The sequence below is a fragment of the Taudactylus pleione genome, unplaced genomic scaffold (genome assembly GCF_031769625.1).
Source record: "Taudactylus pleione unplaced genomic scaffold, aTauple2 ptg000051l, whole genome shotgun sequence".
NCBI lineage: Eukaryota > Metazoa > Chordata > Amphibia > Anura > Myobatrachidae > Taudactylus > Taudactylus pleione.
Window position 1 is genome coordinate 2,833,597 of NW_028284453.1, and position 60,948 is coordinate 2,894,544.

Below are 60,948 nucleotides of genomic sequence, written 5' to 3' on the forward strand. Positions count from 1 at the left end.
CGCCTAATATGGCCGGGACCTGCCACCAAGATGATCCACTACCGTGGATCATAACAATAGGAACATAAACAGATCCAAGTTATATGATTCTAGAAGTTTTTATACATTTTTTAAGAAATCCAGATCCAAAAGCAAAACTGAAACCAATACTTGAGGGTGGAAACACAATGATGATTTAGAACCAAAATCAAAATACAGGGGTCAGCACGCATCTCTACTTTTTATCATTGTCTCCTGTGGCTGGAAAGAATACAATCAAGGAAAGAAATATACCCAAGCACTTGAAAAACACTGTTAATATTGTATATGCAGCGGTAAATAAGAAATGGAAAAATTGCAACTCCACAATGATGGCCACGATTATGCTAAAAACCTCTATTGATTGCAAAATTGTATTGCATTTATATATATTATTAATAATTTGGAGTTGTGCACCTGAGATTTGTTTGTTTCTGTGCCTGCAATTAGTCTCATCAGGTAGCACCTCCCATTATATATATAGTCAGGTTGTGCAGTCCAGAAATCTTTCCCATATGCTCCATTTAATGTGCTTTATTGCACATCTGAGGGAAAAGAGACGCCGTCATTCTGGACTAGCACCCTACCTTATTGGTTTAAAAGCATGGAGTCTTGTAATGTATATGCACACTGTATTAGGCACAATTCTAGGTAAGTCCTACAAGTTATATACTGTAGTGCAACTTTGGTTCATTTTTGGGGCGTGGGTCCCCCTGGATTGCATTGGCTGATCTGTCTCAGGGCACTGCATTATAACACATTTTCCATTATAACACATTTTAACCCTTCACTGTGTGTTTAATATATATGTACTTCACTTTTTTATTTTCATTCTTTATATGCAGCAGCAGCTGCTCCTAACTATCTCTTTACACTGCACTGTTCTTACTATGGTGGTGCCCTGGGGCACTTGGCTGGGGCAGTTTTTGGGGGGTCCTGCGCTCTGGATTTGAACCCTAGTATGTTAGGGACCTACCCGAAAGAGGTTACCTGGATATGGTGGGTAGGCCCATAACCTTGCCCATGATTATGCTAAAAACCTCTATTGATTGCAAAATTTTTTTGCATTTATATATATTACTAATAATTTGGAGTTGTGCACCTGAGATTTGTCTGTTTCTGTAACTCCACAAACACCACAGATAAAGAAAAAACTGCGCTAATATACAATTATATCAAATATTTGATAATGGAATCTTGTATAACAAATGCACATAACATAAAACACATAAGTCATAAATATACTATGCAAATTAAGAATGTATAAAATGATATAGATAGTATAGATGGTAGATAAATGAAGAAGGCAAACAGTTTAAATGATGTCAGGAAAGGAGGGGGCCGCGTGGTAAGTAGGTCCCAATTGGATAGTCTTCACTGACATTGATGTAAAAAATAAATGTCCCAAATCTTGAATCTGTATTTGGTATAAAAAAAAGTAGCAATAGTAGCAAGTAAAAATCCGCGCTCTGTAATTACTTGAATGCAACAGTTGCAAAAATAATATCCATTACTTAATATAATACCTGGATTGGTAATTTGTATCCGTTTGTCTGTATCAGCTCCAAGAGGTAATGTTGTGTCCGGCTCAGGCCCTGATTCAGAGCCGGACGCTCTGACAGAGCGCTCGCTCTGAATCAGGGCCGTCCCTCTGTTTTTTTGGAGCGGCCTCCTGGCCGCTCGCATAGCTAAGGGTGACCACCCACAGCTATAGTGAGCGGCCAAAAAGATGGTCGTGATGGTCAAGACCATCGCGACCACCGGGCTTGCGACGAGACCCTTGTGGTAGGCTTGCCACAAGCCCTTGAGTGCTTTTGGCTCTATCAGAGCCAAAAGCACTCCCACTGACATCACTTATGATGTCAGTGGGGCCTGCCCCAGATGGTAGGCATTCCCATGGGAACGCCTCTGTCTGGCCAGCCACGCCCCTGGCACGCCCACCAAAGGGGGCGTGCTGTCACTCACCATCGACAGCACGCCCCCTTTGTAGCGAGACCCATAGCGCTAGCAAGCGGGTCTGAATTAGGCCCTCAGTCAGCTGTTAAAACCGCTATAGCTATCTGACAGCAGAGCACCCCATCTGCTGCTGTTGTCTAAAACCCAGCCAGAAAGTTGAAGGCAATAAAAGTACCCAGCGTGTAGTACCAAGGCTGGTGTGTGAAATCTGGTAACCGGCTCTAGTACTCACTGGTGTGTGAGAGAGCCACCCATGGATGGAATGTCTGAGAGACCGCAGGAGGTGAAGGTCCACGGTGTGGAAGGCGTGGCCGCCTCTTGCAGATAATTCACAGCACACACGTGGATGGGAGCAGCTTGAAATGGTCCAGAGATCGTGACGAAACGCGTCGCTGTTCCCTATTGCCTTGTATGGATATTGGTGCCATTGCCATCAGCTACCTTTGCTATTATTGTGCACCAGCTGCTCCCATCCACGTGTGTGGTGAATTATCTGCAAAACGCGGCCGCGCCTTCCACACCGTGGACCTTCACCTCCAGCAGTCTCTGATTAAGATTAAATATAAAATATTACTAGATAAACATTTACAGTACACAGTGCCTAGTGCCGATAGTTCATATAAAAATGGAACTCAAGGACAAAGGATTAACCCCCTCAGTGCTGTGGCCACCATCTTGGCCACGTCTCTGACCATGGCTGTATTACATGTTTAATTTATTTATTTGTGTTTTAAGATCCCTACACCCAGTGCTCCTTTTTTATTTTTGTTAGGTAATATTGTAAGAATCAATTTCTCTCTCTTAGGAGCAGCAGATTGGAAAAAAAAAATACTGTATATGATACATTTTGATTTTTTTTTCCCCGAGTGCTAATTATATTCGCACCTCCTAATGCGTACCCCCAATTATAGTTGTTCACAAACAGAGCCTTTCCCTCCCTTGTTAACATCTTACAGTATTGTGTCTGCTCTGTATGTCTCTGTTGTGCATGTTCTGTTTTTCACCAGTATGGGGCACTGTTGCACCTTACAGATGAATGAACATAGTAAAACCAAATCAAATGCAGAGCAAGAAATCAAATATTCAAATTTTATAATCAACTTTAAGGAAGTATGAATAGCAACTTTTCCTGTTTGTCAGGTTTAGTAAGCATTATATAGACTCCTTGGCTTTGCTGCACATTCAGAGTACAGCGTTCACCTCCCTCGGATAGCTCACCACAAAGGGGCTGCAAAAGGCGTTTGCATTATGCACAACAAATGGCACAGAAGGAAATGAAGCTTTAACGTTAACGGTCACGGATCAGAAGCCTGAAAACAATATGGTAAGTTGCATCAAACTGCAAGGCTTCATGTTTATTTATCAATATATGAATTATGATGCAAAATTATATAGTGTTCTATTCAATTAGAGAAAATTAAGAAATTGTGAAAACCGTAGGAATATGATACAGTATGACTGTACGTGAGATAAGGTTTACAAAGACACTGACATTGCTTGTTTCCTGTAACGTGCTTTGGTGCTCAGCTGTCCTCACTGTACAGTGAATAGAACTGATCATATAAATTATATATTACCTAAAGTTTAAATGCATTTTCCTGGATTGAAATTAACGCCAGTGGGTATTCGACCGTAGGCAGGTGGGCATAGTGGATTGCATGTTTATTCTACATTGTGTGACTGTAAAACGTAAGATGCTAAAGAACCCAAAACCTATTATTTTAAAAAAATGTATCTAAATATTTTTTTCCTAAATTGTATCATTTAAGTTTCCATCTTTGATTCGGAAACTCCGTTATAATTTATAATATATGATGACCTGGGCTTAACAGCCTTTATTTGCATAGGTGTTCTTTTACAATGTGCTTTAACAATACATCAACTCGATTATTAAATGCCAAACCTATAACTAAAATAGTTTTTTAGAACAGAAATAGCAAAAAGGTTAGATTACCAAGGATTTACATCCATGGGATCTGTTCATTAAGGGCCCCATTCAGAGCTGGACGCAGTGGCGATGTCAGACGCAAGGGAATGATATTTTAAGTGTGTGCATGCGTCCTGATGGCTATCTCTCGGAGACACAGAACGAATTTGGATGCAGGGAGATTAATTCAGTGGGCGCTCCAAGCTACTAACAGCAGGGGCTAGCCAGGCGCAGGAGTGTCGCGGGCATGTTGTGTTGTCTAAAGGCGCAGTTGCACTGACACAGGAAGCCATGTTCAAACGTCGAAATTGCACCTATCAGGGTGCAATCCTCGATTTTGTGACCGATGGTGCTGCTACGGCTTAAGGTGCCCACACACATACCGGCTTGCTCCCAATCAGCCGATGTACACGATTTCCCCTGAAATCTACCTGAACTCTCCCTAGGCAGTCGTGGTCATGATTTGGAGTTAAAAATGTTCAATCTGATTTAAGATCTATCTTGCAGCCAGTGCATTGTATCGCAGATTGGCTAATCTGACCTACAGCACGTCAGATCTGAAGATGCGAGGTACGACGAGCGGGGACAAGCATCGGCATCGTGATCAAGAGTAGAATCTCACGATTTGCCCATTTTTTACATGATCTGTCGTCACGATTTGTCAAAATCGGCCAAATTGGGTGAAAAGTCGGTATGTGTGTGGGCACCTTTAGTACTGCTACAAAGCAATAGTGGCAGTGCCAGTGGGCATCTCAGTAGGCTGACAATCGGTGGTGACACTTGCATAAAGGCGCAATCGCACCTGCATCCGCCTCTGAATCAGGCCCCAAAGAATAGATTTTAGTTTCTGCAAACACTGGATCAATACTGTGAGTAATGTTTGTATGTAGAGCTATGCACGGACCCCTGTGTTTTGTATCTGGTTTCATCTTTGTGCTTTGGATAAAAATCAGATGGAAGTACTTTTGCTATCATACATGCGGGTATTTGACAGTTGCCAGCTATCAGATACAGCTTTCTGATACCCATCCAATAGCTGACAGCTTCTATGCCACTGCAGACACCCGGAAGGAGTGATGTGCAAAGCTCTGAATGGTTATGCTGTTCATAGTACTGTATAACCATTGATGTTATACCATCGGATGGTTTTGTTGCAATGGCTAGTAATCACCACATTGCTGGACAACCATTCAATGCTGTGCTTCTGATATCCATCTCTACTCATTGATGCCCCCAGGGCACCACACATATACAAGTAAGGTCACACATAGAAACAAATGCAAATACAGGGGGATTACATAGAGAGACACATACACAGAAAGGGTTACATACAGTATATATTACTCATATATCCCTCCCAAAGGTGTTTCATCATAGAGCAGCAGAGAGAAGTTGCTGTAAGTCCGAGCTTCCTAAACTCTGCCATTACAGTCCATGTTTTAAGTACATCCATGCTTCAGACCAGATGGTTTAATCAAATTGGCTGAGGTACTAATTAAGTCCTCAAAGACAAAAGAACAACTACTGCACCAGTCATATATTAATCTATGGGCCTGATTCAGAGCCGGACGCTCTGACCAGAGCGCTCGCTCTGAATCAGGGCCCTCCTACCTAAAAATGGATCGGCCTCCTGGCCGCTCGCATAGCTGTGGGTGACCACCCACAGCTTATGCGAGCGGCCAAAAAGATGGTCGCGATGGTCAAGACCATCGCGACCATCGGGCTTGCAACGAGACCCTGCGGTAGGGTCTCGCTGCCGCAAGCCCAGGAGCGCTTTTGGCTCTATCAGAGCCGAGAGCACTCCCACTGACATCACTAGTGATGTCAGTGGGGCCGGACCCAGACGGAAGGCGTTCCCATGGGAACGCCTCCGTCTGGGCAGCAACGCCCCTAGCACTCCCACCAAAGGGGGCGTGCTGTCAGTCACCATTGACAGCACGCCCCCTTTGGTGCGAGACCCATAGTGGCAGCTTGGCTGTCGCTATGCGGGTCTCGCGCATGCGCACGACAGAGCTCCCTCCGTCGTGCGCATGCGCATTAGGGCACCATCGACCCGCTTGCGAGTGTCCTGCGCTCGCGAGCAGGCTGAATTAGGCCCTATATTCCATATATCATTATATAGTTTTATTGTTAATATATTGTTAATATTGTATTGGAGGTGATGATTTAGGACAACAATATTTAAAACTTTCCACAAACAAACATATATTCGTGAATACACATAAGGAATAATAAAGAAAAATTTGGATCCACCTAGTAAGATTCTCGCAGTGCTGCTAATTTACTCGCATAATCACTTGCGTATACTCTTGTGGTGATCCGCGGATATCGGGCAGATCGCCCCGATAATTGTAGCATGTATGGCCAGCATTAGTGTTAAAGCAAATTGATCTCGATTACCTTTGAATGCTATGTAATTAACACTATCTAAACATCTGGTTACTAACGAAGATATTATAATCAGATACCATTCTCCATCTGAAATGCATAAAGTGTAAGCTATAGATAATACATTATTCACTAGATACACCAGGAGCATACGCAAGTGATTATGCAGCACTGTGAGAATCTTACTAGTTGGATGAACCCCACAATTTGCTACAAACAATAACTATATACTCTCTGGGACAAAATTTCGTACTTTTAGTATATGAAGGGAATATTTCTACATAACAATAAACAGCATCACATCACGGATATACTCTTTTTATCCAAGTCTCACTTAAAGGGGAGATAATGAATGTATGATTGTAGATAATTATGTGGTAATAAGAATGACTGGCTGGCACCTCTGAATGCTTCCCCCTCAAAGGGATCGTTAGAAGGATATAAACTAGGATTTGTTATCTAAAGACTATGGGCCCCATTTACAAACGAAAAATAACCCCTGTAGCGCACGCTAAAGGGGTTATGCCAGGTATCTTTATTTAGTAAACAGCGGTAATCTTAGATTAGCGCTGTTTTTACAGCATCGCTCTCGCCATCTTTTAGATGGTGAGAACGATGCGGGCCCCATTGCCGGCAATGGTGACACAGCGGTGCCTTTCCGGCTTCAGCGAAGCCTTCCAGATACTGCCGGGTCTCATCACATTTTTCTTTATTATTCCTTATATGATCCCCTTGATGAAGTAATAAGATGAAACGCGTTGGGCGTGTTTGCTGTATACTTCATGAACTTTGGAATATTACCTCTTTTACATATTCAGATAAGATGCTATAATTTTAATCTGCCAACTTTTTATTGTAATCTGTTTACACTGCCTTTTGTTATATTTTTTATGTTATTTTAAAGGGATTCTACCAGCCACCCAGGTGGATTTCCTTTCTTTGCTCTTAAATAAATTGCTATATTTTTATATTAGTATTTATTGCACTGGCACTTTTTGATCTCACCAGGTATTTATTATGTGTTTAATAGGATTGTATTACCCATTTGTTTAAGATATTGGATTTATCTAAATATCCTATATAATGTTACATTGTTTTTTGCACTAGCACGTGGTATTCACCAGATACAAATTATTGTATGTTCAAGGTTTAATTTTATCACATTGCAGTTACATTTATTTTAGGTAGAAAACTTGTCGCTCAATTGTCAATTTACACTTTGCCCATGGTTTCTCAAATACTTACACTAGTATTTTACTATTGACCCCGTAGCTGACGCTTAAATCATTCTTAGGCTTATTTGCTGCATCTGTACACTGCACTAACTTTTTTAACTCACTAAATTACAAGTACTGGCACTATATCCACTATTTTCTCTATATTCCTTATATGTATTTACGAATATGTGTTTGTTTGTGGAAATATTTAAATATTTTGCTGAAAAATTCATATTTTTATTGAACCATAATAAAAGTTATATTTTAACTAAATATAGTGTGCCATCCAAGACAACCTCTATCTACTCTGTTTTTGAACAAACTAATTAAGTCACCTGTGCTCATAACTTGATTATAATAGTGGAGTTCGGGAGCCTCTGCTGTAAGTAATTTATCCCTCACTATTATCCCTTCCGGAATAAGTATGACCTAAGTCCGGCGGTTCAAATCCCGACTCCAGAAGACCGGAAGTGAAGATCCCAACGGGGTAAGTAAATTAACTAACCCTAACCCTCTCCTGCACCCTAACCCTCCTCTAGGGGTGCCTAACCCTAACCTCCCCCCCCTAGTGCCTAACCCTAACCTTCCTGGGGGGGAGGGGGGTGCCTAACCATAAGTCCCCCCCTGGAGCCCCTAAACCTAACCTCCCCCCCTCGCGGCTGTTCACTCCCGCCGTCCGGCTTACCTTCATTCGGTATGCCGGGCGTCGGGCTCCCGGCGTAGAGATAATGATAGCCATCGGGATTTCGACGCCTATCATTAGACCCCTGCTGGGATTTGACAGTCAGGAAGCCAGCAGTCGGCATTTCGGCCGTCGGCTTCCTGATTACATACCCCGCTTCCATACTGTGGTCCTCCAGAAATCAGGAGAACTGCATTCCCCCTGAGACTGGGCTAAGGTAAAGTAATTGATTTCCTTAAATCTTAATAAAAACAAATCTAAAAAAATAAAGTCAGGTATATGGCCCTGCAATTACATTTATATGGAAGTTTGTTCCAAACAATAAATCACTATGGAGACATAAGTAAACAGTGCACAAGGTTACACATTAAAATGGAAGATTGGCTTTCATTATTGTACATGTTGTGCATGGCATCTTTACAAGGCTAACTGAAATCGGATAACTAGGTGACAGTCGGCATTTTGAACCTTCTTGACATTCTAATGTTGACAGACATGGTAACTGTCAATCAAGTGACTGGTCCCGGGAACAGTGCATATTTTCCATATCTCCTTGCAGGTGCACAGGTGTATTCATTACTGGCCAACTTATTTTAAAAGATCCACAGGTGACTCTAATTATTTCACTTGTGATTCTGGATCTGAGAAGCAGTTCTCAAACTTGGGGGGATATTTAATAAACATAATTATCTAATTTTTCAGCATAAAAGCAGGAAATGTGATAATTATGTTTTCTCCATATTTAAGTGCAGTGAAAACTTGGGAGGAATCTATGTTTTCTCTAACTTTTCACAGTTTATTAAAATAACAGTTTCTGCCATTGTGACCAATGGGACTTTTCTCCAGATCATATTTATATAACGGTTTTTGGAGATAAATATCTAATTTTTTCAAACAAACTTATCTCTATCTGTAGATGGTGTTATCTTATCTCCCCTGATTAGTTTCTCATGTCAGATGGATGTTGATTCAGGGACTCCCTTCTTTGTCATGTTTTCCCCATGATTCTTTGCTTCTTTGGCTCCTCCCCTCAGCCATGTTTGTTAGCCTGTGTTAGTTTGCATAGGTGATAGAAGTTCTTGTTCTTGTCAAGTGCAGGTAATGTGTGATGAATGTGAAATTAGTTTTCTTTTGTGAAGAAGGTTTGATGTGAATGCTGTCATCAGATACTTGGTAAATATTGGTCATGGGTTTATCCCAATTTATTATTTTTTTTCTGATGTAAATTTGTGTTAAGGGGTGTATGTATTAATAGTCCTTGAACTGCTGAGACTTGTATATTTTTGCATCCAACTATATTTATCGTATATTTTCTTTTCTGTCTTCTAATTTAACCCATGCCGGAACAGTACTAGTAATTAATGATGTTTCAGTTTGATATTGATTATGTATTTTGTTTGAGTTTGTGTTCATGTGTGAGAGTGTCTGTATGTATATATATATATATATACTAGGGGTGAGCGGGTTCGGATTTCTGAAATCCGAACCCCCCCGAGCCCCCCCGATCCGAGTCAGGCTCGACTTTTCCCGCCTGACTCGGATCTGAAATCGAGGCAAAACATCATCCCGCCTTCCGAGTCTCGCGGGTTTTGGATCCTATATAAGGTACCCGCGTCGGCGCCATTTTCTCACTCGGCTGTGGACAGTGAAGAGGGAGGGTGGGAGTTAGGGCTGTGTAGTGTAGTGTAGTGTAGTGCTGCTGTTGTCCACTACTTCAAAGTCCATAGGGGCTGGCTGTGTTGTGCTGTGCTGCTGTTGTTAATAGGGGCTGTGTCCACTACTTTAAAGTCCATAGGGGCTGGCTGGACTGTGTTGTGCAGTCAGTTCTCCATAGGGGCTGTGTCCACTCCAAAGTCCTGTGCAGTGTCCCAGTCCTAAAGGAGAGCTGTAGTGTTGTCCAGGGGGTGCTCTGTCCATCAGGGGCGCTCCCCCCAAGTGCTAAAAAAATAATATATTTTCTGTGTTTGTGAATTGTGTGCGCAGTAGCCGCACGTGCATCAACAAAGTAGTGCCAAGCGTGCGCCTGTGTCATAAGTAAAGGGCCGGCTGGCTTGACCGTTAAAGGGTGCTGTAACCCCCGAAAGTACACTCCAGTCCAAACCAAAAAAAAATTATTTTCTGTGTTTGTGAATTGTGTGCGCAGTAGCCGCACGTGCATCAACAAAGTAGTGCCAAGCGTGCGCCTGTGTCATAAGTAAAGGGCCGGCTGGCTTGACCGTTAAGGGTGCTGTAACCCCCGAAAGTACACTCCAGTCCAAACCAAAAAAAATATTATTTTCTGTGTTTGTGAATTGTGTGCGCAGTAGCCGCACGTGCATCAACAAAGTAGTGCCAAGCGTGCGCCTGTGTCATAAGTAAAGGGCCGGCTGGCTTGACCGTTAAGGGTGCTGTAACCCCCGAAAGTACACTCCAGTCCAAACCAAAAAAAAAATTATTTTCTGTGTTTGTGAATTGTGTGCGCAGTAGCCGCACGTGCATCAACAAAGTAGTGCCAAGCGTGCGCCTGTGTCATAAGTAAAGGGCCGGCTGGCTTGACCGTTAAGGGTGCTGTAACCCCCGAAAGTACACTCCAGTCCAAACCAAAAAAAAAATTATTTTCTGTGTTTGTGAATTGTGTGCGCAGTAGCCGCACGTGCATCAACAAAGTAGTGCCAAGCGTGCACCTGTGTCATAAGTAAAGGGCCGGCTGGCTTGACCGTTAAGGGTGCTGTAACCCCCGAAAGTACACTCCAGTCCAAACCAAAAAAAAAATTATTTTCTGTGTTTGTGAATTGTGTGCGCAGTAGCCGCACGTGCATCAACAAAGTAGAGCCAAGCGTGCGCCTGTGTCATAAGTAAAGGGCCGGATGGCTTGACCGTTAAAGGGTGCTGTAACCCCCGAAAGTACACTCCAGTCCAAACCAAAAAAAAATTATTTTCTGTGTTTGTGAATTGTGTGCGCAGTAGCCGCACGTGCATCAACAAAGTAGTGCCAAGCGTGCGCCTGTGTCATAAGTAAAGGGCCGGCTGGCTTGACCGTTAAGGGTGCTGTAACCCCCGAAAGTACACTCCAGTCCAAACCAAAAAAAAATTATTTTCTGTGTTTGTGAATTGTGTGCGCAGTAGCCGCACGTGCATCAACAAAGTAGTGCCAAGAGTGCGCCTGTGTCATAAGTAAAGGGCCGGCTGGCTTGACCGTTAAAGGGTGCTGTAACCCCCGAAAGTACACTCCAGTCCAAACCAAAAAAAAATTATTTTCTGTGTTTGTGAATTGTGTGCGCAGTAGCCGCACGTGCATCAACAAAGTAGTGCCAAGCGTGCGCCTGTGTCATAAGTAAAGGGCCGGCTGGCTTGACCGTTAAGGGTGCTGTAACCCCCGAAAATACACTCCAGTCCAAACCAAAAAAAAAATTATTTTCTGGGTTTGTGAATTGTGTGCGCAGTAGCCGCACGTGCATCAACAAAGTAGTGCCAAGCGTGCGCCTGTGTCATAAGTAAAGGGCCGGCTGGCTTGACCGTTAAGGGTGCTGTAACCCCCGAAAGTACACTCCAGTCCAAACCAAAAAAAAAATTATTTTCTGTGTTTGTGAATTGTGTGCGCAGTAGCCGCACGTGCATCAACAAAGTAGTGCCAAGCGTGCGCCTGTGTCATAAGTAAAGGGCCGGCTGGCTTGACCGTTAAGGGTGCTGTAACCCCCGAAAGTACACTCCAGTCCAAACCAAAAAAAAAATTATTTTCTGTGTTTGTGAATTGTGTGCGCAGTAGCCGCACGTGCATCAACAAAGTAGTGCCAAGCGTGCACCTGTGTCATAAGTAAAGGGCCGGCTGGCTTGACCGTTAAGGGTGCTGTAACCCCCGAAAGTACACTCCAGTCCAAACCAAAAAAAAAATTATTTTCTGTGTTTGTGAATTGTGTGCGCAGTAGCCGCACGTGCATCAACAAAGTAGAGCCAAGCGTGCGCCTGTGTCATAAGTAAAGGGCCGGATGGCTTGACCGTTAAAGGGTGCTGTAACCCCCGAAAGTACACTCCAGTCCAAACCAAAAAAAAATTATTTTCTGTGTTTGTGAATTGTGTGCGCAGTAGCCGCACGTGCATCAACAAAGTAGTGCCAAGCGTGCGCCTGTGTCATAAGTAAAGGGCCGGCTGGCTTGACCGTTAAGGGTGCTGTAACCCCCGAAAGTACACTCCAGTCCAAACCAAAAAAAAATTATTTTCTGTGTTTGTGAATTGTGTGCGCAGTAGCCGCACGTGCATCAACAAAGTAGTGCCAAGAGTGCGCCTGTGTCATAAGTAAAGGGCCGGCTGGCTTGACCGTTAAAGGGTGCTGTAACCCACAAAGTACACTCCAGTCCAAACCAAAAAAAAAATTATTTTCTGTGTTTGTGAATTGTGTGCGCAGTAGCCGCACGTGCATCAACAAAGTAGTGCCAAGCGTGCGCCTGTGTCATAAGTAAAGGGCCGGCTGGCTTGACCATTAAAGGGTGCTGTAACCCCCAAAGTACACTCCAGTCCAAACCAAAAAAAATATTATTTTCTGTGTTTGTGAATTGTGTGCGCAGTAGCCGCACGTGCATCAACAAAGTAGTGCCAAGCGTGCGCCTGTGTCATAAGTAAAGGGCAGGCTGGCTTGACCATTAAAGGGTGCTGTAACCCCCAAAGTACACTCCAGTCCAAACCAAAAAAAATATTATTTTCTGTGTTTGTGAATTGTGTGCGCAGTAGCCGCACGTGCATCAACAAAGTAGTGCCAAGCGTGCGCCTGTGTCATAAGTAAAGGGCCGGCTGGCTTGACCGTTAAAGGGTGCTGTAACCCCCAAAGTACACTCCAGTCCAAACCAAAAAAAAAATTATTTTCTGTGTTTGTGAATTGTGTGCGCAGTAGCCGCACGTGCATCAACAAAGTAGTGCCAAGCGTGCGCCTGTGTCATAAGTAAAGGGCCGGCTGGCTTGACCGTTAAAGGGTGCTGTAACCCCCAAAGTACACTCCAGTCCAAACCAAAAAAAATATTATTTTCTGTGTTTGTGAATTGTGTGCGCAGTAGCCGCACGTGCATCAACAAAGTAGTGCCAAGCGTGCGCCTGTGTCATAAGTAAAGGGCCGGCTGGCTTGACTGTTAAAGGGTGCTGTAACCCCCGAAAGTACACTCCAGTCCAAACCAAAAAAATATTATTTTCTGTGTTTGTGAATTGTGTGCGCAGTAGCCGCACGTGCATCAACAAAGTAGTGCCAAGCGTGCGCCTGTGTCATAAGTAAAGGGCCGGCTGGCTTGACCGTTAAAGGGTGCTGTAACCCCCAAAGTACACTCCAGTCCAAACCAAAAAAAATATTATTTTCTGTGTTTGTGAATTGTGTGCGCAGTAGCCGCACGTGCATCAACAAAGTAGTGCCAAGCGTGCGCCTGTGTCATAAGTAAAGGGCCGGCTGGCTTGACCGTTAAAGGGTGCTGTAACCCCCGAAAGTACACTCCAGTCCAAACCAAAAAAAAATTATTTTCTGTGTTTGTGAATTGTGTGCGCAGTAGCCGCACGTGCATCAACAAAGTAGTGCCAAGCGTGCCCCTGTGTCATAAGTAAAGGGCCGGATGGCTTGACCGTTAAAGGGTGCTGTAACCCCCGAAAGTACACTCCAGTCCAAACCAAAAAAAAATTATTTTCTGTGTTTGTGAATTGTGTGCGCAGTAGCCGCACGTGCATCAACAAAGTAGTGCCAAGCGTGCGCCTGTGTCATAAGTAAAGGGCCGGCTGGCTTGACCGTTAAGGGTGCTGTAACCCCCGAAAGTACACTCCAGTCCAAACCAAAAAAAAATTATTTTCTGTGTTTGTGAATTGTGTGCGCAGTAGCCGCACGTGCATCAACAAAGTAGTGCCAAGAGTGCGCCTGTGTCATAAGTAAAGGGCCGGCTGGCTTGACCGTTAAAGGGTGCTGTAACCCACAAAGTACACTCCAGTCCAAACCAAAAAAAAAATTATTTTCTGTGTTTAGCCGCACGTATATATCAAATCGATATAACATAAATGGAGGACCAAACTTTCTCCGATAAAAATAAAATAGAGAAAGATCAAGAACCACTTCCTCCTAGTGCTGAAGCTGCTGCCACTAGTCATGACATAGACGATAACATGCCATCAACGTCGTCTGCCAAGGCCGATGCCCAATGTCATAGTAGAGGGCACATACAATCCCAAATGGCAAAGTTCAGGAAAATGACCTTGAAAAAGACATTTAAATCAGCTGAAGAGAAACGTAAACTTGCCAATATGCCATTTACGACACGGAGTGGCAAGGAACGGCTAAGGTCGATCCCTAGTATGTTCATGACTAGTGGTTCAGCTTCACATGACGATGGAAGCCCTCCTCCCACTAAAAAAATCAAAAGAGTTAAGCTGGCAAAAGCACAGCGAAGAACTGTGCTTTCTAAGAAGATATCACAAATCCCCAAGGAGAGTCCAAGTGTGGTGGTGGTTGCGATGCCTGACCTTCCCAGCACTGGACGTGAAGAGGTGGCTCTTTCCACCATTTGCACGCCCCCTGCAAGTGCTGAAAGGAGCACCCACAGTCCACTTGCTGATATGCAAATTGAAGATGTCACTGTTGAAGTACAACAGGATGAGGATACTGGTGTAGCTGGCGCTGAGGAGGAAGTTGGCGAGGAGGATTCTGATGGTGATGTGTTTTGTTTAAATCAGGCTCCGGGGGAGACAGTTGTTGTCCGTGGGATGAAAAAGCCCATCACGGTCATGCCTGGGCAGAAGACCAAACATTCCACCTCTTTGGTCTGGCAATATTTCTATCCAAATCCGGACAACAACTGTCTTGCCATATGTACCATATGTAAAGGTGAAATAAGTAGGGGTAGGGACGTCAACCACCTAGGAACATCCTCCCTTATACGGCACCTGCAGCGCGTTCATAAAAAGTTACTGTCAAGTTCAGAAACTTTGGCTAAGACCGTAAGCAGTCCAGGGACACCTAAATCCCGTTGTCCTGTTGTATCCAAGCGCCTGCAAACCACACCGTCAACTCCCTCCTCGTCAATTTCCTCCTTAGTCAGGATCGGAAGTAGTCCTGCAGGCCATGTCACTGGCATGACTGACTCTCCTATCCGGGATTCCTCTGGAGGATCCTGCATTGCTACGCCTACTGCTGCCGCTGCTGCTGTTGCTGCTGCTGGGAGTCGTTCATCATCCCAGAGAGGAAGTAGGAACACCACTACTTTTACTAAACAATTGACCCTCCAACAGTCCTTAGCGAGGAGGATGAAGTACGACAGCAGTCATCCTGAAGCAAAACGTATAACTGAGGCCTTGACTGCTATGTTGGTGTTAGACGTGCGTCCGGTATCCGCCATTAGTGCAGTGGGATTTAGACAATTGATGGAGGTAGTGTGTCCCCGGTTCCAAATCCCGTCTAGATTCCACTTCACTAGGCAGGCGATACCGAGACTGTACAGAAACGTCAGAAAAAGTGTCCTCAGTGTCCTGAAAAATGCCGTTGTACACAATGTCCACTTAACCACGGACATGTGGACAAGTGGAACAGGGCAGACTAAGGACTATATGACTGTGACAGCCCACTGGGTAGATGTATCACCTTACGCAGCAACAGCAGCAGCGTCACCAGTAGCAGCATCTCAGAAACGCCAGCTCGTTACAAGGCAGGCTACGCTGTGTATCACCGGTTTCAGTAAGAGGCACACCGCCGACAACCTCTTAGAGAAACTGAGGGAAATCATCGCCCAGTGGCTTACCCCACTTAGACTCTCCTGGGGATTTGTGATATCTGACAACGCCACCAATATTGTGCGGGCATTACATCTGGGCAAATTCCAGCACGTCCCATGTTTTGCTCACACAATAAACTTGGTGGTGCAGAATTTTCTGAAAAGCGACAGGGGCGTGCAGGAGACGCTTTGGGTGGCCCGAAAAATTTCTGGCCACTTTCGCCATTCAGCGACTGCGTGCCGAAGACTGGAGCGCCAGCAAACACTCTTGAACCTGCCCCGCCATCACCTGAAGCAAGAGGTTGTGACGCGGTGGAACTCAACCCTCTAAATGCTTCAGAGGATGGAGGAGCAGCAAAAGGCCATACAAGCCTATACATCCACCTATGACATAGGCAAAGGAGGGGGTATGCACCTGACTCAAGCGCAGTGGAGAATGATTTCCGTGTTGTGCAAGGTTCTCCAGCCCTTCGAACTTGCCACACGTGAAGTCAGTTCAGACACAGCCAGCTTGAGTCAGGTCATTCCCCTCATCAGGCTTTTGCAGAAGCAGCTGGAGAAAGTGAAGGAGGAGCTAAGACGGAGCGATTCCGCTCGGCATGTGGGACTTGTGGATGAAGCCCTTCATTCGCTTTGCCAGGATTCCAGGGTGGTCAATCTGTTGAAATCAGACCACTACATTTTGGCCACCGTGCTTGATCCTAGGTTTAAAGCCTATGTGGTGTCTCTCTTTCCGGCCGACACAAGCCTGCAGAGGTGCAAAGACCTGCTGGTGAACACACTGTCAGCTGAAGCGGAACGTGACACGTCAACGGCTCCTTCTTCATTTTCTCCCGCAACTGGGGCTGCCAGGAAAAAACTTAGGTATCCTAAGCAACCCGCTGGCGGTGATGCAGGGCAGGCAGGACCAAGTTTGGACATCTGGTCCGGACTGAAGGACCTGGCAACAATTTCTGACATGTCTACTGTCACTGCATATGATACTGTCACCATTGACAGAATGGTGGAGGATTACATCGGTGACAGCATCCAAGTAGGCATGTCAGACAGTCCATACCTGTACTGGCAGGAAAAAGAGGCAATTTGGAGGCCCCTGTACAAGCTGGCTCTATTTTACCTGAGTTGCCCCCCCTCCAGTGTGTACTCCGAAAGAGTGTTTAGTGCAGCCGGGAACCTTGTCAGCGAAAGGCGTAGGAGGTTGCTTCCACAGAATGTGGAGAAGATGATGTTCATCAAAATGAATTATCAGCTCTTCCAGGCAGACCAGCCTCCAGAAGGTACAGAGGGACCTGTGGTGGTGGATTCAAGTGGGGACGAGTTAATACTTTGTGAGGATGAGGATGTACACACTGAAGAGGGTGAGGAATCGGTGGATGAGGAGGATGAGGATGACATCTTGCCTCCGTAGAGCCAGTTTGTGCAGGGACACATTAATTGCCAGCTTGTTTTGTGGGGGCCCAAACGAACCAATCATTTCAGCCACAGTTGTGTGGCAGACCCTGGCGCTGAAATGATTGATTTGTTAAAGTGTGCATGTCCTGTTTATACAACATAAGGGTGGGTGGGAGGGCCCAAGGACAATTCCATCTTGCACTTCTTTTTTTTCTTTGCATTATGTTCAGTTTGGGGCCTAGTTTTTCTAACTGCCATCCTGTCTGCCACTGCAGTGTCACTCCTAGATGGGTCACGTGTTTGTGCCGCCCACTCGTGTCGCTTAGCATAGTCATCCAGCTACCTCGGTGCAACCTTTTGGACATGAAAACACTATTGTGAGGTGTGAGGTGTTCAGAATAGACTGGAAATGAGTGGAAATTAAGGTTATTGAGGTTAATAATAGCATAGGAGCAGAGAAACCAACAAATTCTGTGATTTTAGCTGTTTTTATGCTTTTTAAAAAAAAAATACAGATCCAAAACACAAAACCCAGAACCCAAAACACGGAAGGGTGGTTTTGGCAAAACCAATCCAGATCCAAAACACGAAGAAAGATCCAGATCCAAAACCAAAACACGAAAAGTGGCCGGTGCACACCCCTAATATATACATATATATATATACACACACACATACACGCACACATACACAGTGCTCGAAGTGTGCCGGTATACAACGGCATGGCATACTGGCACTTCCAGCATTGACCCACTGGCGAGAGGTATATGGCGAAGGCGCTGTCGCTGCTTTCTCCATATGCCCAGAATCCGCTGAGATTGTGTTACCAGCAGGTGCCCGGGGGCACCCTCCCTCCAGTCGAAAGACAGAGCAAACTCCTGAGCTGCACCTCCTGGCTCCTGCAATGGGTGTTGGGAGAGACGTCATGAGCTGGCAGATGACAACAGGCAAAGGAGTGAGACTTCAGATAAGTATGTTTTTGTGTGTGTCAGTCTGTGTGTGTTTATGTGTAAGGGGCTCTACTTCAAGGGACACGACTACTACTCTGGGCATTACTACAAGGGGCACTACTACTGTAGGCACTACTACTCTGGGCAGTACTACTACTGTGGCAACTACTACTATGGGCACTACAACTACTGTGGGCACTACTACAAGGGGCACTACTAATATACTGTGGGCACTAATACAATGAGCATTTTTTTTGTGGCCAATGTATTGGGGGCACTATTCCTCTTGTGGGCAATGAATAGGGGGCACTACTACAAGGGTCACTACTACTGTGGGCTATGTATAGGGGCACTGTTACAAGGGGCACTACTGTGGGCTGGTGATATTGCGGCCACCCCCCCTCGTGCCCAGTCGCTGGTACTAGGCCCCATACCAACCCCCACTTCACACCAGCTACTAGCCCCCACACTAACCCCCCCTAGCCTGCACATCTGCACATCGGCTGCTTACAACAGCCCCGGCCAGAGCCGTCCCTAACCAATTTGGTACCCTAGGCAAGATTTTGGCTGGGGCCCCCTAGCATATAATACCACCACACTACACTCTGCAGACACTCTCATCCACCTCTTCATACATGATACTCAGTTTTCACTTACCTCTTAGGTGTTCCTCCCTTTCCTTTCTTCCTCCCTCTTCTTTCTTCCTCTAGGAGTCTGGTAGAGTAAAAAAATTGTGATTAATTTGCCCACATATTAACATATCTATTACATCTCCCTCCCTCTCTCTCTAGATAGATAGATAGATACATATATAGCTACATGTACACACATAGAGCACACACACAGACGGATCCAGTTGCTGCCCACCTCACAGCACCACATACTGCCCCCTTCACTGCCCACCTCACAGAACAGCTCCCCTCTCAGCACAGCACCCCTGGCCTCATCTAGTACCACTTTTCCAGCACAGCATCCCTAGCCTCATCCAGCACCCCACTTCCAGAATAGCTCCCCTGACCTCATTATGAACCCCTTATCCAGCACAGTTAGCACCCCTCATTCATTATGCACCCCTTTCCCAGCACAGTTAGCACCCCTCATTCAGCACAGCACCCCTGGCCTCATTAATTATGCTCCCCTTTGCTAGCACAGCACAGCACCCCTAAGAGCTCAGCTGACTTACTTAGGGCCTCTTCGCTGTACCTCACCAGAGGGTTAAGTATTGATAAACACCAGTGGCATTTATGTTTGTCCATATAATGCAGAGTGTGTCTCAGTGAGGGTCATATAATGCAAAGTGCTCCACAGTGAGGGCCATATAATGCAGAGTGCGTCACAGTGAAGGTCATATAATGCAAAGTGCTCCACAGTGAGGGCCATATAATGCAAAGTGCTCCACAGTGAGGGCCATATAATGCAGAGTGCGTCACAGTGAGGGTCATATAATGCAGATGCATCACAGTGAGGGCCATATAATGCAGAGTGCGTCACAGTGAAGGCCATATAATGCAGATGCACCACAGTGAGGGCCATATAATGCAGAGTGCGTCACAGTGAAGGCCATATAATGCAGATGCATCACAGTGAGGGCTATATAATGCAGAGTGCGTCACAGTGAAGGCCATATAATGCAGATGCATCACAGTGAGGGCCATATAATGCAGAGTGCGTCACAGTGAAGGCCATATAATGCAGATGCATCACAGTGAGGGCCATATAATGCAGAGTGCGTCACAGTGAAGGCCATATAATGCAGATGCATCACAGTGAGGGCAATATAATGCAGAGTGCGTCACAGTGAAGGCCATATAATGCAGATTCATCACAGTGAAGGTCATATAATGCAGATGCATCACAGTGAGGGCTATATAATGCAGAGTTCATCACAGTGAAGGCCATGTAATGCAGAGTGTGTCACAGTGAGGGCCATATAATGCAGAGAGTGTCACAGTGACTGACATATAACGCAGAGGACAGTGATTAGTGACCCACATATAACTTATTACACAGATAATATAAACATATCCCTTACACATAAAATGAATACACCCCCCCTACACACACACGGACTACATTAATACACCACGAAAACCCCACCACAGAGAGTAAAATACACTCCAACCCCCTCTTCCCAGAAAAAAAAACAAATACACCCCTCCCCACTGAATACAGATAACACCCCCCTAGATGACACTGGCACTTACTTGTCCTGGAAGAGGATGTGTGGTCCCTGCTGGGGCTAGGCCGCATGGCACAGAAAAGGAGGAGTCAAGAGAGCCTGTGAGATGACAGAGGATAGACTGGAGTCTGAGGAAGGGGCGTGGACCCGGGGTTAGGGGGCGGAGTATCAGGCAGGGAAAGGAGTGTGCATATAGAATAGACAGTGGGCAGAGACCCAAGGTTAGGTGGCATGGTCTTGGGCTGGGAAACGAGTGTGCATGCATGTAGTATAGACAGAGAGGAGGGGACGGGGACTCTGGGGAGGGTATGGTCTCAGGCATAGGTGACAGCCTGGTCAGAGTGAGGATAAGAAGGGGAGAAGTACCCTCCTTCTCCTCTGGCCACAGTCAGACTGCCTGCCCCGGCCAGCCATAGCGCAGATGCAAAATAGTTCTGAGCCACAGGGTGCCCCTTAAGCATTCCAAATGCCCTAGGCATTTGCCTGAAATGCAATGCCTAGGGCCGGCTCTTGTCCCGGCACTAGTGACACCTGCCAATAGCCCCCACACAAACCCCTCCCTGCACAGCGGGGGCTGACGCCATCCCCCTGCACAGCGGCCGCTGTCATCAGCCCCTTGCACAGCAACCTCTTGCAGCACAAAAAAAATACCCCTCTACTCCAGAAGCTGCTACAAACCTCCCCACCTCCCCTGGCCACGCTGCCCGCTGTGCCCAGATGTCACCTAGAGGTAAAAAAAACAAAACATAAATTTACCTTCTGACATCCGCGCTTGCAGTCCTCTCCACTGGCACCCTCGCTGTTGTCCTCCACGGCGTTTGACGTCATCTGCCTCTCCCTGGCCCCACAGTGCACCTGTGCTAACACACACATGCAAGATAAAAAAATCGCATTACAGCCCTCATGTTTTTGGCGGGACAGGCCGTTTTCGCTTTGCCTGTCCCAGCAAGAAATTTCTATTAAATATGGAGAAAATAAAAATGCGAAGCTGGGCGAAAATTGTTTTTTGAAGAAAAGTAAGTTTATTAAATCTTTCCCTTGGTCCTCAGAACCCCACACAGCTCACATTTTCCAGGTAAAGATGCCCATACATCTGCGACGGATCGATGAAGATTGTGATAAATTTTTGATCGCGATCGTCATATCGCCGAAATCCAACATGTTGGATTTCTGCGATCCTGCGATGCCGGGTTGCAGCATCACGGGATCACGGCATTCCATATCTGATTTATGGGGCCCATTACCCAGCAGGTGCACAGGTGTATTCATTACTCACTGAGACATATTCAAAGAGCCACAAGTGGTGCTAATTATCTCACTTGTGGTTCTGTGAGGAGACCTGGAAAACATGCAATGTTTTCGGTCCAAAGGGTGTGCAGTAAACATGCCCGCCCTTTGCGGCATTCAATTTGCCGCATACACCAGAGTTTGCCAGGCCATGGCAGCATTCGCACTGTGCAATCCTATGGATCGTGGGAGCGAAGAAGACGCAAGCACCCTTTTTTGTGGGCATGCAACTAGAGGCATGCGTACCGTGACAAGTTGCAGTGGTGGCAATGATGAGGCAGAACCCGTCTGTATGTCCAAATGTTAAGTTAGTTTTTAGTCTTTAACTATAAATATATCAGTATTTTTATATCAGTTTCTTCTAAACGTAGCATAAACTCTGACAGTTAAGCATGACCACACTTCCCCAGATTAGGCAACAGCCCCATCAGAACCCGGGGATGTAAGAGCTTGAAGGCCCTTAGGCCCGTATTCAATTAGGGAGTGAAAATGCTGGACTTTTCGCTCCACATCGGAGCTTTTCTGGGGATAAAGTATCGGGCGTGTGCCCGCTCTATCCCTGTATTCAATTTGGCACTGGCGAAAACAGGTGCCTGCGGAAAGGTAAGTATCAGGAAAAATAGGGGAATTTTCGGGAATTTATCCTGGGACCCCCCTAATGATGTCCAGACATGGGGGATTACTTTGGGTACCCCCGTTTAGCCCTGCAGAATGTGTTCTGCATTTTTAAATAGCCTCGGCAGGTGTTCTTTTCCCGACATTGAAGAAGTGATGCAGAAGAGCACTTAGGTTTTTTTTTTCATTTTTAAAAGTGGTCCCATCAAATTTGAGGTACATGAAAATGGGTACCAGCATATTTTTAAGTCCCTAAACTCATTTTTAAAAATTATGCAAAAACGCACCTGCCGCTAATAGCCTATTCTAGAAAACACCTGCCGCATACTTACAGAATACCCCTGAACCTATTTCGCTATTTTTACACACTGTTCCCCATTTTTTTTTTTTTAACACCAAAATTAAAATAATTTTTTTGGGGTGTCCCTATTTTTTTTGACACATTTCATTTTTTGGGGCTATTCCCAGGGGTGCAGGATATTTTTTTTAAGCCTGCACCCCTGAACCCCAATTCTGCACTTTTTTTCGCCATGTAAAACATGGTGAAAACTTATCCCCGTTTTTTTTCAAAGACTTTTCGAACAGGCGAAAAGTCTTTGAAATTGAATACGGGGATAATTGAAACATGCGAAAATGACGTCATCGGCGATAATTTATCGCCGATTCCGACTTTTTGCAGCCAAATTGTATAACCCCCATAGTCTCCTTAAAGTGCCATAAAGAGTGGGCAAGTATGAGTTAACTAGACTCCTGTCCCATCCCCTCCTTCGCAGGTCTGCTTACCCTGAAACACAGTACTGCAGCTCTGTTGTTTTTCAGTACACAGACACAAGTATGATCCTTACTAATTACCCTACATGGAAGCAATGTTTTCAGGGAGTGTGTACTGTAGCAGTGCTGTAGCTCAATGGCTGAGAAAGCCCAGGAATGCAGATCAGAGCATACGGTTTACTCACCACCATCAAAAGACTTAAGGTGGCTACACACTGGACAGATATATCTGCAGATGATGGTTGTTCATACACACTGAACAACCATCACTCCCTCTGGCCTCGGGTCCTGCTGGCTGGAGGTCGCTTCGCAACCCCATGCCCACCAGCCTCTGCACCAAGTGTACGGGTGGTTATCTGACCTCTCATACACACAGCACGATGAGCAAATATATCCGCCATCAGCTGTGACGCACAGCCGAAGAGATATGTCTGTGAATGACGTCATCACAGACTTATGGTCTGTACACACTGGTCGACGTGCAGACAAGGAAGTGGGCGGGATGTGGAAGATCTGCCTACTCTTCTGGGGGTGGGGGGGGGCTACCCAAAAATTTATGAGCCTCCAGCAACTTCCAGAGGAGTAGGCAAGTATGATACACACATACTCCAACACTAAGTACATTGCTATTAGACACCGATGCCGTATCAGGACGGCAGTGCGTCCTGTGCTGCACTGCCACCCCCACCTCGTCCCCCTGAGCGCTTACCTTTTCCTCTGGGAGGCGGGTGGAGGGCAGGGATCTTCGTCGGTGTTGCTGGTGCGCCGCTCAGCACTGCAGGAGGTCTCTTCCTGTAGACCTCTCCGGAAGCCGGGCAGTTCATGGCCGATGCCGCTAGAGGATTCCACCCTGTGCGGAGGCACCGGCCGCACCGCCCTCCCTACGGCCCTGTTAGACACTACTTCATTCATGAGTTAGTGGAGAGAAAGTATGTTAGGATAACCTTTGCAGCAAGTGAGGATAATGCCGTCGAAATGTTAACAAATGGAACTGACGTCACAACTACTAAATGTGTTCCTAAAAAATATGGACTGGAATCAGGGGTATTTTTCTGGAAACATAGGTTCAGGAACTGTGAGTGGAGCTATAGAAAAACAAATTATATTATATATACATATTTATAGTATTTAGAAAAGAAGGCACTCAAAAGGGCCTTTAACATAAAACTTAATGGAAAATACATTTTGGCCCAGGACAGTTACTGAGAGGTTGAGGAACTGAGGCCCTGATTCAGAGCCGGATGCTCTGACAGAGCGCTCGCTTCTTGTTTTTCAGAGCGGCCTCCTGGCCGCTCGCATAGCTGTGGGTGACCACCCACAGCTATAGCGAACGGCCTGGAAGATGGTCGCGATGGACAAGACCATCGCAACCATCGGGCTTGCGACGAGACCCATGTGGTAGGGTCTCGTTGCCGCAAGCCCCAGAGTGCTTTCGGCTCTAACAGAGCCGAAAGCACTCCCACTGACATCACTTGTGATGTCAGTGGGGCCGGCCCCATGGGAACGCCTCTGTTTGGGCAGCCACGCCCCCGGCCTGCCCACCAAAGGGGGCATGCTGTCACTCAACATCGACAGCACGCCCCCTTTGGTACAAGACCTGGAGTGACGGCTTGCCCATCGCTATCCGGGTCTCGCGCATGCGCATTGGGCCACCAGCGACCCGCTTGCGAGCGCATAGCGCTCGCGAGCGGGTCTGAATCAGGCCCTGAGTTCCTGCTGAAACATAGCACTGACTGGAATATGTTGGAAGCATTGATTCATTGTTTTATTGCATAACCCCATGTTTCTGTGGTTAAGCATGGATATCCTTAAAACCTGGACTGTTATGATACCTTAAGGGACAAATTTGGGAACTTCAGCTATACAGTATACAGCTTACTACTGTTACCAATAAACCTGCAAGCCTGGTTAAGGACTTTATGTGTGGACTAACCTCATTTCATATTCCGCTGGTCATTATTAAAACTACCCAAGTTCCACCAATATGCATACATTTACTTCTAAAATAGACAAGTGGTGTTGTTACCCATAGCAACCAATCAGATTCTGTCTATCATTAGAGGAACAGCACCTTTAAAAATGAAAACACCACATCTGATATGAAAGATATAATAATGATATCAGGACATGCTATATGTAAAAATAAACATAACATGTAAAATGAAAGTCAATCTATAGAAAATAACCACACTGCTAAAATGCACATGGGCATCATACAAATGCATGTAAAGGTCAGGAATATATTATACCTGCACTGTACATAAAACGGGATGCAGTCTGGATACCAGCGAGCGCTATCCCACCCGCCGATTTCACAACACTACAAGCCCGATGGGGGACTAAAGATAGGCGTCAAAATCCTGGCGCCTATTATTAGCCCCTCTATGAAATCCTGACACCCGGCATACCGAACAAACATAAGCCAGGTGTCTTAGGTTCTTGCCGTGGGGGGGAAGGGTTAGGCACCCTCCAGGAGGGTTAGGGTAGGGGGGGTTTGAGTTAGGCACCACTAGGGGGGGGGTTAGGCATTACATACCGATTCCATATAAAACACCCCTGCTGCAGTCAAAAATTTATCTTAGGAATAAAGTTGGTTCTGTAACAAATTCAGCTAAAATATAAATGTTATTTTGTATGAGATGCCTCTCACAGTAAATAAGAGGAACCAAACAGTTCTAAAAGTAACTGCAGTCAGTAGTAGTATAATGCAGAGGTGAACAAGCAACCAACAAGTTGAAACTTGAGTCCTTCCTTTTAAAGACTCAGGACCTCATTCAGAGCCGCTCGCTAAGCTGTGCTCGCTAGGAGTGATTTTCGTCCATCTGCGCATGCGTCTAATTCGCAGTGCGCGTGCGCAAACTAGCGTCTGTGATGTACAATCGAGCGTTCGTAGTACACAGACAGGACGCTACTTTGAGTGACAGATTGCGCTGTTTATGGGTGGTAACAGGGGAAGGTGCTTGTGAACGGGGGAGTGGTTGTGCAAACACAGGCATGTCTGATCGTCAGAACGGCATTTAATGGGTGTGCTTAATTAGCAAAGTAGCGTCATTGCACACGTGACTTGGTTGTACTTTAGCCAGAACTGCTCGCAGTGCTTGGAATAGCTTAAGTCAACCCCAAACGTGGCGAGCAGCTCCAATGGCCCTTGATGTTCACAATTAATCAGACTCTTCTCGGAGATGACGTGTGCTGCGAGTGACAGGTGGGAGGTTTTATAGTTCAGCGTACACTAACTGCTGTCGCTCACTTAGACATAGAGGGCGTCCTTACAGCGCAAAGAGCAAGCGCTTGATTTGCATACCCGGCCCCTTTTTGCAAGCGAGCAATCGCATCTTGTGAGCAGCTCTGAATGAGGTCCTCAGTCAGTGCACCCTGGAGCTATATGTATAAGCATACCTGCTGGTGGGCCGCTGTGTCCATTCAGCTGCGGAGCTCTCTCACTCCCTAGGGAGGCTTTCTATTTTAAAACTCAGTAATATCAACCCAACATGTACTATCCTGAAAACTCTTAGGGGTAATTTTACTAAGCTGTGAGTTTGGGAGAGTTTGCAAACTCTGGAGAGGTTGGGCATTTTTTACCACTCTCAAATTTACTAATGACAAACTCGGGAGAGGGATCTCCTTTGCTACGGGAAAATACTGGAGAGGTAGCAAACTCTCTTCAATTCACCATCGGCAAAACTTGAGAACCTTTTCACTGGTGAAGATAGGATTCTGGAATTTACCATGCAGAGAGTTTCGAAACTCTCATAAGATGGGAAAACTCTCCTGTAAAAACTTGTGAAAAAAATACACCTGTCTGTGATCTGAGAGTTTGGCAGAAACATACACAGATCGCTGTGATTCATTTATGTTTCTGTCTGTAAATATAGAAAATCAATTTAAATATCCTCAAAAAAATGACATAGGGTCCCCCCCCTAGGGGGCCCTATGTCATTTATTTAACCTCTTTTAACCCATTTTTTTACAAGTAGAACACAAGCATCTTACACATATCTCACTGATATGTGCAGGCTGCTTGCTCAGGAGAGTTTTGCAGAGAGAAGACACTGCAATCTCGGGTGAGTCATCTCCTGCAAAACCTGCTACTCGGGTGAGTCATCTCCTGCAAAACCTGCTACTCGGGTGAGTCATCTCCTGCAAAACCTGCTACTCGGGGAGAAATCTCATTCTGCTTCACCAACGGCCATCTCACTCTCAGCTAAACTCCCTTCTTTGTAAATTTGCGAGTCTCAGGAGCTTCAAATCACCCGAGTTTAGGTGAAGCTAATCAAGTTGAAAAAAAAGCAATCTCTCCCAGACTCGATTCTTAGTAAATTTACCCCTTAGAGACATTATCTCTGCACTGCCGCATGTAGAGTTGAACCAATGCACCTATACTATATCCATTTCAGCGCTAATAACACAATCAGCTATAACTATAGATTTCAATTTGTAAGAAACCAGTCACATGAATAATTCTGCTAATGACGCTACTAGCAACACTTACCAATTAGGCGAAAGTGTGTAGTGGAGATAATATATACCTTGAGCCATATGATCAATGGAAATTGCTTTTACAGTATTGTGTTACAACATTGGTCTCTTAACAGCTTCTATTATGGAACCTAATATGTGTTGAATACTGTTTGGCAATAATTTTCTGTACAGCCGTGTCTTCTGGGATTCTGCCAATTCATTGCACATGTAACAAATGTTATAGGACCTGTTTGCATAGCTGATAAGAATATGTTTGCACAGCTGCTGTATCTGGAGTTAAAGGCACTTAGATATGATTTTTTGGGGCAGGACAAATACGAGTTTCCCATATTAAATAATTTCTATTAATAAAATATATTTGCTCATTTGGTTCCATTTGCATCAGTAATATGGTTTCATTAGGATTGTTATTTTACTGAAGATTATTGTCCCCCAGTCTTTTCTTCTAATAGTACCAGTGGTGCTACTATCCTCTATGTGCCTCCAGTCCAGCACCATCGCCTTGGGTGTCCCCAATGCCATCATCCTGCATCTTCCCAGTATCATTATCCTGCCTCTCCCTAGTGCCATTATCCTGTGTCTTCCTAGTGCCATCACCCTGCATCTTACCAGTACCATTATCCTGCGTCTCCCTAGTGCCATTATCCTGCGTCTCCCCATCCTCATGTCTTAGCCCATAATAGCCCCCCTCCCCAACACACAGATCATATTCCCATTTCACAGAATAGCCCCCATCTCCACAGACAGAACTCCCACTAGCACAGCAGATCCCCCTCAGACAGATCATCATCTCCCCCTAGCACAGCATAGCCCCCTCAGAGATCATCCCCCTTAGCACAGTATAACCCCCCTCCCCCCAGGCAAATCATCATCTCCCCATAGCACATAATTACCCCTCCCCAGAGATAGTAGATAATCATCACCCCTAGTAGAGCACATCCCCCTCCCCCTCAGACAGATCATCTGTCATTAGCAAAAAATAGATCCCTCCCCCACAGATAGATCATATTAATATAGAATAACTCCCCCCCCTCAGATCATCATTAATTCCCCCCCCCCACTCCCTCACACAGATCTCTATCAGCCACATAAAATAAAAATAAAAAAAGAGACCTGACTCCTGCATGCAGGGGCCAGTAGAAGTCTCCCAGCCAGCCAGCCCACCCCCTTTGTCTCCACTGTGCTGCAGCTAGTTAATTAAACCCAGGTCTCCCAGACAGCCAGCCCCGATTGTCTCCTCTGCACTCTGTTCCCTCCCCAGGCTGTGAAGTTAACACTTCACAGCCTGGGAGGGGACAGAGTGCAGAGTAGCTAATCGGGCTGGCTGCTTGAGCATCCATTAACTTACCCCACCTGCCGCCGGCTGCAGACCCGTGTGGCGCCTGAGCACTCTTCCTCCAAGGTGCTGGCGCACGGTGTCTGATGTAGTCAGTCCCTTCTGTAAAGCGACAAAGCCTCTTCTCGCGATAGAGGCGGGCCGCGGGGAACTGACAGCCGGGCTGTACAATGAAAAAAATGAGAGCCGGGTGATGCAATTCTGGGGGCGGGGCCACAGTTGAGAAGCGGCCCCAAAGACCAATCTGCCCGCCGGGATTATCCCCGCTAAAGTTAAGGGCCAATCCACCCCTGCCTACAGCCATACCATACTGGATATGCCCATGATCTTGGAAGTTATACAGCATTGGGCCTGGTTAGTACTGAGACGGGAGACCACCTGAGAATATCAGGTACTGTAGGTCAATGAATACAGGAGGTTAATTGGGACAAAGCGGTACACAGCATTGCATTAATTAATAAATATTAAGGGTTACTAGGGTAATAATCCTCACGCTTAATCAGTATAATATCTGAATTATTGTGCAAATGTAGGAGGTATGTTACCCTAACTAAATATTTTCACCATACATTACATTACACAGGTGTTCTAAAAATTATGTACACCTGATATATTCAATAATTCTACAATTATATTCAGCTAGAATAACTTTTTGTTGAATAATGTGCAGTATGTGTGCCCTTTAATTTTAAAGGTATTAATAAAAGTTATATTTTATGTCAATCTAATATGAATTCACACATAAGAGTGCCCCAGCAACAAGCCCTCTCCTCCTCCCTTATTGGCACAATTACAGTGGATGTGTAGTTACCAGAATGTCCTCTGGCAGATCGACACACTCCTTGGTCCAGTACATACTGTATGTAATGGTGGTCTTGTAACTCAGTGATGTAAATGTCGCTATGAAAGTGGCATTCACATGCATGGTGCTGCACCAGTTGCCATCTTCAGCACCTGATACAGAGTTGTACGGTATTGCGCAGAAGCATGGAAGTGCCTGTATAATACCATACAACTAATAAGCTAATAAAGCAGGTGTCATTTCTTTCTGGAGACAATACTCAGTCTGAGTAACCCTGAACAGTGTTCATTCTAGCACCCTGCACCTGTCACAACCTGTGCAGTTCCTCTTACCTGCCTGGATTTGTCGCTCTCTGCTCTGGTGCTTTTAGCACACTCAGCTGATGCAACAAACAGCTGAGATAGAGACCAGCGTGCAGGCCCGCTGAGAGCCGCGGCGGGCCTGGGTAATAGGGGGCATGGCCTAATCGCGGGAGTCGTGGCCACGCCCCATTTCCGGAAAAAATATATATGCAACGCCCCCTCAGGGGGGGCGCGATCAGTGTGATAGCTCCCCCCACAGGCATTGGAGACTGCTGTGGCTGCTGCCCAGCAGCCACGAGCAGTCTCCACTGTAGCTCAGCATTCACTGTGTGCTGGGCTGCTGTGAGGGAGGGGGGAGCGGCGCCGGACCCGGGCCCCCGCCGGGCCCCTCAGGAAGTCCGGGCCCCGGTAATCTGTACCCGCTCCCCCTTCCTCTCGGCGCCCCTGCCAGTGTGTGCTAGAACCACCAGAGCAGAGAGCAACACCTCAAGCAGGAAAGAGGAACTGCACAGGTTGTGTCAGGTGCAGGATGTTAGAATGAACACTACCTGAGGTTACTCAGATTTCCCCTTGCAGCACCGTAGCCGAGGCCAGAAAGTCTGCATTGGAAGATGCAGGCCCTGGCCTCAGCACTCCCAGAAAATTTGGGCGTCCCGCCCCCACTCAACGGCTGCAGTCTGTCAACCAGGCTATGGTTTGGGGGAACAGCGAGCAAAATTGCGAAGGGAGACCTGCACATGTGCAGCACAGATCTTCTAACATTGGAGTAAAACGCAAAGCATCGGGTTTACATACTACTCTGAATCAGGCCCTCAGACAGCAATGTAGATTACACACAGTAATAAATAAAAGGCTCCACATCGATAGTTTTTCAGGAAAACTACTCCAATTGTCCTTTAACCACTTGCCTGGCATGGTCGTAATTTTCTGACCACACCAGGCAGTTCTTTATCTGCTCTGGTCACAAAATTTCATCCAGACAGATAAACATGAGGGCGGCTGCAGGAAGAGATTCTTCCTGCAGCTGCTGCTCTCAGAGGGACCTTCCAGTCCCTGTGCTTGCCTGCACCCTCTCCCCCTTAGTGTACCTGGTGCCTGAAACTAGTCTCAAATTGAACATCGTGATAGTCGCGATGTTTTTCTGATGTTTGAAACATTTTTTATTTTTTTTTACAAATCTTAAAAAAATATATATTTATATTTAAATTTCTGAAATCATTTTGGATAAGTTAAAATGGATGTTCCTCACCTAATTCACGCATAAAAAAATAGTCAGCTAAGTGGTTAATAAATTTATGTAATACAAAAAATTATTTGTGAAAAGAGTGTGAAAACACCCATTTTTACTCTATTTTAGTAAAAATAATGTTAAAAAATATTCCCCTTTATCATAGAGAGGAGAGCACTCCTGCACTGTCTCCTTCACCTCTGCAATACACTCCGAGCAGTAAGGCCCATAGGGGGGTATTTATCAAAGCTTGGAGAGAGACAAAATTGTGAGAAAAACCAATCAACTTCCAATTTACATTTTGCAGGCGGTGTTTAAAAAAGGAAAGTTAGGAGCTGATTGGCTGGTAGTTTATTTTTTTCAATTTTATCTCTCTCCCAGCTTTGATAAATACCATACTGCATATGTGCAACCTGGTACATGCCACTGTGTGCAGGGCCGGCTCTAGGGGTGTTCAACCTGTGCGGTCGCACAGGGACACCACCCATAGAGGGCGCACCCCTCCCCAACATCCTGATTACAGTACTGTCCCGCTGTTCCACCCGTGGGCCGAAGTGGCCCGCAGGTGGTCAAATTGGGAGGTTGGGGACCCCCACCGCTGCAGCTGTGCGGCGCTGCCAGGACCCAGAGTCTGAATGGATGCTGCGCGCATTTGCATCCTCCAAATAACGGCACATAGGGGGTGTCCCCATTTTCAGTGCATGCGAAGATAGGGCGCACTGGAGAGGGCTGGCACAGGGTGCTCCGACCCCTGGAGCCGGCCCTGACTGTGTGTCACAGTAATGTACATATGTACAGTACTTCGCTCCTCAGGTCATACTTGCCAACTCTCCCTAATTGTCAGGGAGTCTCCTTGAAACAGTAGCAATCTCCCTGTCTCTCTGAAGAGTCCATCAATCTCCCTGATTGCACTTTACCCCCATATTGAAGCTGTTCTATTAAAAAAACTGAGATATATACATTCAAATAGGATCATTAGTATCATTTCCCTGCATGCATTATAATGCACAATGATCCCTGTGGCTGCATGCATTTTCTGAAAAGTATTTGTGTTTTGTTCAACAAATAGATCTTACTGACTGCATTGAGGCTCGTTTACATTTGGATGTAAGTCAACGTTATTGCATGCTCCCCAGATGTAGCAGTACACGCCCACTTTACTGCCACGCTCATAGGTGTTGCTTTCATAATCTCCATGAATTGCTTTTTCAAACGTAGGGAAGTACAGTATGCCTCAGGTGGGACCATTATAACCTGCATTACCACTGTTGGGACTACCACCAGAGACCATACTTGCCTACTCTCCCAGAATGGACGGGAGGCTCCCAAAAATAGGGTGGTGCTCCTGGCAAGTCTCCCACATCCCCCTCTAGCCGTACGCATCCCCCCTTCACCTGTTCGCAGCCCACCACCACACACGACCACCCGCTTACAGAGCACAAGTGGGTGTCGGGGGAGGTTACGATGATACAATTCGCACTGAATCATGTCATCATAGCCCTGCCCTCTTGATATCATGCCTGGTTTCTCTGCACTGTATAGTGGGGGGTGGGACCACAGAGAAGAGGGCAGCAAAGTCGGCAAGTATGCCAGAGAGCACTGCTGGGTACTGCTGTTATCACTGCTGTTACCAATAAACCTGCAAGCCTGGTTCAAGTCTCTTTGAGGGAATTTATTAAGCCTTGAAATGTGATACAGTGGAGACTGATAAAGTACCAACCAATCAGCTCCTGTCACTTTAAAGGCTGTGTTTCAGAAATGAGCAGTTAGGTTGGTACTTTATCACTCTCCATTTTATCACTTTTCAAGGCTTAGTACATCTCCCCCTTTGTGTGTGCTAATCACCATTTCACATTCCGCTGGTACCTACTGAAACTAGGGATGTGCGCCGAAACATTTTAGCCGGATTTGGATCTAATTTGTCGTCCGGCTTTGGATTTGGATTTGCCAAACTGTGGTGACCGGATTTGGATTTGGATTTTTTTTTACAAAAATTTACAAAAAAGCTAAAATCACATAAATTGGTCATTTTTTTCTTCTTAAGAGTATCATTAACCTCAATAATATTAATTTCCAGTCATTATAGTCAATTTAGACCACCTCACAGCTTATAATATTGTTTTCAACATTATTGGCCAAAGGTTGCAGTGAGCTGACTGGTTACTAAGCGACAAAGCAGCGGCACAGACACCACAATTTAAAGCACATCTATGACACATTGCCACACAGCAGTGGCAGAAATTAAAAGTAGTGCACCCACCCAGTGGGGTACGGCCAGCAGAATCACAGTACTTGTTTACATAGTGGGCTACGGCCCAAGGAGTCACAGTGCACAATCTTATTTACATTACACCGCACATAGGGCCTGATTCAGAGCCAGACGCTATTTGCAGATGCTCGTTCAGAAAAAGGGGCTGGCTACTTAAATTGAGCGCTCGCTCTTTGCGGTCTGTTGACGCTTCTATGTCTGAACGAGCGTCCGAAACATGCGCTCGCTATTTTGTAAAGACGCCCCTTGGCCGCTCGCATCACACGTCATCTCCGCTATTTATTTGATTAATCGAGTACATCGAAATGCGTATGAACTGCTCGCTATTCTTGTGGTAGCATTTTCCTACCGCAATCATGCGAGCAGTTCAGGCTAAAAGACAACCAAGTGACGTTGTCGATGACACTGCTTTGTGAATTATGCACACCCTTAAAACGCCCATTTTGACCGTTTGGCACGCCTGCGTTCGGATCTCCACTCCCCGTTTTCAAGCACCTTCCCCTGTTACCACCCACAAATGCCTCATCCTGTCAATCAAATTAGCAGGCACTCGCTATTTTGCGAGCACACGATTTCCGACCGCACTGACTTGTTGGCGCATGCGCATTACAACCCATACACATGCGCAGATGTGCCAACATCGCTCGGAGCGAACAAGCGGCTCTGAATCAGGCCCATAGTGCCCCTGATTCACATTACACCATAAAGTAGTGTCTCTTATTTATGTTACAACACACAGCAGTGCCCCTTTTACACAATGCCCACAGTAGTGCCCCTTTTACACAATGCCCACAGTAGTGACCCTTATACACAAAGCCCACAGTAGTAATGTCCCTTATACAATGCCCACAGTAGTAGTGCCACTTATACAATGCCCCCAGCAGTGATGTCCCTTACACAATGGCCCCAGTAGTGGTGCCCCCTATGCAGTCCCCTTAGTAGTAGGGCCCCCTATGCAGTGCCCCCAGTAGTAGTGAAGCCCTAATTAACCCGCCAGTTAATAAGGACATTAGAGTATTAGCTCCTTTAAATATAAATAAATTGTTACGGATGATATAGTACCCATTCTCACCTCCTATTAGGGCAGTAATTGTACATAAAGAATATATAAATATTTAGGTTTACATGATACAGTATGTATATACCTTATTGATTAACAAATATATTATATAAAGTATTTTTGTAATTGTGTATTTGCATAATTAATGTGTAAACTGTGAGGAAGTTAGTGCAGGAGACCAGGCATCCAGGGTAGGGGCTAGTGATTTTTTAGTGTAGGAAAGGTCTCGAGGGGTTAAGGAAAATGTCAGAAATGGCATGAGATGGCTCTGAAGGAGCTCGAGACCCAGATGGGAAGGGAGAGGACCGTGCAGCCGGCAGGGGGGTATATAAAGAGAGAGCCGTTGCACTAATGGCAGTCTGCCGTCCCCCTCTCCAGTGCTTGTCCCTTTGACTTACCGGAGCTGCTTATAGAGCAATAGTATTGGAAACAACTAAGAGTCTGAGAGGCAGAGACCAGTGTTGGGCAGCCCATAGTGATTGGTGTTTAGCGGCGATTGAGGACAAAGGTGGTGGTGAGAGACTGCAGCAGAGGAAGCCGGGGACTGCTAGCTGTGGTTAGCTGAGTGAGTCACCAGCAGCAGCAGAACAGATAGGCAGTAGCTGCAAGTATCACTTCCTGATACCCCTGTGGGAGGCCAGCTTTCAGCCTGACAATGCGGTGAGAGGAGGCAGAGCATCAGTTGTTATATAACGCGGTGCAGTGAGCGAGTACAACCCCTTTATCACAGCACACTCACCTAGATGCTCCCCAGCCAGTCATTCAGGGACAGGATTGCCAGATCCCTATTTAGTAGAGAGTAGGCTTATTAACTGGGCTCCTCCTAAGACCTCCTATATCGCAGCTAAAGTACTGAAAGTTTCCAGCCATATGCTGTTATTGCTGCTATGCTTCAAATGTTTAAGAGTTAGGCAGCAGCTAAGAAGTCTGGAACATTACCCTATAGGGTAGGGGGAGTTATCATTCCAAGAAAGAATAGTAATGCTGAAATAGTTAACCACAGAAGAAAGAGAGCAGGAGCAACGATAAAGCTGCAGGTTATCTCCGTTTTGCCAGTAAGATAACAAGCTGTTATGAGACACGTATATATACAGTGTGTGTGTATATATATATATATATATATATATATATATATATATATATATATTCACAAACATACATGTGGGTAAGTGCTGTTATATTACTTGCTGTGCTGACACTTACATGCTTTTACTTTAATATAGCTAAGCACCAGAGGCTTTTGTTTGTGTATGTTATATATATGTGTGGGTAAGTGCTGTTATATTACTTGCTGTGCTGACACATGCTTTTAATTTAATATAGCTAAGCACCAGAGGCTTTTGTTTTTGTATGTTATATATATATATATTATATATATATCTACACACACATACACACAAAACATCTTGCGCTTAGATATATTAAATTAAAAACTTGCAAATAAAAATGTCAGCACAGCAAGTAATATAACAGAATTTATGAATGATTAATCTGTGCCCCCAATAGGCCCAGTCTTCCCTGTCTCTCACTCCCAAAGTAGCTCCACCCACATCCACAGCTCCACTAACTTCTGCCCCATACTGTGGGGTGAGGGGGGCCCTGCGTAATTTGTCAGTACCGGGCCCCACCATCTCTGATGGCAGCCCTGATCACCACACACACTATCCAATAGAATATTCATATAGTTCATCATGTCATTAGGCTTTCCCGGGTGAGCCAATAATACCTATACAATATAACCTGGGTGGAGGCACTGTTATATATAGTGTGTAACAGAGGGTTACAGTAGTATGCCCCCCAGTAGCAGTGCCCCCATTAGCAGGCCCCCAGTAGTACTGCCCCCAGTAGCAGTGCCCCCATTAGCAGTGTCCCCATTAGCAGTGCCCCCATTAACATGCCCCCAGTAGTAGTGCCCCCATTAACATGCCCCCAGTAGTGGTATGGCCCCCATTAGCAGGCCCCCAGTAGTGGTATGGCCCCCATTAGCAGGCCCCCAGTAGTAGTATGCCCCCTTAGCAGGCTCCCAGTAGTAGTATGCCCCCCTTAGCAGGCCTCCAGTAGTAGTATGCCCCCCCTTAGCAGGCCCCCAGTAGTAGTATGCTCCCCCTTTGCAGGCCCCCAGTAGTAGTATGCCCCCCATTAGCAGACCCCCAGTAGTAGTATGCCCCCCCTTAGCAGGCCTCCAGTAGTAGTAGTGTCCCCCCTTAGCAGGCCCCCAGTAGTAGTATGCCCCCCTTAGCAGGCCCCCAGTAGTAGTATGCCCCCCATTAGCAGGCCCCCACTTAGCAGGCCCCCAGTAGTATGCCCCCCAGGCATGCCCCCTTACACACACACACAAAAAAAAACTTACCTGAATCCCCGCTCCCGCCGCCATCTGCTCTGCTCTGCTGTCACGTGCTGAGGAGGGAGCCGGAAGACGGAGCTCATGAGTAGTATGCCCCCCTTAGCAGGCCCCCAGTAGTAGTATGCCCCCCCTTAGCAGGCCCCCAGTAGTAGTATGCTCCCCCTTTGCAGGCCCCCAGTAGTAGTATGCCCCCCATTAGCAGATCCCCAGTAGTAGTATGCCCCCCCTTAGCAGGCCTCCAGTAGTAGTAGTGCCCCCCCTTAGCAGGCCCCCAGTAGTAGTATGCCCCCCTTAGCAGGCCCCCAGTAGTAGTATCCCCCCCATTAGCAGGCCCCCACTTAGCAGGCCCCCAGTAGTATGCCCCCCAGGCATGCCCCCTTACACACACACACAAAAAAAAAACTTACCTGAATCCCCGCTCCCGCCACCATCCGCTCTGCTCTGCTGTCATGTGCTGAGGAGGGAGCCGGAAGACGGAGCTCATGAGTGAGCTCCAACCAGCTCCCTCCGTGCAGCAGCCAATGAGAGTCTGTGTCACTCTCATTGGCTGCTATTACAAACACACAGCTGCCGCTGGCGGCTGTATGTTTGATCTGTGTAGGGCAGACCGCTATCACAGTGGTCTTCCCTACACTAGAGGAGCCCTCTTGCGAGATTCCGACATCAGGAGGCTGCGGCTCGGCCTCGAACGGTGATCCGAGTTAGGCAGGGAACTTGGAACTTGGATCCCCAATGTTCGGAGCGGTTCGGATTCCACAGAATCCGAACTGCTCATCTCTAATTGAAACCACCCAGGTTCCACCAATAGGTCATATCAATAGATTTACTAAATCTTCTAAAACAGACAACTGGTGATGTTACCCATAGCAACCAATCAGATTATATATGTATCATTTCTCTATGGCATTCTAGAAAATGATAGACAGAATCTGATTGGGGATTGGTATGAACGACCGCCGGACCTATAACCCCCCATCTCCGCAGCCTAAACCTAACCCTCTGGGGGGTGCCTAACCCTAACCCCCCTTCCCCTAGCCTAACCTAACCCTCCCCGGGGGTGCCTGTCCCTAAGTCCCCTGTGGGAGCCCCTAACCTAACCCCCCCCCCCCCCGTGGCTGTCTGTGCTCACCGCTCGGCTTGCCTTCGTTTGGTATGCTCGGTGGCAGGCTCCTGGCGTACAGATAATAATAGGCGTCAGTATTTTGATGCCTATCATTAGTCCAGTGTCGGAATTTCACCGCCGGGAAGCCGGCGGTCGGCATTTAGACCGTCGGCTTCCTGACTGCATACCTCTGATTGCTATGGGCAACATTACCACTTGTCTGTTTTAGAAGCTTTAGTCAATCTATCCCTTGAACCAGGCCTGGCCAATCTGTGGCTATCCAGCTGTTATGAAACTACAATTCCCAGCATGTTTTACAGGCTGATCGGTGGGAGGGGATGCTGGGACTTGTAGTTTCACAACAGCTGGAGAGCCACAGGTTGGCCAGGCCTGCCTTGGACTTTAATACCAGCAATCCCAAGCTCTTATGCAGTATATTACCTTGATCATTTGCACAAGTAAACTATTCATTGAGTATATCTGACTTTTGTTATTTCTGTCAAGTGATCTCAATCCACTGATATTTACAAACCAGAGAATCTGAAAAATCAGTGTCATTTTGTAACTAAACCCAGAAAGAGGAAAAAATATAAATAAATAAACAAATTATATATATGAACACACACATTTGTGTCAATATAATGATGCACACACCAATGTAGATAATAGACTCTGATGGAGCAGGTAAACTGATTTCTAAATACTCGCACAATATGCTGTACACAAGAATAAACACAACAGTTCTAATGAACAACTAGGGAACAATTAGTCCAGTATTCAAACAACAAAAGCAGCTGTGCCTATAATACTCAATTTTATAATAAATAGTGTAACAAGAAAGATGGACAGCACTAAAATAAAGTGTCTCTGTATTGGGCACACAATCCATGTCAGCCAAATGAAACGCTGAAAAACTGTAAATACTCAAAATATTTTAACAGATCAATATGCAACATTTATTCAAACATATAGAAAAAAATACACCTAAGTGTTATAATAATCAAAGTCTTAGGGGTATATTTACTAAAGCACAATTTTAATCGATTTTGAACGATTTCAAATCAAACCGCATCGATGTTTTGTTCTTGGGACAAAATCACACATTTAATAACAGACAATTTTTGAATTAATTTTTTAAGTATATATATATATATATAAATCAACCTATAGTAAATATACCCCTTACAGTGAAAATATACGCAAAAATAAGTAGGAAACAGTCTATATGCAGGAACGTCAGTGGCCAGAGGAGTGAATGATAGGTCCCAGCATAAATATAAAAAACAATCATTGATATCAACCACCAGTGCAGCAGCATAGATTTACTATACCTGGATGATGAACAGTCTTGGATTAGGAGGAACACTCCATGCTTGAAAGGCTATGTGGAAAGAAGCTGCAGTAATAGTGACCGGCAGTGACTGTAGAATGGACGTAGGATATAAATCCAACCTTCCAGTAGCAATTAGTGAGCAGTCAGCTATAGATGATGTTGGACTCTGCTGTGTGGCGGCTTGACCCAGTCTGGCCAGGCAGCTGATATACATAAACTTGCAGAGTGGCTGTTGGCTGATTAGTGGCTACATAAAGCCTAGTGAGTGAGTTATACCCCTTTCACACTACAAGCAATAACACGGGTTACTGTGCAGTGTGAAAGGGCCAGGTTGGAATAACAAGGGTCGCGAGTCCCTGCATTTCAACCCTGGTCATGAGAAGGGTTGAACACGTGTTTAACCCAGCTCGTGATGCAGTGTGAATGGGTAACCCGGTTCAATTCGATCTGGGTCCCTTTCACTGCATAGATAGAGCCGGCGCTTAGAAATGAGATGATCTCCAAGCGCCAGCTCACCAAGTGATAGCGGTGACATCTATGACCCGGCATTAGTACCAGGTCGGGCCCCCAGTCTGAAAGGGGTCTCAACCAGGTCGCCCCCGGGATGGATGTGTGATCAAAATCCCGGGTGCGACCCGGCACAAAGCTGTGAAAGGGGTATAAATGGTAAAATCAGCAGAACTAGGAGTCCCTCTATCCACCTTTCCAGCATAGAGACATTGTTGGCTACTATATTACAGGAATCCTCTATATATGGGCAGGCAGCAAATATGGCTTATTTCTCAGTAACTGATGTTTGATCTTCATCTGTGCTGCTTCTACCATCAGCCCGCAGTTGTACAGACAGCCCACAGAGGTGGCGTGCAGGCCTTTGGGCCTGATTCAGATTTGGGAATAGAGTAAGGGCCCCCATACATCAGCAATCGATTGTGGCAATTCTGCAATTTGCAATCGATTGAGTATAAAAATCTGCAATGTATGGGCTTCACAGATCGCAGGTTGCTAAAAAAAGTGATTGGAATTGTTAAATCAGATTGTCCAACATGTTGGATTTCACAGATGGATTGGGGCTGTAGATTGCTAGTGTATGGAGATGATCAGCAGATTTGCAGACCGTTACTAGTAAAATGATGGTCCTTTCAAGATTGGCAGATCTATGTTTGCTGCAATCAATCTGAAAATCACTGAAAAAGATCTGTAATGTATGGGGGGGGCTCCAATTACCCTAGTTACACCAATGAGTACAGTACATATCCAGAACAAGACCCTGATCAGCTACAGGTGAGAGGGAGAGCATAGAGGGTGGGGTTGGGACCTGCACTCAAAAAAACAATACATTCTGGCCAATCTAAAATAAATTGGCTCAGTATATTCAATATAAAAAGTATTGCAATTACTAATACAACAAGGTATATATGTGTGTGAATATAGCCAACTAGATTTGATTGTGAGCAATGTAACAGACTGCTTCATATTTTATTGTTTTATTATATAAAGTTAGAATATATAGGGAAAATTATCAGTGTGTTGCTTTGTACGTGACACCTGATGGATCAACGGAATGGGATTGATATACCAACGGCTCAACAGCCGCCGGATTAAATCCCGACAGTGGAAGGCCGACAGTAGGAGATCCCGATGCCCAGTGGTAAGTATCCTAACTCTCCCCTCTCCCCCCTAACCCTCCCTTAGGGGTGCCTAACCCTAACCTCCCCCCCTTTTGCATAACTCTAACCTCCCTTTGGGGTGCCTTAACCAAACCCCCCCTCCCCACACCCTAAACCTAACCATCCCGAGGGGGTGCTTAACACTAACCCCCCTTCCCCTAGCCTAACCCTAACCTTCCCGGGGGGGTGCCTAACCCTAAGTCCCCCTGGGGTCCCTAAACCTAATGCCCCCATCCTCGGGCTAAGAGTTATACTTACCCATCACACGATGATCGGGATGGTGGGGGTCGGTCTTCCGGAGTCTGGATTAAGATAGGAGTTGGAATTGTGACGCCTTTCTTAAGTCTTGTGTCGGGCATGGAGTGTCGGGATTTAGACCGGCGGCGTAAACTACATCCCGGATGAACTTTGTCTAGTATAACACTGGTCAATATTTAAAAAACTGATGTACAAAAAGAAGTAGAGGAATGCTGTGGGAATGAAAATTCACACCATGTTTGTGTCAATCAAGCAAAGGTGATTATTATTAATAAATGTGAAAAAAGGGTGAAAAAGAGATAAACTGAGTGCAAACAGTAGCAGCAAGTGTAGAAATCGACTATGGAAGGTGCTCCCAATCCTTCCAAGGAAATACTGATATAAATAAAGGTTAAGACAAAATCATCTACTTGCGCTGAAGTAAGTAATACAATCCATATGAGGTGAATAATCCAGTATCCTGAGGTGTCTCCCTCATAGGACACAATTGCAGTATCCAAAAAACAAGGAGAGAGAAGAAAATAGTGAAGTACAATTTAATCAAATAAAAACATCAACTAAATAAAAGTAGCAGACCATGGGGATATCCTATAGCAGCTGTAATGGAAACAATTACCAGGAGAAAGTAAGAACTGGCAATGGACAGTTCTAATGAGCAAGTGGTGTTAATTCACCGTGTAGTCTCCGGAAACTTGCACGGGTCTTCCTGCTCCAGTCACCTGGTGTTGAGACCTTTAGAAGCTGCCTGGTATCCCCCACACCGATGCGTTTCAACCCCCGTTCTGGGGTCTTTTTCAAGGAGAGGTCAGCAAATTAATGATTCCCCTCTCACCCAGATCCTTTAAAAAGCCCCACGTGTCCAATCACGGCCCTGGTGTGACAGGATCCCTAGACAAAGATCAACTACAAGTTCCATGATCCTCTGTCACGCCGGGCCCATATCAACATCCTCATGAGGTAACTTCCGGGTAGGTCGCAAAGACGTCCACTTTCCCCCTTGTGTTACTGTGGCTGGGACTTCTGAGTGTAGCGTCACTTCCGGATTGTAACCAAGGTGATGGATGGAAGCCTCTGCCGATCAGCTGATCGGGGGGAGTTTTACAAGATGTAAACAATGCTCAGCATGGACCTGAGCATCAGCATGGATATCCATGTATGCAGATATCCGCTCGATAAATGCACATAAAACATAAATAGATATAAAAACTCATTAGGTACATTCTGGTACATACAGAATATATCAAGAGGAAAATGCATAGATTGAATGCAAGGTGAAAGTGCAAGTGCCAAAGTGCAAATAAGATACAAGGTGCAGAAATATATTAATAACAACATATAGGAGAACCCACTCTCTTCTTTACAGGAACCATTTGACCTCAAAATCGAGGTTCAAACCACCCGGATGCAGAGTGCCTAAATCAAATATATGCTTCATTTCAGCTTTAGCTAGCTGAGTCGCCAGGTCTCTTCTGCGCCAGTGTCCTTTGATATTCTGCAAACCAATAAACCTTATAATATCAGCTGTGTTGCTATTGTGGTGTTTTCTAAAATGATTAGATAGTTCGTGAGTCTCTAGACCTTTTTTCACAGTTGTCAAGTGTTCCCCTAGTCTCACTTTTAAAGGTCTTGAGGTTCTGCCTATATAAAATAAATGACAACTACACTCAATGGCATAAATTATGCTTTTCAAATTACATGTAATACATTGTTTTATCACCAATTTTTGATTGTTTATGGTTACTTCATTTGTTTTACTCTGTCCATCCCCTTTGATACCCCTGCACCCTAAACATGTCCCGCATCTAAAGAATCCTTTTGATTTTAAACCCATTGTATTTTTTTTTTTTGGTAAGGCACTCCTTACTAAGTGGGAACCTATATTAGGGGCTTTCCTATAGATGCACTTTGGCATTCGAGGAAGGTGGGGACCAATAACTGGGTCTTTTTTCAAAATTCCCCAGTGTTTTTGTAGGGACTTTTCTATGATCTTATATTGGCTACTAAAAGAGGTTGTAAAAGCCCACTCAAATGGAGATGATGTGCTGGTCTCCTTTGTCCAATTTTCTAATAATGAGTCCCTAGGTATATTTTTAATCTCTTGTATCGTATTATCAATTTTTTGAGATGAGTAACCTGATGCCACATATTTAGCCTGCATATCCATTGCTTGTTTATCATACGTCACGGGGTTAGAACAATTCCTTTTTAATCATCTTAGTTGTCCACCAGGGATTGCATTCAGCCAATTGGCATGGTGGCAACTTCCTGCTTGAATGTAAGCATGCAAATATGTCGGCTTTGAATAATTCATGGTTTGTATGCAGTTGTCCTCTATTAATACTGATATATCCAAAAAGTTCACTGAATGTACACTAGTCGTGAATATGAATTCTATATTTAAAATATTGTTATTCAGATAGATAAAAAATCTTCTAAAATGGCATTACCGCCCTTTCAAATAAAAAAGACGTCATCAATATATCTCGACCAGGACACCCGGTTTGCTACGAAGGGGTTATTCTCCCAAATTAAGTCATTCTCCCATTGCCCCATGAAAATGTTTGCATAACTCAGAGCGAACCTGGTGCCCATAGCTGTCCCAATTTTTTGTAAAAGACGTCATTAAATGCTAAATAATTATATATATGTACACTTTCTATTAGGAAATTCTGCAAACCACAATTGATGTTACTCATTTCCAAACTTTTTGTTACCGCTCTTATACCGTCCTGATGATTAATGATAGTGTATAGCGACTTAACGTCAGCTGTGACCATAATGTAGTCTTCTTTCCATTCAATAGTTTTCAATAAATTTAGATAGTCTTTCATATCTTTTAAGTGGAATCGATTTTTAGATAAGCTAAAGATTTTTAGATAAATATAGGACTGACGGTACATTGGAAGATCAGGAAGAAATGTTCCTATATAATTCAGAACCAGTAATTCCAGTCATTTACGTGTTACCAAAAGTGTACAAGGATCCTCTTCGTCCACCAGGAAGACCAATAGTGTCTGGAATAGACTCGATAACCTCTAACTTATCAGAGTTTATTGACTACTATTTGCAACCTTTAGTGACCAAAATTTGATCCCACTTAAAAGATACGAAAGACTGATCTTCCAATGTACTGTCATTTATATATTTATCTAAAAATCTTTAGTTTATCTAAAAATCGATTCCACTTAAAAGATATGAAAGACTTTCTAAATTTATTGAAAACTATTGAATGGAAAGAAGACTACATTATGGTCACAGCTGACGTTAAGTCGCTATACACTATCATTAATCATCAGGACAGTATAAGAGCAGTAACAAAAAGTTTGGAAATGAGTAACATCAATTGTGGTTTACAGAATTTCCTAATAGAATGTGTACATTTTATTTTAAACAATAACTATTTTGCTTTTAATTACGTCTTTTATTTACAAAAAATTGGGACATCTATGGGCACCAGGTTCGCCTGAGTTATGCAAACATTTTCATGGGGCAATGGGAGGATGACTTCATTTGGGAGAATAACCCCTTCGGAGCGAACCTGGTGTCCTGGTCGAGATATATTGATGATGTCTTTTTTTATTTGGAAGGGTGGTAATGCCATTTTAGAAGATTGTTTTTATCTATCTGAATAACAATATTTTAAATATAGAATTCATATTCACGTCTAGAGTACATTCAGTGAATTTTTTGGATATATCAGTATTAATAGAGGACAACTACATACAAACCATGAATTATTCAAAGCCGACAGATTCGCATGCTTACATTCAAGCAGGAAGTTGCCACCATGCCAACTGGCTGAATGCAATCCCAGGTGGACAACTAAGACTATTAAAAAGGAATTGTTCTAACCCTGTGACGTATGATAAACGTATGATAAACAAGCAATGGATATGCAGGCTAAATTTGTGGCATCAGGTTACTCATCTCAAAAAATTGATAATATGATACAAGAGATTAAAAATATACCTAGGGACTCATTATTAGAAAAATAGACAAAGGAGACCGCACATCATCTCCATTTGAGTGGGATTTTACAACCTCTTTTTTAGCCAATATAAGATCATAGAAAAGTCCCTATGAAAACACTGGGGAATTTTGAAAAAAGACCCAGTTATTGGTCTCCACCTTCCCCAAATGCCAAAGTGCATCTATAGGAAAGCCCCTAATATAGGTTCCCACTTAGTAAGGAGTGCCTTACCAAAAAAAAAAAATACAATGGGTAAAAAATCAAAAGGATTCTTTAGATGCGGGACATGTTTATGGGATGGACAGAGTAAAACAAATGAAGTAACCATATACAATCAAAAATTGGTGATAAAACAATGTATTACATGTAATACGAAAAGCGTAATTTATGCCAGTGAGTGTAGTTGTCATTTATTTTATATAGGCAGAACCTCAAGACCTTTAAAAGTGAGATTAGGGGAACACTTGAGAAATGTGAAAAAAGGTCTAGATACTCATGCCTTATCTAATCATTTTAGAAAACACCACAATAGCAACACAGCTGATATTATAAGGTTTATTGGTTTGCAGAATATCAAAGGACACTGGCGCAGAAGAGACCTGGTGACTCAGCTAGCTAAAGCTGAAATGAAGCATATATTTGATTTAGGCACTCTGCATCTGGGTGGTTTGAACCTCGATTTTGAGGTCAAATGGTTCCTGTAAAGAAGAGAGTGGGTTCTCCTATATGTCATTATAAATATCTTTCTGCACCTTGTATCTTATTTGCACTTTGGCACTTGCACTTTCACCTTGCATTCAATCGATGCATTTTCCCCTTGATATATATGTACCAGAATGTACCTAATGAGTTTTTATATCTATTTATGTTTTATGTGCATTTATTGAGCAGACATCTGCATACATGGATATCCATGCTGATGCTCTGGTCCATGCTGAGCATTGTTTACATCTTGTAAAACTCCCCCCGATCAGCTGATCAGCAGAGGCTTCCATCCATCACCTTGGTTACTATCCGGAAGTGACGCTACACTCACAAGTCCCAGCCACAGTAACACAAGGGGGAAAGTGGACGTCTTTGCAACCTACCCGGAAGTTACCTCACGAGGATGTTGATATTGGCCCGGCATGACAGAGGATCATGGAACTTGTGTTGATCTTTGTCTAGGGATCCTGTCACGCCGGGGCCATGATTGGACACGTGGGGCTTTTTAAAGGATCTGGGCGGGAGGGGAATCATTCACTTGCTGATCTCATCTTGAAAAAGACCCCAGAACGGGGGTTGAAACGCGTCGGTGTGGGGGTACCAGGCAGCTTGTAAAGGTCTCAACACCCGGTGACTGGAGCAGGAAGACCCGTGCAAGTATCCGCAGACTACACGGTGAATTAACACCACTTGCTCATTAGAACTGTCCATTGTCAGTTTTTACTTTCTCCTGGGAATTGTTTCCATTACAGCTGCTATAGGATATCCCCATGTTCTGCTACTTTTATTTAGTTGATGTTTTTATTTGATTAAATTGTACTTCACTATATTTCCTCTCTCTCCTTGTTTTTTGGATACTGCAGTGCAAGTAGATGATTTTGTCCTAACCTTTATTTATATGATTATTGTTATATGATTATTGTTAATAGCTTATAGTACATATGTCTACTGTTGAAAGTTTACACTTCCTTAGTTATTGAGGGTAATTCAATTTACATGCAGAAAAAGCTGTATCACAAATCAGTGCTTATATCAAAAAGTTTGAGCCACATGCAGAATACTGGTAAGACATATCATCATATCGATGTCAAATTATTCAATTACAGCATGTTAAATTAGTAACAACAAAATGTATTAAGAATCAGCAGAAAGTTAATCATGATCTCCAATAGTAAATCTGGCATATTTTTGTTACAAATTTAACCAGAGTTTCCGAAACAGAATAGATATATGGGTGTTACATTTAGTTTTAACAGCAGCAGAAGCACACTCCTTTATATCCCTGCACTGACAATGCAGAATAAATCACAGCAGACACATTATAACATGTTTATATTGCTCCAGAGAGCATGATTCAACTTGACATTTATACCCCTTCCAGACATCCCGAGAATACTGGGAATTTGGCCTGCCTCAGCCAAATTACCAGGTTGCTGCGTATGTCTGAAAGGTACCTACCCGGGGCCGACCCTTCAATCGACCAAGGAATTTCCCGGGAATTTAATCCCAGGAAATTACCCTGCTGATGTCTGAATGGTGCTCTCCCAGGCTGCACCAAGCAGCTTTTATATTGGCAGCGCAGAGCGTCCTATAGGACGCTCAGCGCTGCTGCTTACCACCGTGGCTGTGGTGCTGACAACCGAGTCAGCGACCATGGCCGGGTCCTGAGGCACAGAGATCCTCAGTCGGATGACCGGGGACACCCGCCGGCACTGGAGACCACCGGTGGGTCTCTGCCACAGCAGGCCACCCGCACTCCCTTTGGACCACCAGGGCAGATTGGTAATAAAATAAATAAATTTATTATTTTTTTTATAATGGCTGCATTTTGATTGGTCAGCTGCCTGCTGCATGATGATGACATCATCAGCGGCTGCCAGAGAGGGGATTGGCTAGGAAGGGCAGAGGAGAGGCAGGTAATATTAAAAACTAAAAAACCCAGCTTATGTCTGAATGGTGCTACCCGGAAATTTCCCGGGTAGAAGCTATAGTGTGAAAGGGAGGTCTCAACCAAATACCTGGGAATTTGCACAGGAGAAATTCCTGGGTCTGAGCAGGAATTTTCCTGGGTCGGATGTCTGAGGTTAGAGAGATGACTCGTTTGTGTTTGAACATTCATTTAGCTCTCTAATAGTTTCCAATAAATATGTCATAGATGTAGGTAGTTAAACCCAGACATCATTTGAATAAACATTTTTGCCCATAATATATTGGCTGTAAAAAATGCACTGAGGATCGATTATGATCTTTGAGCTTTTCAATTGAGAAAACTTACCTTGCAGTGATTAAAGTTATCAAACCTTTGGTAGGTTGAAAGAATCCAGGTGAGCATTACCCCTTTTACTTCAACTTTCTTACCACCATACACAGGGTAGAGGGTGATAGACGAGAGAGAACATTAGCCCTACTTGGGATGAAAGAGAGATGAAGATGCACTTCTGCTATCATGACAGTGACCATCCCGCGGAGGGTTAGGTTTAGGCTGTGGAGATGGGGGGAGTTACGGTTAGACACTAGAGGGGGAGGTTAGGGTTAGGCACCCCTAAGGGAGGGTTAGGGCGAGGAGAGGGTTAGATATACTTGCCTTACTTACTTGTCAGGATTTTCACTGCTGCCAGTCTTCCGGCATCAGGATTTGAACCGTCGGACATAGGTCCGGTTGTCATTCATACCAAAACCTCAGACACATGTGCTGGTACCAGCCGATAGTGCAGCTCAAGATGGGGGAAGTCACGATGAGTGAGCGCGAAAGTGTTTTATCAAAGAGCATGTGCAATATTCTGCACGCAGGTAATACAGCACTGTCCCAATTAACTAAGGTAATTAGAAGATGCTAGTGGATTACATCACTTGATGAAGGCAATAGTATAGTATAGTAGTAGAGTATTATATGAAGCGATTGAGTCAACAGAAATGATTGTCTAGTAGCAGCCTGGAGGGCAGATGTTTTGCATGGATGTGGCCCTGGCACCAAGTTGCAGCCTTGAGGGCTGGAAATGCTTGGCAGAGATGTGGCCTTGTGGCCAAGTTGCTGCCTTGAGGGCTGGAGATGCTTGGCACAGATGTGGGCAAGTTGCAGCCTTGAGGGCTGGAGTTGCTTGGCAGGGGTGTGGCCTTGCCATCAGCGGAAATATCCGGGGTCTTACAGCTGGGGGTACTCGGATACTGCGGTGTGGCTGATGCTGCCGGGATGTATTACAGCAGCTGAGGTGACTGGACACACAGAGCAGCAGAGATAGTCAGAGACTTATGGCTGAAAGTACACGAATGCTGCAGTGCGGCTGATGCCACTGGGATGCAGTACAGCAGCTGAGATGACTGGAGACGCAGTGCAGCAGAGATAGCCATGGTGATTAGACTGAGTCCACTCAGACGCTGCAGAGTGTCATGGAACAACAACATGGCCAATACAGGAGATGCCTGAGTAACACAAGGAATGATACCAACGCTATGGAACTGGAAACACGTGGAAGACACTATCACCGGCATCTGAGCAATGCACAAGCAGGAAAGAAAAAGGAGGATGAATCAATCCGGTCGAGGCAGAGATGATGGAGCAGCCAGATGAGAGGATTTCATGGATTGGCTGCCTGGCATCCACATCTCCCAGCAACAGGCCTGAGAGAGCTGCCAGGAGCACCGTTGTCCAACAAGAAGCAGCGGCGGCTTATGACAGTTGCTCTGCGGTCAGATTCCTGAGGATACAGGGTCTGGTTTGAGGATAGAGATAATGATCGTTTCACCCAGCAGGCTTGTTCACATCTTGAAAAGTAAGAGGGAGAGCATGTAAGTATGGGGTCTATTTACAAAGCCTTGGATGAAGAAAAAGTACCAGCCAATCAGCTCCTAACTGCCATGTCACAGGCTGTATTTGAAAAATTACAGTAGGAGCTGATTGGCTGGGTCTTTATCTCCATCCAAGGCTTAGTAAGACCCCTATATTTGAGGGAAGGTAATGTTTAATAAGTTAGTTGGGATAATTTGGATTGATTACGAGGATGAAGGGGTTAATGAGGTAGATATTTAGGGATTTATGGATATAAATATAATTGATACTGTGGGGGGTAATTATTAATGGGGTTACTTATAGTGAATGGGGTTGTTACGATGAAGCTTTGCTGAAAGTCACAATTTAATGACATGAGCAACACATTTCTGTGGGAGCACGCTCAGCACCTGAAGCACATAGGGTGGTAATATATTAAGTAAGCATTGGATATGTCTTATTTATATCTGACGAAAGAACCAATAAAGGTTCTGAAAATTAGTTTTATGATTTGCCTCTTATCTTATTTTCAAGTTTCACCATCTGCCCTCCATTTGTTACTAAGGAGCCTATTCATCATCATTAATTTTTTACAAAAGCAGGTGAAAATTAAGTGTCAGGGCAATTCATCAAGTTCCAAAAAAAGCATTTATTTCAGAATGTGATAGTGCTACTGAACACCATCCTGAGATGGTGTTCAGCCCCCGATAATGTAGACAGCAGCCTGTGAAGACTGACATACCAGCCACAGCAGAGGGATCTATTAAGATCCATCCCTACTGTGTCTGCACTGCATAGCCCCAGAACTGAGAGCTCCGGGGAACCGCAGACATGTGGTCTTGACTCACCAGCAGAATACAGGTTAGCCAGGGGGAGAGGGTGTGGCAGCAGGGGGGGGGATCGGACACCTGCAGGGGAGGGGGGCAGATCGGACACCCATGTGGATGGAAGGGCGGATCGTACACCCGTGGTGGCCGCGGGGGTGGGTGAGTTGTGGTCGGTGGCCGCGGGGAGGAGGAGGTGAGAGACAGTGGTAAATGGAGGGGAGGGGGGCAGAAGCAGTGAAGAAATACTTATTTATACCTCACCTGTAGGGGGAAAAGTATCACTTTTCCAAAAAACTGCCTGCAAAAAGAGCAGTGATACTTTTGTTAGTGAGGCATGATGATGAACGCCTCCAAAATATTTTTTAAACTTTCACCGAATTTAAAACATAATTATCACTTGTGATAATTATGTCATACTGAATAGGCACCCAAGTATACTTTGGAATGCACTATACAGTGCATCCGGAAAGTATTCACAGCGCTTCACTTTTTCCACATTTTGTTATGTTACAGCCTTATTCCAAAGTGGAATAAATACATTCTACACACAATACCCCATAATGACAATGTGTAAAAAGTTTTTTTGAGATTTTTGCAAATGTAATTACAAAAAAAAACTAAGAAATCACATGTACATTAGTATTCACAGCCTTTGCTCAATACTTTGTTGATGCACCTTTGGCAGCAATTACAGCCTCAAGTCTTTTTGAATATGATGTCACAAGCTTTGTACACCTATCTTTGGGCAGTTTCGCCCATTCCTCTTTGCAGCACCTTTCAAGCTCCATCAGGTTGGATGGGAAGCGTCGGTGAACAGCCATTTTCAGATCTCTCCAGAGATGTTCAATCGGATTCAAGTCTGGGCTCTGGCTGGGCCACTCAAGGACATTCACAGAGTTGTCCTGAAGCCACTCCTTTGATATCTTGGCTGTGTGCTTAGGGTCGCTGTCCTGCTGAAAGATGAACCGTCGCCCCAGTCTGAGGTCAAGAGTGCTCTGGAGCAGGTTTTCATCCAGGATGTCTCTGTACATTGCTGAATTCATCTTTCCCTCTATCCTGGCTAGTCTCCCAGTTCCTGCCGCTGAAAAACATCTCCACAGCATGATCATGCCACCACCATGCTTCACTGTAGGGATGGTATTGGCTTGGTGATGAGCGGTGCCTGGTTTCCTCCAAACATGACACCTGGAATTGACACCAAAAAGTTCAATCTTTTGTTTCTCATGGTCAGAGAGTCCTTCAACTGCATTTTGGCAAACTCCAGGCGGGCTGCCATGTGCTTTTTACTAAGGAGTGGCTTCCGTCTGGCCACTCTACCATACAGGCCTGATTGGTGGATTGCTGCAGAGATGGTTGTCCTCTGGAAAGGTTCTCCTCTCTTCACAGAGGAATGCTGTAGCTCTGACAGAGTGACCATCAGGCTCTTGGTAACCACCCTGACTAGGGACCTTCTCCCACGATCTCTCAGTTTAGACGGCCGGCCAACTCTAAGAAGAGTCCTGGTGATTCCGAACTTCTTCCATTTATGGATGAGAGAGGCCACTGTGCTCACTGGGACCTTCAAAGCAGCAGATATTTTTCTGTACCCTTCCCCAGATTTGTGCCTCGAGACAATCCTGTCTCGGAGGTCTACAAACAATTCCTTGGACTTCATGCTTGGTTTGTGCTCTGACATTGCACTGTCAAGTGTGGGACTGTGAGGTTCTGGTTTTGTTGTGGACCCGGGGTGGTAACAGGAGCAGACACAGAAGCAGATTTAAAAATAAATGTGGAGTTTTTAATGAATGGCTTAACAGACATGAATGTGGCAAAACAGAAAGTCCGGGTTTAATATTGAAGTGCACTTGGGAACTGTAGTGATGTAATGGGAAGAAGTCCAGGTAGTGATAACAGAAAGGCAGTCCAGTATTCCAGGTTTTGTGAGGCTGAAATGAATTGCAGGCTGAGGTGAATTGCAGGCTGAAGTGATAATGTCCAGAGGAAAATGTAAGTGGAGGCAGGGTGCAGGGTAACAGCTGACACAGGTACTCAGGCAAGGGAGAGACAATAGGATGGAGCAGGGGATTCCAGCAGGGTATGGAGTAGGTCAGGTAAAGCAGGCTTAGGCAGAGATCCAACAGGCAGGCGGGACAAGCTCAGGAACTCTCTCTCAGCTTGCACTGAGAAACACACTGCACTGACAATGCAAGGGAGCTGTGAACTCCCCTAAATACCCAGTGCTAAGCCGTGACTGGTCAGAGAGTGAGCATGTGACACACCAGGATTGGTAGACTAGGTCACATGGCTGAAAGCAAGATGGCGGCGCCCATGCCGGAGTGGAACAGAAGCACTGCCAGGCCTACCCAGCACAGAGTGACATTATGCCCAAACAGGTCCACACACAGCCAATGCTCCCCGCCAGGCACCAGCACCACCGCCAGATGCCCCACGCCACATCATCCTCACAGGTAACACCCGCTGACAACCTTGCAAAGAAACCCTGGTCGTGACAGGGACCTTATATAGACAGGTGTATGCCTTTCAAACTCGTGTCCAAACAACTGAATTTACCACAGGTAGACTCCAATTAAGCTATAGGAACATCTCAAGGATGATCACTGGAAACAGGATGCACCTGAGCTTAATTTTGAGCTTCATGGCAAAGGCTGTGAATACTTATGTACATGTGATTTCTTCGTTTTTTTTTTTAATTAAATTAGCAAAAATCTAAAAAAAAAAAACACTTTTTACACGTTGTCATTATGGGGAATTGTGTAGAATTTTGACAAAAATGAATATATTAAATTCTGGAATAAGGCTGTAACATAACAAAATTTGGAAAAAGTGAAGCGTTGTGAATACTTTCCGGATCCACTGTATATAGAGGCTTCATTGAATTAAAACAGCACACTAAGGGCCCTATTTACTACAATCCGCATTTGGAATGCAGATTGTAGTGTAATATTTTCTCCTAAATTTGCATTGCAAATTCAAGACAACATCACAGGGGTTTATCAAAAATCCCCTGCAGGGACAGAGCTTGCGATAAAGCTCTGTCCCTGTGAATCCCCTCCGTACACTTATCACTGTATTCTTCGTGAAAAATAAAGTGATAAGTTGTCCACGCATACGCACCCCCATCGCCACCGCTGCTCCCTCCTCTCCCCTGGCTAAAGTATTTACACTGTTTCTAGTCCACCAGCCCTACCCCTGCACCGCCACCCAAGTGTGCCACCACTGAAGTGTCAACCCACCGCAGCTGCGCCCCCTCCGCCTCCCTTACCCCTGTGGCCACTGCCCCTGGTTCAAACTTGCCTGTACCGGGGACTGGGTTGTGATATCCTCTGACCAGATGATCAGCAGATGCTACAGTCAGCAGAGGTGCAGGAAAGTGCCGGCCGGCAGTTTACTGCATCCCAGCTGACAACAGTCATCAGCTGATCATCCGGTCATAGGATCACGGATTGCCGGTCCCAGCACATGTAAGTATGAACCAGGGGCAGGGGGGCTGGGACAGCAGTCACTGGGGGTTCAATGGCAGCAGTGGAGGCAATGGGGTGGAGGAGTAGCACACTCGGGCAGCAGTGATGGCTGGATGGGGGTTGTGTAAATATTTAGTAGCCAGGGCAGAGGAGGCAGCGGGGGTTTTATAAACTATGGGGTTATTTTTGGTTCCTTTTTTGTTTTTGTGATCAGCTTGTGGTTCATTTAGACCACACAGCTGATCACTGGCATCGGCACCCAGCTCTGCTCTGCTTGTCAGTGCAGAGCAGGAGTTGGGGGACTGGGGGGAAAGCCCTGATAACGCCATCTCCAGGGGGTGTTATTATCACGGGGCTATCACACCTATTTTTTTTACAATTTCATTTTAGTAACTACCAGACAGATCACATTTCCCATTACAATTATTGAAAATGAGATCTGTTTACTAAAAATATGTGAATTGAAGGGATTGGGGTAGTTTTTCATGAAAACTACTCCAATTCCCCTTGTAGTAAATTTATTTGATGCTAAAATAATGTGAAAATTAGAATGTGCCTTAGAGAGAGCCTGGATGACATTGTGGAGGAGTCAGGATGAAACACGTCAGCCCTACAGTTCTATGCTCTTTATGAATTTTATTATTATACATGTCTTTTTTTTTAAGAATTATTAATTGTCTGTGTATTAAATACTATACTATGGTCTCATTATTTTTTTTTTTCCTCCAAGACCCCTTCCACTCCAAGAATTATGTTGAAGAAATGGATCCAGGAGTGACATTTTCTCTGGTTCAGATAAGCACATATTTATTTCCATTTGGTAAGGAGCTATTTACATATAATATATTCATATACAGTATGTTTGTTAGTTTTCTGAACTAGACCTTAGGGGTCTATTTACTAAGCAGTGTTAGGAGACAGAGTGAAAAGTGATAAGGTGCCAGCCAATCAGCTCCTAACTGCCATCTCACAGGCTGTGTTTGAAAAATGACAGTTGGAAGCTGATTGGCTGGCACCTTATCACTTTTCACTCTGTCTCCTAACACTGTTTAGTAAATAGACCCCTTAATCTGGCACTGGAACAGGGTACTGACTTAACCTATGTAGATTTGGTCACATTTTTCCCTTTTCACTCCCCGCGCTTAAGGTTTTACTAATTGCCAGTACTGTACTTTTGCCGGCAGTATATTTAAATTAGTAATACTAACGAATATGCTGCCAGCATTTAGCATTACTTACATTTTTATATTAGCAACAGGCAAATGAGCAATGTGCTTATGTGACAGCTGTTTGCACATGTGCATTGCTCTTCTATCCTGTGGGGATTCAGCAAAGTATGTGAGGCTTCTGCGGGGTCCCGATTGTCAACAATGGGGACTCTCACCAATAATACCATCTATAGATGGAGTAAGTGGCATGGTGACAAGCAGCAGTAAGCTAAGCTAACTGATGTTTGCTAAATACAGAATGGAGGAGAGAAGCCCTTTAATAAGTGCTCACTGTGAGGTTCTGTATTTGTTGTGGACCCGGGGTGGTGATAGGAGCAGACACAGAAGCAGACTTAAATAACAAAGTGGAGTTTTTAATAAGTGACTTAGAAGACATGGGAATGGCAAATGAAAAAGTCCAGGTATAGCACTAAAGTGCACTTGATAAGTGTAGTGGGGGTTAATGGGGGAAATGTCCAGATAGTGACAGGCAGGAGCAGTCCAGTAAATAAGTATGGTGAGCTGTAACAGAATGCAGATATGATGAGCTGTAACTAAATGCAGGAATTATGAGCTGTAACGAGTGCAGGTATGGTAAGCTGTAACAAATGCAGGCTGTGGTAATGAAGTCCAGCTGGGAGTGAAGGGAGGCAAGGTGCAGGGAACAGCAGGTTCAGGTACTGAGGCAGGTGAAAGGTATGTGGAGGGTGCAGGGTAAATCCAGCAGGTTGGAGCAGGCAAGATTCAGGCTAGAAGCGTATAACAAGCAGGCAGATAAGGCACAGGTACTCTCTCTCAGCCGCAGCTGAGAAACACGTTGCACTGGCAAAGGAAGGAAGGTTCTGGACCTTCCTAAATACTCAGTGCCGCGCTGTGACTGGCTGGAATGAGCACATGACCTACCAGGATTGGACAGCCGGAAACACATGGCCGCAGGCAAGATTGCAGCGCCCATGCCAACGGAATGGAAACACCGCCAGACCTCACCAAGCCTAGTGACAATGTGTCCACACAGAACCATGCGCAGCCAATGCCCCTCATCAAACACCAGCACCGCTGCCAGAGACCCCCCGCCATAACGACCTCACAGGTAATACCCGGTGACTACCATGCCAAGAAACCCTGGCCGTGACACTCACAGGGTTATGGCACATCCATAAATGGAGCCCTTAGAGAGGCAATAATAGGGTGGTAAATGGCAGAGCAGTAACTAAACTTTTTGGTGCCCTGTGCCAGTGAGAGCATTGGCGCCCCCCAACTCACCCCCATTTTTTAAATAGGGACATAAGGTCATGCACCTAAAAAAGGGCCATGTCTTCATGGGGAATGGCCAGGGAAGATATAGGGGTACTTCTCGGGAAGCCAGAAGATGCTGGGGATAAAATAAGAGGAAGCTACTGTACAAGTGAGAATGATAATAAACAGGAAAATTGACAAGCCCAAACAACGCCCCCTGCCCTGCGGTGCCCTGTGCCATGGCACAGGCCGCACTACCCAAGTTACGGCCCTGTTAAATGGACTCCTGGTGTAAAATTAAAACTGATGATGATGACCATTGGCAGTCACTTGTGTTAAGACCCCTCCTGCTGATATTATATAAATTTAGTTTAGTTATTATATTATATGAACCTGCAGCCATCTATTTACATTGAAATTTTCATTTGGACCAAGTCAGGAAAGAAAGTTTTAAGTAAAGTTTTTGTATTTTAAATAATTTCATTTGTGCTTTTTGTATGGTTTTGTTTTACATGGTAAATGTGAGATTCGTATCAATTTAGAACTGTCCAGACACTATTCTATTATATGCTTATGACATTTCCTAGTATGAAATTGTGTGAAAGTTGGGTAATGCGAGTTTTCTACTGATGCAGTCAGGCGGCATCTCTGTACATGTAATACAATACTTCTGGCACACACTAGTGAAATTAATTCTGGACACTTTTAGGAAATTCTGAAAATTATGCATTTAGTCATTATTTTTACATTTTAATCACTTATCATTTATATTCCAATCGAAGTATATGTGAGTATAATCATTACTATTTACTTTTAAGTTATCATTTTGTCAAATTTCCAGTTAAAAATTCAATTAAAGCACAGTTTTACAAGTATGCTTTTATTATGGAATAAAAATTATGCAATTTCAGCAATACACAAAATTAATATTTCATTAGATATCCTCTGTTTTTAAGAACAGCTTCGATTTCGTAGAGGCATCAAGTAAACCAGACGTCCCAGATCTTCAGGTGAAATCACATGGTATCAGGCCTGGATTATGGCTTTGATCAGCTCTCTCTTGTTATGTGGATTTTTTCGTGATACCATCACTTTAAGCCTTGACCAAAGATTTTCTATCGGATTTAAATCCAGACTATTTCCTGGCCAAGGCAAGACAGTGATTTGGTGATCACCGATCCACTTCATGGAACTGTTGGCGGTGTGGCAATTGCGATCCATCCTGCTGAAAGATACACTTCAGTGGGTCAATTTCGAACAAATCCTCGATTGTTGGCAACAGTTTTGCCTCCTGCACTGCTTTTTGATACTTTTTGGCATTGATATTGCCATCAATGACAGCCAACATTCTCACATGGCTTGCCATGCTGCCCCACACCATCACACTCACTGGGTGCTTCGTAGTTGCCGTGGTACACTCAGGCAAAAGATCTTCCCGAAGCCAAACAAATTTCACTCCATCACTCCCGAAGATGCTGATTTTGGTCTCGACGCTCCAAATAATCTTGTCCCAGTCTTCTTTTGTCCACTCATTGTGTGCCGGAGCCCAATCTATATGTTTCTGCCTCTGTTTCTGGTTTAGATACAGCTTCTTTCTCGGGGGCCTGGCTCGCTAACCATTGTCACAAAGTTTTTTTTGTATGGTTCGATCACAAACTTGGACACCAGATGTTTTCATTATGTTGTTGATGGCTTTTGCAGACCTTCGACTGTCCTGCAGGGCCAGATTCTGCGCTCATCTTGTTATGTAAGCATGGGCTTTCTCCCAGTTCTTGCGGCTGATTTCGTCGATCCACTGCTTGCAACCCTTATGCAGAGTTTCCTTACACCTGACTTCGTTGCCCCTCCGCCCAACCTCTTCGCAATTTCTTTGTCTCTCTTCCCAGGAGACCAGTCAACACGTTTCGAGGTAATCAGAGCCATTTTAGTCGTTATTCACACTTTGACCAGAGCTGCAACTAGCTTGAGGATTGATTGTAAAGGCTGCCACAGTCTGGATGAATTGAGTGCTGAACAAAGCACATGAGCCTGCATGGATGCTGTGTGGGACCTGCTCCCGGAACCTTTTAGCATGCTGCCTGCTGTACTGGTGACTGCCTGCATCTTCACCACTGACAGTGGCTGGTAAGTGTATTTCAAAACCTTCTCTATCTCTCTTTTTTCTTTCTCCCACTCTATCTCTCCATCCCCTTCACTCTTTCCTCTCTCTCTCTGACAAATCATGCTAAAATATAAAGAAGAAAGTTCATAGATTAAAATAAAAACATTAAAGTATTGACTTGGTATAGCAGAAAATGAATTTTCTGCATAAATATCAAATAAAACATTTTTTTATTAAAGGTGTCCAGAATTAATTACACTACTGTAAACTAGTTGCATAGGTTACTGCTGAAAGTTAACCTATATTGTACAGAATTGTTTCTTCTTCTGGAAGTACTTTACGCCTGCTTTATTTACGTAAAATGCGTCCAATTCCCCATGAGCCAAATTACATTTAAGTTATATTTCATGCATTGAGGGACAATCATGACACTGTCACCATATTATTATTATTATTATTATTATTAAAGAAGCCTTCAAAAGAATTATATTGTTGAGTAAGTTATGCAATTCACACCTGACCTCCATTTTGTCTCTAGGGCTTCCATTTGCAAGAAGTGATCTGGCTGGGAAATGAACACGCAATTCGCAAAAGCATTTTTCCTTTTCTTGACATTCTTCATTATCTTCATTGCTTCATACTGGCATGCCAAAGGGCCAAGAGGAGTTGTACCAATATTCTGCAAAAATAGCAATGCACAGAACATCCACAGTGACTATATTGTTATAAACAGGACAGCAACAAGCAAAGTCAGGCCAGATACAGTGATATGGACAACCCATCCTGCCGCACGTCTAGGTAACAAAATGGGGGAGTATGCAGCACTCTATGCTCTGGCAAAGCTTAATGGACAACAAGCCTATGTTTTACCCATCATGCACAGTGAGCTGGGAAAGATATTTAAGATCAAGTTGCCCGTACTTCACCAAGAAGTAGCAGATCGTATTTTATGGAAGGAATATCAGCTACGTGATTGGATGTCTCCAGAATATTTAAACATCTCTGGGCAATACGTGAAGCTTTTTGGTACACCCTGTTCATGGACCTTCTATCATCACATAAGGGAAGAGATTGTACGAGAATTCACTTTCCATGATTATATTAAGGAAGAGGCAAATTCATTTCTTGCAAAACTGAAAGGGGAGCGGGAAAATGTGACCTACATTGGGGTTCATGTCCGCAGGGGAGATTATGTACAAGTTATGCCTAAACTACGAAAAGGTGTAGTAGCTGGCAAAGGGTACATGGACAAAGCCATGGGCTATTTCAGAAACAAATATAAGAACCCTCTCTTTGTGGTGACCAGTAATGGTATGGACTGGTGCAAGGAGAACATTGATAATTCACTGGGGGATGTTCACTTTGTTGGTGATGGCCAGGAAGGCTCGCCTGCCCGGGACTTTGCCCTCCTGGCACATTGTAACCACACCATTATGACAATAGGGACATTTGGGTACTGGGCTGCATATTTGGTTGGAGGTGAGACCATCTACCTTACAAATTTTACTTTGCCAGATTCTTCTTATCTTCAAATTTTCAAGTATGAAGCAGCTTTTCTGCCAGAATGGATTGGGATTCCTGCAGATCTCTCCCCACTTTTGGAAAAGTAAATAATGCATAGTGAGTTTTCATGAGAGGTTTTAAATACGGTGTACTAGAGCAGCTTACAGGGCATATTGTGTGTCTGATGTTATGTGAAGACAATGTTTCCTCATTTAATTATTTTGGGGATAAGTACAGTATATTCAACACTATATTGTGCACATAGGTTCAATAAATAAATGTAAAGAATCATCAGATTTTATTTACTCACCAAGCAACATACCTGAAACACCTCCGTCTTTGGTGGGTGGGTTTAAACTATTGTTGGGAATAATGAGGCAGGGTCAATGCAAATATTTTTTGTTGTTGTTCATATGGTCAGAGGTTTTGATCAGGTGGAAATGAAACCTGCGTGGAATAGATACAAGTCTTTTCTAAGTCTAAACCATTAATATGTCAAACTGGAAGATTAAATGAATCAAATGATCTTTATCTGATAATAAGGTTTACATTTGTTAATGCATACAGCCCCAACTTGATTCTGTCATCACTTTATCTAAAAATAAAATAATATAAAAACATATTCAATTACATCTACAACTCTTTCTCAACTGAATTAAATGATACATTTGACACTATGGAAGAACTTTACTAAATTTTGGAGAGAGATACTGTACTGTATAGTACAAACCAATCTGCTCCTAACTGTCATTTTTCAATCACAACCTGTAAAGTGGCAGTTAGAAGCTTATAGGTTGGTACTTTATCTCTCCCCACGGTTTGATACATCTCCCCCTATAAGTGCTTGTCTTTTTCTGTATCTGGAGAGTGCACCAATATTTAAAATTCACCAACTGCAGGGTA

General features: G+C 44.7%; 1 protein-coding gene across 2 annotated transcripts; it reads left to right on the top strand.

Annotated features, from left to right (window-relative positions):
• Positions 1-3,156: 3,156 nt before the first annotated feature.
• Positions 3,157-60,624, top strand: LOC148535451 (galactoside alpha-(1,2)-fucosyltransferase 2-like). Of its 2 annotated transcripts, XM_088462564.1 has the most exons (3): positions 3,157-3,298; positions 54,728-54,817; positions 59,081-60,624. In XM_088462564.1, exon 3 carries the CDS (start codon positions 59,115-59,117, stop codon positions 60,150-60,152), a length of 1,038 nt encoding a protein of 345 aa, XP_088318690.1. In that variant the 5' UTR covers positions 3,157-3,298; positions 54,728-54,817; positions 59,081-59,114; the 3' UTR covers positions 60,153-60,624. The 2 variants fall into 2 exon arrangements, with proteins under 2 accessions (XP_088318690.1, XP_088318691.1); XM_088462565.1 differs by lacking the exons at positions 3,157-3,298; positions 54,728-54,817 and adding an exon at positions 58,294-58,565.
• Positions 60,625-60,948: the final 324 nt, after the last annotated feature.

Coding starts and splice junctions, on each gene's coding strand:
- LOC148535451 (XM_088462564.1), top strand. CDS start 59,115: ATGAACACGCAATTCGCAAAAGCATTTTTCCTTTTCTTGACATTCTTC.